At 46.5% G+C, this 71,446-nt stretch overlaps 2 protein-coding genes and 1 pseudogene across 7 annotated transcripts; 1 reads left to right on the forward strand and 2 right to left on the reverse strand.

The window, feature by feature from the left end:
- Window positions 1–527: 527 nt before the first annotated feature.
- Window positions 528–21,390, forward strand: LOC139229647 (uncharacterized). Of its 6 annotated transcripts, none has more exons than XR_011587769.1 (4): window positions 528–550; window positions 642–737; window positions 18,355–18,588; window positions 21,033–21,390. XR_011587769.1 is itself a non-coding variant. In XM_070861169.1 (4 exons), exons 1-4 carry the CDS (start codon window positions 7,432–7,434, stop codon window positions 21,045–21,047), a joined length of 459 nt encoding a protein of 152 aa, XP_070717270.1. In that variant the 5' UTR covers window positions 7,405–7,431; the 3' UTR covers window positions 21,048–21,390. The 6 variants fall into 6 exon arrangements, 4 of the variants coding, with proteins under 4 accessions (XP_070717268.1, XP_070717270.1, XP_070717267.1 ...); XR_011587768.1 differs by lacking the exons at window positions 528–550; window positions 642–737 and adding exons at window positions 6,795–6,903; window positions 7,538–8,230; XM_070861169.1 differs by lacking the exons at window positions 528–550; window positions 642–737 and adding exons at window positions 7,405–7,453; window positions 7,538–7,725.
- Window positions 21,391–30,411: 9,021 nt separating this feature from the next.
- On the reverse strand, window positions 30,412–39,167 carry LOC139229635 (zinc-binding protein A33-like). Its single transcript, XM_070861149.1, has 6 exons — window positions 38,527–39,167; window positions 38,341–38,436; window positions 38,014–38,247; window positions 36,703–36,725; window positions 36,502–36,617; window positions 30,412–32,601 (listed from the first exon to the last, which is right to left on the reverse strand). The coding sequence occupies exons 1-6, from the start codon at window positions 38,935–38,937 to the stop codon at window positions 32,018–32,020; spliced, it is 1,464 nt and encodes a 487-aa protein (XP_070717250.1). The 5' UTR covers window positions 38,938–39,167; the 3' UTR covers window positions 30,412–32,017.
- Window positions 39,168–67,060: 27,893 nt separating this feature from the next.
- Window positions 67,061–71,446, reverse strand: part of LOC139230631 (zinc-binding protein A33-like) — a 9,617-nt pseudogene continuing 5,231 nt past the window's right edge.

Below are 71,446 nucleotides of genomic sequence, written 5' to 3' on the forward strand. Positions count from 1 at the left end.
AAAGGTCCTACATAAATGTAAGTCTTTTACCATTTCATCGAGAACAGCACTTGGAGCTGTGACTGTGAACCGAGGTGACTCCCTCCGCCCAAAAAAGATGACATCAGCAGCTGGAATCAGGAAGTGCTGGCTGTGAACAATGGCTTTCAGAGTGCAGCCGGAGAGTTTCACAGAGGATTTAAATTGTTCCATCTGTCTGGATTTCTTCACCGATCCGGTTTCACTGGACTGTGGCCACAACTTCTGCCGCTCCTGTATCACGCGGTGCTGGGCAAAGAAGAGGACAAACTCCTGCCCGGAATGTAGAGAGGAGTTTTCGGGAAGAAACCTCAAAGTTAATTGGGCCTTAGCGAGTCTGGCCCAGAAAGCTCGAAAATTAAACGAGAATCTGAATGAGAAGGAAAGTAAGCTTCATTGTGAGGAACATCAGGAAGAACTGAAGCTGTTTTGTGAAACTGACAAGAAACTGATCTGTCTGATCTGTAGAGATGCGCGAGAACACAGAGAGCATCGCTTCATGCCCATTAAAGAAGCTGTTGGAATCTACAAGGTAAAAGGGAACCGATTGGGTGACCTGATTATTTTAACACATTTTCATGGTCTAATATTTCAATTCTGTGATTTTTCTCCTCCAATCCCAGGACCGGCTGAAATCTTCCTTAGATTCTCTCACAGAAAAGAAATCGGCGGCTCTAGAAACGGAATTAAAACAGAAACAGCAGATTTCCGGAGTTAGGGTAAGGTCTCCCTGAGCTGATTCTCTGGGATCTCGGTTAGTTTTGTTCCCTCTATCGCGGTACATTAATCATGTTTCACATTTCATTTGGTAGGAACAGTCGAGCAGTCTGCAGACCCGCATCACATCCGAGTTCGCTAAAATGCACCAGATTCTCACTGAGAAAGAGCAGCGTTTAATTCAAGATCTCAGGGAACAAGAGGAGAAGATTGTAGAAACAATGGAGAAAAACCTTCGAGAAATTCAAGAGAATTTAAATTCTATTCAGGAGGAGCTCTCAAAGTTGCAGAAACAAATGGAGCAAAAAGACGGACTGATATTTCTGAAGGTGAGGATTATATTGTGGGTCAATTCAATGAAACTTCACACAGTCACAAAATAACTGATGAGAACTGAAATAAATGCAGCATTTGCTGAACATTTTGAAACTGATTTAAACCGATTGTTTTGTCTATTCGGGGGCGGTTCTGCTATCGACACGGAATGATCCCACTCCCACACTGTCTGTAGAATCATGGGAATGAGTTGCTGTGATCATAATACTTTGCTTATAATTATCTCTGTGCTGCCCCATAGTTTAATATCTCCCAGAACTCACATTGCAATCCAGTTACAGTTCCATGTTGTGAGTGTGTGGGTGTGTATGGTACGGTGGGTGTGACAGTCACCGTGTGTGTGAGTGGCACTGATGTTGAGTTCCAGTATCTGACACACGAATCAGAATGTTCAACTACTTGCAATCACAGAATCCGACAGCACAAATGACCTATCATGTCTGTGTGGCTCTTTGAAAGAGCGATCCAATTAGTCCCACTCCTCGTTTCCCATAGCCCTGCATTTATTTCCTTTTCAAATGTATTTCCAATTCCCTTTTTAAAATTACTATGGACTCTGCTTCCTCCACGCTGTCATTCAGTGCATTCCTGATCATCACAAGTCATTGTGGAACAGAGGGACCTTGGCGTGCAAGTCCACAGATCCCCGAAGGTAGCAGCACAGGTCGATAAGGTGGTTAAGAAGGCATATGGAATACTTGCCTTCATTCACCGAGGCATTGAATACAAGAGCAGGGAGATTACGCTTGAACTGTATAAAACACTAATTAGGCCACAGCTAGACTATGGCATGCAGTTCTAGTCACCACATTAAAGGAAAGATGTGATTGCACTAGAGAGGGTACAGAGAAGATTTGTGAGGATGTTGCCTGTGCTGGAGAATTTTAGCTATGAGGAAAGATTGGATAGGCTGGGGTTGTTTACTTTGGAACAGAGGAGGCTGAGGGGAGACCTGATTGAGGTGTATCGAACTATGAGGGGCCTAGATAGAGCAGTTAGGCCTATTTCCCTTAGCAGAGGGGTCAACAACCAGGGGGAGTAGATTTAAAGTTATTCATAGGAGGTTTCGTGGGGACGTGAGGGGGAAATGTTTCACCCAGAGGGCGGTGGGGATCTGGAACTCACTGCCTGAAAGGGTGGTAGAGGCAGAAACCCTCACCATATTTAAAAATACTTGAAGATGTACTTGAAGAGCCGTAACCTATAAACCTATGTACCAAGAGCTGGAACATGGGATTAGGCTGGATACGCTTTGTCGGCCGGCACGGACACGATGGGCTGAATGGCCTCCTGCCGTGCTGTACATTTCTATGATTCTATGATTCTCTGTTAAAAACAATCCCCACGCTCCTTCAAGATTTGTGAATGTGATCCCCAGGTCTCTCTGTTCCTGCACCCCATTTAAAATTGTACCATTTAGTTTACAATGCCTCTCCTCATTCTTCCTTCCAAAATGCCTCACTTCACACTTCTCTGTGTTAAATTGTACCCGCCCTGTGTCTGCTCATTTCACCAGCCTGTCTGTGTCCTCCTGAAGTCTTTTACTGTCCTCCTCACTGTTTGTGTTTTATTTATTTCAGGAGGAAGCTTGTCAGAAGAGGAGGTAGGACATGCTCTTTACAGAAACTCTGCACCGTTTGGTAAAGTGTTTATGGTCGATTTATAACAGGATTAGTGAGGCCTACCCCGTGCTGTCAGTAGCAGATGGCGCCCTGTCTGTCTGAAAGTTCAACAGCCCTTTACAGTACACAGTGTGGAGAGACATGATAGACGCCATTAACCCCGGTAAATCTCCTATATTCCTTTTCATGATTTATAACTCCAGATGAGAAGGGACTAAACCGGCTCCCAGACCCTGGATTAAATGATCAATGATGTCTGTGTCTAGTCTGGAAGTCAGGAGTCTTTGCACTGGATAAGGGAGGGCTTGGGGTGATCTTACTGAAGTATTCAAGATCCTAAACCGCAGAGAGAAGATAAACATCCAGAGGTTTAACACAGTCACAGAGTCTACAACAAAGTAGCGATAGTCTCAAACTCAGAGAAAGGCAGGAAAATATATCCGGGGGGAGGAGGTAGGATGGTGGGGGTTGTGGGGTGGAGGGGCAAAGCCGAGGAGCAGCCAGCAGCGGGCAGGACAATTCATGCACCTCCCGGCCACAGAGAAACTGTTACACAGAGAATAAATAGAAGGAACGTGTTTTTATATCCGACCTTTCACGACCTCAGGATGTCCCAAAGCTCTTTACTGATAATTAAGAGTTTTTAAAGTGTAGTCACTGTTGTAATGTAGGAAACCCCACACCCAGTTTATGCACAGCAAGCTCCCACAAGCAGTAACATGATAATGACCAGATAACCTGTTTTCATGAACTTGGTTGATGGATAAATATTATCCAGGACACCGGACGGAGCTAACTCCTTGCATCATTAAGGACCACAGGTTGGGCCATTCTACAGACTGTTCCACTGGGTGGGACTTGCACAGCTCACGCACCGTCCAATGGAAGACCAAGATTGCATTGGGGTCCCATGTACACTCTGGATCCAGTTTGCATAAACTAGTGAGGCTTCCTCCATGTTTAGTGATACATTTGCTTATCACTGTAATAAATCACACCTGGCCCATTTTCTGGAGCTGATCACCTTGTGACCTTTAGGTTTAATGTAAACTCCAAAAGTGAGCTCTGCAGAGCCTGCTTTATATAGTGAGGCAGCATGAGGTGCAGTAATATATGCCTCCCAGGCTTTCCCCATCTGTTGGCTATTACATGAAATTACATGGTGCAATGCATGGTACAGAGCATGGCTGCAAATACATCACAACACTAACCACCGCCCTCCCCCACCCCCAGATGCGGTTTACAGGTCGAGCCTGACCGGCGGTCTGCGCTATCTGGTTGAGCGTCTGAGTTGGACGCTGGGTGTGGGCGGCCTGACCGGAGTGTCGCTGCCTTGTGGTGCTGTGGCTCTGGTCCGAATGTCTGGTGTGACGGGTTCTGTCTCTTGGTGAACCACCAGTTCTGTTGCTTGTGGTTGGAAGTCGATGTCGCTGTAATCATCCAGTGATTCTGGATCATCGGTGAACCTCAGTTTGGTTTGATCGATGTGCTTCTTGCAGGTTTGGCCATTAGTGAGTCTTACCATGAATACCCTACTCCCCTCTTTAGCTACGACAGTGCATGCGAGCCACTTGGGGCCCGTACCAAAGTACAGCACAAAAACAGGGTCATCGACTTTGATACAACGCATTACAGAGGTGCGGTCATGATACGTAGATTGCTTCAGATGCCGGTTTTCGACAATCTCACTTAAAACCGGGTACACGATAAGTTTCTGGCCTTCTCGAAGGCAGTTTCTTGATTTTTACCCCAGACTCAGTCATCACCCTTATGGAGCAGTACATGTAATGGTTCAAGCAAAGTGCTTAGCCCAGGCAGAACGTTACCAAAGTAGTTCAGTAGTCCTAGGAATGAGCGCAGCTCCATCGTGTTGTGTGGTCTCAGGGCCTTTTGGATCGCCTCCGTCTTGGAGCCTGAGGCCATCTGCTGCGATTCTCCTTCCCAGGAATTCCACCTCTGGTGCCAAGAAGACACATTTGGTTCGTTTCAATCTTAGACCTACTTGATTTAGTCAGCGTAGCACCTCTTCCAGATTATGGAGGTGTTCATTGGTGTCGTGTCTGGTGATCAATATGTCGTCTTGGAAGACGACCATTCCCGGGACAGATTTCAGCAGGCTCTCCATGTTTTGTTGGAAGATCACAGCCACTGAATGGATCCCGAAGGGGCTGTATATGAACAGCCCCTTGTGTGCGTTTGTGCATGTCAGCTTCTTGGATGATTCTGCCAGCTCCTGGGTCATGTACGCCCAGGTAAGGTCCAATTTTGAAAAAAGCTTTTCGCCCAACAGGGTCGCGAACAAATCCTCCTCCTTGGGTAGCGGATACTGGTCCTGTAACGATACTCGGTTTATGATTACTTTATAATCCCCAAAGATTCAAATTGTCCCATCACTTTTAAGAACGGGGATAATGGGACTGGCTCAGTCATTAAATTCCACTGGCGATATAATGCCTTCACGCTGAAGCCAATCTAGCTCGACTTCTACTTTCTCCCGCATCATGTAAGGGACCCCTCTGGCCTTATGGTGAATGGGTCTCACATCTGGGCTGAGGTGAATTGTTACCTTGGCCCCTGTGAAGCTGCTGATGCCAGGCTGGAATAGTGATGGAAACTTGTCTAAGACCTGCGCAAACGTGGCTTTCTCCACCGACGATAATACTTTTACATCACCCCATTTCCAGTTAAAATACCGTAGACAGCTTCTGCCAAGCAGCGTGGGCCCATTACCAGGAACGGGCAATTTATGCACAGAACCATCATACAACACCTGAACTATTGCACTCCCGAGGACTGGGATAATCTCTTTGGTGTAGGTGTGCAGCATCGCATCGATCGGGCTCAGCTTGGGCCTGTGTGCCTTGCTTGTCCATAACTTCTTGAAAGCCTTCTGGCTCATGATCGATTGGCTTGCACCCATGTCCAGTTCCATTGGTACCGGTATGCCGTTCAGTTTAACGTTCATCATAATCAGTGGACTCCTGTTGGTAAAGGTGTGTACCCCATGTACCTCTTCCTCCTCGGTCATCTCTGTGTGATCCTCAGGATCTACGCTTGACCTCCCATCCTCCACTACATATCAAGTAGTAGCATGTTTACACATTCGTTGGAGGTGCCCCATCATTGAGCAACTCTTGCAGACATATTGTTTGAACCAGCACTGGTTTGCGCGATGAGCCCCTCCACAGCATCAACAGCTTGCTGATGGACTTGCATTCACAGGTACTGATCTTGTCGCATTAGTCCATTGTTGTGGTGAGTGAGTCACCTCAGGTCGAGCAGAGGTCGCATTAGCCCAGCTCGGGGCAATCTCCTGTCTGCCAATGAATTTAGCTTATCTATTGTGTTTGGCCCCGGGTGCTTCCGAAGTTGTGAGTAGAGTAGCTTTGTTTCTTCCTCTCTGGCCATGTATGCCTGAGCAATCAGGGTGGCTTTGGCTAAGTCCAAGTCTTCCTCCGCTAGCAATTTGCAGAAAATCCCTTCGTGCCCAATTCCCAAAAAAAACAACTTTTCTCAGCAGGTTTCGTCGGGGCCAGTAGGTCCTTGATCAATGCGTATGTCCGTGATCTGCAGATCATGAGGAGGACGGCCCTGCATTTGCTGGTATCCGTGTCTCCCTCTAAGTCTTTCGCGACAAAGAATTGATCCAGCCGGTCAATGAAGTCATCCCCGTCTTCCTGGACGCAATATCGCTCGATGTAGTCAATGGTAGCCATAGCTGCATGTTAGTTTCCCATCTTTGTCGCCAGTTGATATATTTGCTTATCACTATAACAAATCACACCTGGCCCATTTGCTGGAGTTGATCACCTTGTGACCTTTAGGTTTAATGTAAACTTCAAAAGTGAGCCCTGCAGGTGGAGCCTGCTTTATATAGGGAGGCAGCATGAGGTGCAGTAATGTGTGCCTCCCGGGCTTTCCCCATCTGTTGGCTATTACATGTAATTACATGGTACAATGCATGGGACAGAGCCTGGCTGCAAATACATCACATTTAGTGCGGGAGCGCTGGATTTCTATTTCCCGGCGGGCCTTGGGGGAACCAGGTGGGAAGCACTGCGGGTGGTTTTTGTCACATTACTGCTCCGTTTACGGTGTAAATCCGGGTGATTGTGAGTCGTAAATCACTCCCAAATACTTTATGCGGAGGGTATCGGAAGTAATACATTGTGGGAACTGCTTTGAGACATTTGTCAGGAACATTAGAAATGTAAGTTTCTCCTTCAGATGTAATTGCAGTGTGTTTATTTCCAACGCATCTCTTATAATAGACTCTGTCTCACCTGTGAAATATTTTGTTCACAACGCTACTTTCCTTGTGGCCTTTGGAAACAGCTGCTTGAACTCCAGCCACCACCCGCCCCCCGCTCTCTCCCCCCTCCCTCTCTTTCCCCACCGCTCTCTCCCCCCCAACTCACACCCCATCCCGCGCTTCCCTCCCCCCCAGCATTCTCCCCCCACGCTCTCTCCCCTCCCCACTCTCTCTTCTTTCCCCTCCCCCCTCTCTCTGCCCCCCCCACTCTCTCAACCATTATCCCAGTCTCTCAAACCCTCCCTCCCCCTCTCTCAACCCCCAACCACCCCCCCACACCGCTCTCTCTCCCTCCCCTCCCTCGCTGTCTCCAATGATTTTCCGGTCTTTATCTCCAGGCGCTGCTTCCGCTGCAGCATCGAGTCGGGCCCGAAATCGACGTAAATCGACTCCCGGGGCGTAAATCCTGGAGCGGCTGCAGATTCCATGAACACATCCCAGAGGCCGAGTGGGTGCTTTTAAAAGGAAAGTGTTTGAATAAATCACAGCAAGAAACTAAATCCCTGACTGTGTTACTTTAACTTTCCCCCAGCTCCAGCCTCTCTGACTCTGGATCCGAACACAGCGAATCCCTGGCTCATCCTGTCTGAGGGCCGGACCCGTGTGAGACTCGGAGACAAACGGCAGCCGCTCCCTGAAACTCCGGAGAGGTTTGATGTCTGGGCCTGTGTCCTGGGATCGGAGGGATTCACATCAGGGAGACACTACTGGGAGGTGCAGGTGGGGGACAAGATTCGGTGGGGTCTGGGAGTGGCCCGAGAGGAAAGGGAAATGTACCGTTTTTTTTTTTAATTCGTAGCCAATCGTTCCAATTCTTTGTCAAATCACAAACGCCAGAGGTCACCTTGCACACGCCAAGGATCACTCTGCGCCAATGCTCTTAGACAAAAGGCCTAGAGCCACTGCACCGTTCCTGGAAGTACTGCAATACCAGGTTCGTGCCATGGAGGTGGATGGGTCAGGATTGTGAGACTGAGACCCGGAAGTAACTATTGTGCCCTCACCTCCCCCTCACGGACCCACCTCACCCTGAGTGTGGAGCCCCGGAAGATCGGGGTGTACCTGGACTATGAGGGCAGACAGGTGTCATTTTACAATGCAGACAACATGTCCCATCTCCACACTTTCACCCACACTTTCACTGAGAGAATATTTCCCATCTTCAGTCCGGGATCGAATGAAGGTGGGATAAACTCCGCACCGCTGACAATCTGCGAGGTTAAAGGTCAGTAACAGGCCCATCCCATAATTTCACCCTGCCTGCTGCAAACTGATAGGCGTCGGTCTCAGTCACAGCAGGGGGAGGGTGAGAGCTGGGGGGAGGGGGAGGGGGAGAGCATGGGGGGGGGAGGGGGAGAGCATGGGGGGGAGGGGGAGAGCGCGGGGGGGGAGGGGAGATCACGGGGGAGGGGGAGAGCGCTGGAGGGGAGAACGCGGGGGGGGAGGGGAGATCACGGGGGGAGGGGGCGAGTGCGGGGGGGGAGGCGGAGAGCGCGGCGGGGGGAGGAGGAGAGGAGTGAGAGGTGGGGGAGAGAGCGCGGGTTGGGGAGGGGAGAGAGCAGGTGCGGGGAGCGGGGGGAGGGTGAGGGAAGAAACAAATAGATGCTGAATTGTGGAGAGGAACTTGCTGGGTGCAATGAGCTGTGAACTGCAGGAAGTTTGATCTTTCAAAATTGCCTGTATACTAGAACAGTCCCAGCGGTTTGGATGGTACCAAATGTAACACTGCTATTCAAGAAAGAGTGAGTGATATGAAGTTCTGGACCTGGAACGTCAGGACCATCATGGACAACTCCAACAGTCTTCAATGACTGTCTGTCCCACCTGTGACAGAGACTGTAATTCCCGTATTGAACTGTATGCTTGGATTTCCAAAGGGCATTCGATAAGGTGCCACATAAAAGGTTATTGCACAAGATAAGTGATCATGGGATTAGAGGGTGCTGAGCACCTCGAGTGTTGTCGCCAAGAGCATGTAGAAAATAAACGCAGGCAGCGGAAGGAGCGTGCAGCAAACCAGACTCCCCACCCTTTCCTTCAACGGTGTCTGTCCCACCTGTGACGGAGACTGTAATTTCCATATTGGACTGTTCAGTCACCTGAGAACTCACTTTTAGAGTGGATGCAAGATTTCCTCGATTTCGAGGGACTGCCTATGATGATGACATAAAATAAGTGATTACACAAGATAAGTGATCATGGGATTGGAAGTAATGTATTAGCATGAATCAAGGATTGGTTAACAGACAGAAAACAGAGAGTAGGAATAAACGGGTCTTTTTCAGATTGGCAGGCTGTAACAATGGGTGCCGCAAGGATCAGTGCTGGGACCCCAGCTATTTACAATCGATATTAGTGACCTAGATGAAGGGACCGAGTGTAATGTATCCAAGTTTGCTGATGATAAAAAGCTAGGTGGGTCAGTAAGCTGTGAGCAGAACACAAGGAGTTTGCAAAGGGATATAGATAGACTTAGTGAGTGGGCAGGAAGGTGGCAGATGGAGTATAATGTCGGGAAAGGTGAGGTTATTCACTTTGGTGGGAAAAATAGAAACAGAATATTTTTTAAATGGCGAGCAACTTTTAAATGTTGCTGTTGAGAGATTTGGGTGTCCTGGTGCAAGAAACACAGAACGCTAGTATGCAGGTACAGCAAGCAACAAGGCAAATGGCCTGTTGTCCTTTATTACAAGGGGGTTGGAGTATAAGAGTAAGGAAGTCGTGCTACAATTGTACAGGCCTTGGTGAGACCACACCTGGAGTATTGTGCACAGTTTGGATCTCCTTATCTAAGGAAGGATATACTTGCCTTGGAGGTGGTACCACAGAGGTTCACTAGATTGCTTCCTGGGATGAGCGGGCTGTCTTATGATGAGAGATTATGTAGAATTGGCCTATACTCTCTGGAGTTTAGAAGAATGAGAGGTGATGTCATTGAAACATACAAGAATTTGAGGGGGATTGACAGGGTAGATGCTGAGAGGTTGTTTCCCCTGGCTGGAGCATCTAGAACTAGGGGGCACATTCTCAGGAGAAGGGGTAGGTCATTTAAGACAGAGATGAGGAGGAATCTCTTCACTGAGGGTTGTGAATCTTTGGAATTCTCTGTCCCAGAGGGCTGTGGATGCTGAATCTGAATATATTCAAAGCTGAGATCGATAGATTTTTGGAGTCTAGGGGAATCAATGGATATGGAGATCGGGCAGGAAAGTGGAGTTCAGGTCGATGATCAGCCATGATCTTATTGAATGCCGAAGCAGGATCGAGGGGCCATAGGGCCGGTTCCTGCTCCTATTTCTTATGTTCTTATGATCCCAGCGACCTTCCTGCCTGTAATGTTGCTCCAGAGGCAGAAGGTGACGCTACATGGCGGTGTTTGAGATGAATCAGTGCAACATCTCTGCTGCCAAGTAGCATTTATGAAAAACAAAGCAATTCGGGGCGTAATTACATCCCAGAAGCATGAACTAAACATCTTGTTTGTTTTATTTGCTCCATGTTCCGGCCTCAGGATCCTTACTTTACCCATCCCTGGAATTTAGAAGCGTAAGAGGTGATTTGATCAAAGTTTTCAAAATATTAATGCAAACCGATAGGGAGAAACGAGAGAGAAAGTATTTCAGCTGCTTGGGGAGTCTAGGGATCAGGGAAGAGTTTAAAAATTATAGCCAGGCCTTTCAGGAGTGAAGTTAGGAAACACTTGTACACACAAAGGGTGGTAGAGGTTTGGAATTCTGTTCCGCAAAACACAATTGATACTGGATCAATTGTTAATTTTAAACCTGAGATTGATAGATTTTTGTTAACCAAAGGTATTAAGGGATATGGGCCAAAAGCGGGTATATGGAGTTAGGACACAGCTCAGCCATGATTTCATTGAATGGCAGGACAGGCTCCAGGGGCTGAATGGCCTCCTCCTGCTAACGGTGCTGATTTTAAGAGCCCCGGCCTGGTGTAACCGGAGTGATAGTCACCTGGAAATGGCACTAAAGTTTACGCTGGCACTTCAGTCATCGCCACCTTGGGTGGGGTCCTGAGATGAGCAGCGGGAACACCCGCCTGTTTTGGGGGAAACCTCATCAAACCGGGGTCCCGTGACTTACAGAGGACCCTGATTGTAATTCTGAGGTACAAATGGGCGGAGTGAGGGCGCGTTGAGTGACCAAACCAGCTGCTCTTCAAACACCCGCTGGAGGCCGCTTAGAAATCCCGCAAAGTTTATTTTATCTTTTTCTGTCTCTGCTTCTTTCTAAAATCTACAGATTTAAAAACATCCCTGACATCACTTAACCATTATATTTCTGATTTATTTCATTTTGTTCACCAATATTTTCAACCTTCCCCGTGTTCCACTCCTTTCAAGGCCGTGTTAATTTTTTTTCATAGAAGTGTGAAAATTCCATGTTGAAAGTTTCTTCTGTATTTTGTTCATTCATTCCTGGGTGTGATGGTGCAAGGCCAGCATTTATTGCCCATCCCTCAGTGCCCTTGAGAAGGGGGTGGTGAGCCACCTTTTTGAGCTGCTGCAGTCTGTGAGGTGAAGATGCTCCCACAGTGCTGTTAGGGAGGGAGTTCCAGGATTTTGACACAGCGATAATGAAGGAACGGCTGATATATTTCCAAGTGAGGATGGTGTGTAACTTGGGGAGGAACTTGTAGGTGAGGGTCTTCCCATGCACCTGCTGCCCTTGTCCCTCTAGGTGGTAGGTGTCACGTGTTTGGGAGTTGCTGCAGTGCAACGTGTAGATGGTACACACTGCAGTCGCAGTGCGACGGTGGTGGAGGGAGTGAATGTTGAAGGTGGTGGGTGGGTGCCAATCAAGCGGGCTGCTTTGTCCTGGCTGGTGTCTAGCTTCTTGAGTGTTGTTGGAGCTGCACTCATCCAGGAAAGTGGAGTATTTCAACACCCTCCTGACTTGCCTTTTATATGGGGAAAAGGCTTTGGGGAGTCAGGAGGTGATTGAATGAAAGTGATTTGACCAAATCAGTTGTGAATATACTCATGCATTAATTCTTCAGTTTTAAACCATGAAAGAACCCACTGCAACAGGTTAATGATTTAGATCACTGTTTTTTGTACTAATGAATGAATTATAATGGCCGATTGCTTCTAAAATAGTTGTGATTATTATTTGATTGTTGCATTATAAATCATGAATCAGACATCACTTGCAGACATTTCATTTATTTTCTTATTTGAGTTCGGTATGGATATTTACATTCTTGTACTCGTGTTTGGTATTCTTAAGATGTGCCCCCTTATTGAGGATTTTACGGGTTAAGTAAGAAAACAGGAAAGGCCCTCCGTACCAGTGTTGAGAATGTCCATTACATGTCTCCACACTTTATACTGGGTGGGTCCTTTAAATGCTCCCAGAGACAAGCTGCCTTCCGTTATGTTTGGCTGATGGTCATCTTCACTAATAATGTAAATATGAAATATTACAGAAAATAAAACCAGCTCTTCAATATGCTACTTTATAATGTTGTTCAGTTATTTTTGGAGAGCGTGTCGTACCTCTGCTCCTCGGGCGTACTCTCCTGAAATAGACAGAATCACAAATGTTAACGCACAGCACACCGCTGGCAGTGCTCAAACAGACTAAACAAGGCTCAACTTTGCAGCATGAAAGAGCTCGAGAATCAATAGTAAAGTGTGGAGCAACTCGCTGATCTCAGCTGCCCAAAACCTGAAGGAAAAGGTTTGGGTCTTTGAGAGGAGCGGACGGGAACTAATGGAAGGAAACGATTGGAAAGCTAATTAGGAAAGGCGAGTGGATAGTATTGGACTAATTGAGTCAGAGTTTAGTGAAGTGGATGGGCTGGGACTTAATATTCAGGGCGAGTCACTGGGGAACTGTGACAGGGATTTTTGCAACAGGTACAGGGGCAGCAAGAAACAGAAATAAGTACTGGGGGAAACTGAGCATAAAAGATAATAGAGGTTACACTGACAGCAGGTAGAACGCTTGTCAAGACACTGAGAAAGCCACAACAATGTGAGATATAGGAACAATGGGCCCAAGTTTCCACATGATTTGCGCCTGATTTTTAGGAGCAACTGGTGGAGAACGGACTATCTTAGAAATTGCAATTCTCCACATTTTTTTTTCTGCAGTTCTAGTCAATTAGAACAGTTCTACTTTGGAACAGAATTTTTTCTTCAAAAGGGGGCGTTTCCGGCCACTGACGCCTGATTTCAAAGTTTCCACAGTGAAAACGTACTCCAAACTAACTTAGAATGGAGCAAGTGAAGATTTTTGTAGAACTGAAAAAACCTGTTCTACACATTAAAAAATCAGGCGCAGGTTACAAATTAGGTGTAAGGAACGAGGGGGGGGGGGGGGTGGGGGAAGGAAGTCATTAAATTCTACAATAAATCCTTAGTTATATTTATACAAATATTATACAAATAAATCCAACCCGAATAAAAATTTATAAGCAAAGAAAAGATTAAATAAACCATGTTCCTACCTGTGTGAAAGTTCTTCAGGCAGGCCTTTAGGAAGCGGTTTGCCGTCGGGACCAAAGGCTGAACGGGCCAGGCCCGAGATTTCGGGCAGGGCCTGTCCCCAGCACCAGAGGTAGGTGGCGTTGGGTCGGGTCCAGTCCGGGGGTGGGGGGAAGGTCAGGTCGGATCCAGTCCGGGGGCGGGGGCGGGAGTAGAGTCGAGTGGGAGCGGGAGACGCAGACGGGTCGAGTCGGGGGGGGGGGGGGAGGCAGGGGAAGCAGGAGCGGCAGCGACAGGCGGGTCAAGTCAGGTCCGGTCTGGGGGTGGGGGGGGGGAAGGTCGGGGAGGGGGAGGCCAGGTCGAATCCAGTCCGGGGGCGGGGGCGGGAGTAGAGTCGGGTGGGAGCGGGAGCGGCAGATGCAGACTGGTCGAGTCAGGTCCGGTCCGGGGGGGGAAGCGACAGCGGCAGACGGGTCGGGTCTGGTCGGGGTGGGGGGGAAAGCAGGAGCGGGAGTCGGCAGGAAGCAGGAGCTGGCCGTGGGAGGAGCCTTATTCACGCAGCCCCAGTGAGGCCATTCGGCCAGGGCTAGGGGCTGCCTGCTTCGGGCCCCTCCCAGTTTCGGGCACCTGGAGCTACTGCACTTGCGTGCCCACTGTAGCGCACATGTGCAGAGCTCCCAGCACTGATTTCGGCGCAAGGTCCTAGCTCCGCCTCCTACAGCTCCTGCTGCGCCGATGGCCAGAGGACCTGCAGGGAGGGTTTTTTAGGCGCACTTTGTGGCGCGAAAAACGGGCGCCCAGCTCAGAGGGGCGCCCGTTTTTTATCGTGTGAAAACTTGAGCACATAGGAACAGGAGTAGGCCATACAGCCCCTCGAGCCTGTTCCACCATTCAATTAGATCAAACACCAACTACTAATGCAGAAGACCAAGTCATGGAGGAAGAAGTAGTTCAGAAGCCAAAGAACAAAGGTAGGACAAAGATGCAGTTCATAGAATTATAGAAATTAATACCAAGGAAGGAAGCCATTTTGGCCTATTGTGTCTGCGCTGGCTGACAAAGCTATCCAGCCTAATCCCAGTTTTCAGCTCTTAGTCCGTAGCTTTGTAGGTTACGGCACACCAAGTGCATATCAGAGAACTTTTTAAAAAGGTGGTTAGGGTTTCTGCCTCTACCACCCCTTCAGTCAGTGAGTTCCAGACTCCCACCACCCTCTGTGAAAACATTTCCCCATAAATCCCCTCTGAACCTCCTGCCAATTACTTTAAATCTATGCCACCTGGTTGTTGACCCCTCTGCTAAGGGAAATAGGTCTTTCCTATCCATTATCTAGGCCCCTCAAATTTATACACCTCAATAAGGTCTTCCCTCAACCTCCTCTGTTCCAAAGAAAACAAACCCAGCCTAACCAATCTTTCTTCATAGCTAAAATTCTCCAGTCCAGGCAACATCCTCGTAAATCTTGTCTTTACCTCTCCAGTGCAATCACGTCTTTCCTGTAATGTGGTGACCAGAACTGCACGCAGCACTCGAGCTGTGGCCTAACCAGTGTTTTATACAGTTCAAGCGTAATCTCCCTGCTCTTGTATCCTATGCCTCGCCTAATAAAGGCAAGTATTCCTTATGCCTTCTTAACCACCTTATCTACCTGGCTTGCTACCTTCAGGGATCTGTGGACATGCACTCCAAGGTTCTTTGTTCCTCTGTACTTCTCCATGTTCTACCATTTAATGTGTAGTCCCTTGCCTTGTTAGCCCTCCCCAAATGCATTACCTCACACTTCCCCGGATTCAATTCTACTTGTCACTGTTCTGCCTACCTGACCAGTTTTGATATCTTCCTGCAGTCTGATATGGTGCAGGGATATCCTGCCTGTAGGGAGGTGGGTGGTGATGAGTGTGGTAATGATGATGAGTTGGTTACCAAGAGATAGGTCTGTGCAGATTGAAGATAAATGACAAAAGATACTGGAGGAGCAGGAAGAGCTAAATGACAATGTATGAAATCCTGCAAGGGCTCTGAACTCTCCCACACAAGGATGGCCTAGAAAATCAAGGCAATTTCCAAAGTTATATCTGTTTCACCTGTATTTGGTGAAAAAATATTTGCAAAGAAAATCATGCAAATGAATAACTGTCTGTCAATCTGCTGCGAAAATAATACTGGGACTTTGAAAAGTAATCTGTTCGTGACAAAAAGAGGAGCAAAATGACCAAATAAAAACAATGGAACTGGTCAGGAATGTTGAAGTAGCTGCAAGAAGCATTTACATTGGATAGGAGGGAGAAGGCCAGGAGGAAAGGTGATCCACCTGACATTGATTACAGAGTGGAATCTAGACAGCAGGTGGGTGATATACAAGAACCAGGTAATATTAACAAGGGTAAGCTAGGGGCCAAAAGATGGGAACATCTACAGTAAGCTGTATAGACGTGAATGCATTAGGAATCAGCAATTCCAAAACACGAGGCTACTGTAGCACTCGGGAACTACAGTGTTGTGGGAATATTATAAACATGGCTGACTGCAGAGGATGGTGCACAGGGACAGGAGGAGCCCGTTCCACCATTCAGTTAGATCCACGGCGCGTCCTGCGACTCCTGCTGCCCTGCCGACCACAAACCCTCTGGTGACACACGATGTGAGATAGAGATCCATAAACTGAATTGTGTTAATGATTGCAGCCGCTCATCCTAAAACACAAAGTGCCCTAAATGTCAGGGAATGATATCAGGTGACAGGTACACAGAAGACCCCAGGTCGTCCCAAAGCGCTTTAAAGTGCTCGAAGTACTTTTGAAGAAGTGTAGGTACTATTGTAATGTGGAGAAACACGTCAGCCTATGTGAGCACAGCAAGATCCCACAAAGAGCAATGAAATAAATGACTAAAACCTCTGTTTTTAGGTGTGGATCAGGGGATAAATGTTAGCAAGGACACCGAGGAGAATTCCCCTGCTCATGTTCGAATAAAGCCTTGGAATCATTGAGGGCCACCTGAGAGTGCAGACTGGGCCTGGGTTTCACGTCTCACAGTGCAGCGCTCCCTCAGCACTGCACTGGAGTATCAGCCCGGATTATGTGAGCAAGTGCCTGGAGTGAGACCGGGTCCCGCGACCTTCTGACCCAGAGGTGAGAGCGCTGCCCCTGAGCCACAGCTGACACCTACCCCTGGGGCAGAGGCGGTTGCCCACCTGCTTCTGGAGTGTTTGTTTGCAGAGGAAGTCTGAAGAGAAGATGCAGTGCATTTTCTGTCGAGGCCGGGTCCTCCCAGGTAACCCCATCACACAGGCCTCTGTGCTCAGTGGATCCTTCCCAGGGACGCTGGGTCAGTAAAAAAAACATCAACTGATGCTGGAAGGCCTTGGAATTGTATCTTTTCTCCAATATTAGGAGGAATTTCTTTACACAGAGAGTGGTGAGAATGTGAAACTCGCTGCCACATGGAGTGGTTGAGCGAGAGAGCATTGATGCATTGAAAGAGAGGCTTGTATTCCAAGATGACTTTATACTGCACGGAATGTATTTAGAGCTTGTTTTGTATATGTTTGAGCAAATTAAGTTTATTTTTGGGAGATAGGAAAGATTCTCGGGATACTCAAACTGTGTATCGGGGAGTTTGGGTCTGTGGATTCACATCTCAGGCAGTGCTGCCCTCCCAGTCCCTGAGACACTGTCTGTTCGCAAGTCTTTCATTGTTACACGGTGCACCGCTGCCACCTGCTAACAGGATATCAGTGCTGCAGGAAAAATTTCCCCCCAAAATGGCCCAAGAAGTGGCGATTGTCTCTGAAGTTTCGCAGGCACGATGGGCCGAATGGCCCCCTTCTGTGCTGTATCACACTCTGATTCTTATGTATCCTTAAACTTGGATCTGATCAAATCACCTTCTCAAAATTGATTGAATTCAGTCCCGTAGTTTGATTATACGTTCCAGGGCCACTATTGAGAAAGATTTGATAGAAAATGCCTCATTAATATCCACAATCATGTGGGAAATATATACACATTAGGTAGGATTCGCCATTAACGTGTAAGGTTTGATATAAGCTGCAGAATTTGACTTGCTTCGAATTACCCGACATAAACCAATATGATTGACACCAAGGCAGTGTTGTGCTCACAGAGCGATTTAAGACGAGTAATAGTGGAGAACAAGTGATTGGAGAACTCGGGAACTGAACAGGATCGCTGTCAGTCTTGGTATCGAGACTCTGTCTTGGGCAAGTCAACTCCAATCTGCTGCACTCTGGGTGTGTCGGTTCCTCTGGCGAATCTCGTGACGGCATTCACTCTGCCGGGCAAAATGTGTGTCGCTCAACCCTCTCTGCGGACCTGGTCAGACTGGACAGAGGTTCATTGTCACAGAGCTCCTGCCCAGAATGTAGAGAGGAGTTTGCAGACACAAACCGCCGGATCAATCGGACCTTAGCGAGTCTGGCCGAGAAAGCTGGAAAATTAAACCCGAACGGGAAAGAGAAGGAAAGTAAACTTCACTGTGGGGAACATCAGGAAGAACTGAAGCTGTTTTGTGAAACTGATCAGAAACTGATCCGTGGGAGGTACCTTGCTGGGAGAGACGGGCAGTGACGGGTCGCGCCGCTTCCTGCTGATCAATGAAGCTGTTCTGATCCACAGGGTGAAATGAACAAGAGATCCACTTGATCCAGTCCTTCACTCGCATGTTTTCAGAAACAGTTTCATTCGGTGATTTTCTCTCACAATCCCAGGATCAGCTGAAATTTTCCTTAGATTCTCTCACAGAGAAGAAATCGGCGGCTCTAGAAACGGAATTAAAACAGAAAAAGCAGGTTTCCGGAGTAAGGTCTCCCTGAGCTGATTTTCTGGGATCTCGGTTAGTTTTGTTCCCTCTAATTATGTTTTACATTTCATTTGGTAGGAACAGTCGAGCAGTCTGCAGACCCACATCACATCCGAGTTCGCTAAAATGCACCAGATTCTCACTGAGAAAGAGCAGCGTTTAATCCGAGATCTCAGGGAACAAGAGGGGAAGATTGTAGAAAAAATGGAAAAAAACCTTCGAGAAATTCAAGAGAATGTGGATTCCATTGAGCAAGTGTTCTTCGAGTTAGAGATACAAACCGATCAACAGGACTGGCTGATATTTCTCAAGGTGAGGGGATTGTCTGATATGATTCATTCATAAAAGCACAGACATAAAATGTGGAATAAAAGTGTAAAGTGAGAGATCCAACACCTGTGAATATAACGGAGCGGGTCGGTTTGTTTCTTGACTTTCACACATTCAGTGGGATATTGTGTTGTTCCCAGTGATACACAACTATCCAATGGGAGGTTAGTGGAATCTCGGGAGCCTCCATTCTCGGAGTGTTGTCGGAGATTCCGCTTTTAGTTGTTGGCCAAGAACACAGAATGGGCCTTTACATCACAATGGAATCTATGCCGTCATAATGATAGCTGTACCTGTGTGTTTCAGTGTTTCTGACTGTGTGCGTGTACATGTGATGTCAGCATTTTAAATTCACGCATTCTGACCTTATTTTCTGTATGATGTTTTGATTTATATTTTGAACAGTCAGATAACTAACTGAACGGACAGCAATTTGGGAAGTGGAGTTGCTGGGAGCACAGGAGCAGATGACACTAAACTGGGTGGCAGTGTGAGCTGTGAGGAGGACACTAATAGGCTGCAGGGTGATTTGGACAGGTTAGGCGATTGGGCAAATGCATGGCAGATGCAGTATAATGTGGATAAATGTGAGGTTATCCACTTAGGGGGCAAAAACACGAAGACAGAATCAGGTTCAGCAGGCGGCAGATTAGGAAAAGGGCAGATGCAGCGAGACTTGGGTGTCATGATTCATCAGTCATTGAAGGTTGGCATGGAGGTACAGCAGGCGGTGAAGATGGCAAATGGTAAGTTGGCCTTCATAGCAAGTGGATTTGAGTATTGGAGCAGGGAAGTCTTACTGCAGTTGTACAGGGCCTTGGTGAGGCCTAACCTGGAATATTGTGTTCAGTTTTGGTCTCCTAATCTGAGGAAGGATGTTCTTGCTATTGAGGGAGTGCAGCAAAGGTTCACCAGACTGATTCCTGGGATGACAGGACTGTCATATGAGGAGAGACTGGATCGACTGGGCCTGTATTCACTGGAGTTTAGAACGATGAAAGGGGATCTCATAGAAACATATAAAATTCTGATGGGACTGGACAGGTTAGATGCAGGAAGAATGTTCCTGATGTTGGGGAAGTCCAGCACCAGGGCACATAGACTTAGGATAAGGGGTAAGCCATTTAGGACTGAGATGAGGAGGAACTTCTTCACTCAGAAAGTTGTTAACCTGTGGAATTCCCTACCGCAGAGAGTTGTTGATGCCAGTTTGTTAGATATATTCAAGAGGGAGTTAGATATGGCCCTTGTGGCTAAAGGGATCAAGGGGTATGGAGAGAAAGCAGGGACGGGGTCCTGAAGGAGTGATCAGCCATGATCTTATTGAAATGGTGGTGCAGGCTCAAAGAGCCGGATGGCCTACTCCTGCACCTATTTTCTATGTTTCTATGTTTCTGTGCGCTGCAGACTGGAGTCACCTGGAGCTGCAAATCTGGTTATTATTGCGCCCCCGGTGGTGGTAGGATGAAATAAAAGGCTTCCAGAGGCAGTTTCTATTATACGTGTGAATATTGGAATTTATAATAATTTTTATTTATATAGCTCCTTTCACATAGTAAAACGTCACGAGGCGTGTCAGAGCAGTGTTATAAGACAAAACAAATCAATTTGACACTGAGCCAGATAAGAAGAAATTACCGCAGATGATCAAAAGCTTGGTCACAGAGGTAGGTTTTAAGGAGCGGGTTGAAGGAGGAAAACGAGGGAGAGAGATGGAGAGTATTTGAGAGGTACTTCCAGAACTTGGGGCCCAGGCAGCTGAAGGCACGGCCACCGATGGTGGAACGATTATAATCAGGAATGCTTGGGAGGGCAGAATTAGTGGAGTGCAGACATCTCGGGGGGCTGTGGGGCTGGAGGAGATTACAGAGATAGGGAGGGGCGAGGGCCATGGAGGGATTTATAAACAAGGGGGAGAATTTTGAAATCGAGGCGTTTTAATGGGAAAAATGTGAAGCAAAAGTCCGTCTGTGGACGAAGGTATTTGGGGGCGGGGTCAGAGCAGCTCAGCCCAGATATGACAGGGACATCATTGCTTGCATAATTTCAGAGGCAAACAGAATTGTTGATGTGGAGATGGGGCTACACATCTTTAGATGGTGAGATGTATTACAGTGTAATGTAGGTTTGTATATCAAACATATGTACCTGATTTTTACAATTACTTAAGATTGGGTTCACCATGCAACTCTGAGGAACATTTGTTTTAAATTTAAATCTCCATTCAAATCTTTATCCTCAACGAAATACAAACCGATTGATGCAACCTATCCCCATAATGGAACCCTTGCGCAGAGCGGCCTGAAACAGCAGTCACTGAATTGTACAGCAGGGAGGCACATTTTCAAAGGAAATCACACCTTGTTTTAATAAATTACAGCCAGAACACAAATCACTGATGTTGCTCTTTTGAAACTTTCTGCCAGTTCCAGCCGATCTGACTCTGGATCCGAAAACAGCCCATTCCCAGCTCACCCTGTCTGAGGAATAACCGAGTGTGAAAAGTGGGAAGAGATGGATGAAGTCATCTCCCTCACTCTCCGGAAAGGTTTAACAATTGGCTCTGTGTTCTGGGATCTGAGGGATTCACATCAGGAAGGCACCACTGGGAGGTGCGGGTGGGAAAGGAGATTGAGTGGGATGTGGGAGTGGCCCGAGAGCCCATTGACAGGAAAGGGTATTAGGTAGCGGCACCAGGGTCTGGATATTGGATGGTGTGGCTGTGGAATGGAAATGAATACAAGGCTCTCCCTTCACCTCCTACCCCCGCCCCACCCCCGCCACTTCACGCCGAGTGTGGCGCCCCGGAAGATCGGGGTTTATCTGGACGATGAGGGCGGACAGGTGTCTTTTTTTTTTAAATTCGTAGCCAATCGTTCCAATTCTTTGTCAAATCACAAACGCCAGAGGTCACCTTGCACACGCCAAGGATCACTCTGCGCCAATGCTCTTAGCCAAAAGGCCTAGAGCCACTGCACCGTTCCTGGAAGTACTGCAATACCAGGTTCGTGCCATGGAGGTGGATGGGTCAGGTCCCCCACACACCTCCGTGGAGGTGGATGGGTCAAGCCACCCCACCCACCTCCTGTTTCCAAAAAAGCAAGCATATACCTTCCTGATCCAGGGAGAACCACCCGGAGGTCATGGTGGCTACTCCCCTGTCAGGTCAGTTACGCATGATCTTAGCCAAAATTTTCTCGTGCATTAATTCTCCAGTTTTAAACCATGAAAATCCCACTGTAACAGGTTAATGATTTAAATCACTGTTTTTGTTTACTAATGGCTGATTGCTTCAAAAATAGTTTATTATTTGATTGTTGCATTATGAATCATGAATCAGACATCACATACTGCCATTTCATTTATTTTCTTATTTGAAGTGGGTATGGCTAATATTTACATTCTTGGACTTGTGTCTGGTATTCTTAAGATGTGTCCCCTTATTGAGGATTTTACAGGCTAAGTAAGAAAACAGGAAAGGCCCTCCGTACGAGGGTTGAGAATGTCCATTATATGTCTCCACACTCTATACTGGGTGGGCCCTTTAAATGCTCCCAGAGACAGGTTGCATTCCGCTATGTTTGGCTGATGGTCGTCTTCACTAATAATGTAAATATGAAATATTAAACAGAAAATAAAACCAGCTCTTCAATATGCTACTTTATAATGTTGTTCAGTTATTTTTGGAGAGCGTGTCATACCTCTGCTCCTCGGGGGTACTCTCCTGAAATAGACAGAAACACAAATGTTAACCCACAGCAGACCGCTGGCAGTGCTAAAACAGACTAAACAAGGCTCGACTTTGCAGCATGAAAGAGCTTGAGAGTCAATAGTAAAGTGTGGAGCAACTCGCTGATCTCAGCTGAAACCTGAAGGAAAAGGATTGGGCCTTTGAGAGGAGTGGACGGGAACTAATGGAAGGAAATGATTGTAAAGCTAATTAGCAAAGGCGAGTGGATAGTATTGGACTAATTGAGTCAGAGTTTAGAGAAGTGGATGGGCTGGTACTCAATATTGAGGATGAATCACTGGGGAGCTGTGACAGGGATTTTTGCAACAGGTACAGGATCAGCAAGAAACAGAAATAAGTGCTGGAGGAAACCGAGGACATAAGAGAATAGAGAATACATTGATTGCAGGAAGAACGCTTTGTAAAGACACAATGTACAGATATAGGAACATAGGAACAGGAGGCAGCCATTCAGCCCCTCGAGCCTGTTCCAGCATTCAATTAGGTCAAGCACCAACTCTTAATGCAGAAGACTAATTCATGGAGGAAGAAGCAGTTCAGAAGCCAGAGAACATGGTTAGGACAAAGATTCAGTTGGTGAGATGCAGGGAAATTCTGGCTGTAGGGAAGGTGGGTGGTGATGAGTGTGGTAATGATGATGAGTTGGTTACCGAGAGATAGGTGTGTGCACATTGAAGATAAATGACAAAAGGTACTGAAGGAGCAGGAAGGGATAAATGACAATGTAAGAAATCCTGTAAGGCAGGGTGGACAATTATTTTAGCTGGAGGGACATTTAGCAAGTTTTGGTGAGCTATTGAGGGCTACCCATCAATGTTACACCAATCGCACGGATCTGTGCAGGCAGCTCCCCGGCTCCTGTTGCTGGAAGAGATATTGCGCATGTGTGGCTGCATAGTGGCCGGGCGTGCAGCAAATTTAAAGCGACCACATGCAAAAAATAATTTGGGGGAAGATTGCATAAACATAACCATTGCATAAACAGAAATTCAGAGAGTAGTCAGATGCTATCTTACAAACACAACATGTATTCGATACTGCTTAGAAATGAATCAAAGATAAAAGTTGAAAATGTTGTGGCATCTTATGGTCTCTGTAAATCAGTGCTGTGTAACAGAACTGTTCCCTCTTTCGAGCCTGTGTCAGCATCAATTTCCCACCTCAGGCATCCTCGTGTCCCTCTGAAAAGATTACCAATATGGTCCCAATTGGTGTCAGATGAGAACTCTCCTGCCAGCGTACTCTACCAGGAGAGGAAAGATGCAGCCCCGTCACTTTCTTCGACAGAAGAGTTGTGGAGATGAGCAGCCATGACTCCATTCGACAATGTATAGGGCATATTCGAGTATGCACTGCATTCTAGGTACGGACGTCCGCCACAGGGGCCCAAAATTACAGAATGAGTCCTTTCATGATCGAGCCAGGGAGGATCGCTTTAACGAATTATTAATTTGAATGAAGTGTTACTATGGTTTTTTCTTGGCTGTCATTCAGGTCTGTCTCTGACCCATGAGGAATGAAAGTGGATAGACGAATGTGCAGCTCCACCTCCGGCTTGCATTCCACTTCTGTCCCATCCAGCGGGCCGGATAGAATGACTTGCTGGGCTGGATATGGCCACCACTGCTGTAAGGGCTCTGAACCCTCCCATGCAAGGATGGTCTAGAAAATCAAGGCAATTTCCTTTCTTATACTTCCTGTTTTTGGTGCAAAAGGTGTTTGCAAATAAAATCGCAAATATGAATAACTGCCTGTCAATCTGCAGCGAAAATAATACTGGGACTTTGAAAAGTAAATGCCGTTTATCTTGTGACAAAAAAAAGAGTTGACCAAATAAAAACAATGGAACTGGTCAGGAACATTGAAGTAGCTGCAAGAAGCATTTACATTGGATAGGAGAGAGAAGGCCAGGAGGAAAGGTGATCCCACATGACATTGATTACTGAGTGGGATCTAGACAACAGGTGGGTGATATACAAGAACCAGGTAACATTAACAAGGGTAAACTAGGGGCCAAAAGATGGGAACATCTACAGTAAGCTGTATAGATGTGAATGCTGGGAACTAGTGTTGTGGGAATATTATAAACATGGCTGACTGCAGAGGCTGGTGCACAGGGACAGGAGGAGCCTGTTCCACCATTCAGTTAGATCATGGCTCATCTGTACCTCAACTGCATTTACCCATTTTTGCTCCATATCCCTTGATGCCCTTAACCACAAAGATCTACCCATCTCAGTCTTGAAAATTTTGAATTGTTTGATCCTCACATTCAGTCTTTTGAGGGAGAGTGTTCCAGATTTCCACAACCCTGTGAATTAATTAAAAACAAAAAGTAGTATTAAGACAGTAGACAGAAAGAATGTGATGTGGGCCTGGATGTAAAGACACCGAGGAGATTAAAGCTGTTCATCCTGTGAAAGAGCTGTCCAATTTATTCCCACACCCAAGCCTTTTCCCCATAACCCTGCAAATTAGTCCTCTTCAAGTACATGTCCAATTGCCTTTTGAAAGTCCCTATGGAATCTGCTTCCACCGCCTTTTCAGGTTCCAAATCTTAACAGCACTTTGTGAAAAAAATATCTCCACATTTCCCCTCTAGTTCTCTTGCCAATTATTTTAAATCTATGATCTCTGGCTACCGATCCTCTTGCCAGAAGAAACCGTTTCTCCCCGTTTGCTTAATCAAAACCCCTTAGAATGGTCAATACCTCTATTAGGTGTCCCCCTTGACCTTGTCTGCTCCAAGGAGAACAATCCCAGCTTCTCCAATCTCTCCACATATCTGAAGTTCCTCATTCCTACTACTTTCTAAGTTTCTATGATCCTAGTAAACCCCCTTCTTACCCTCTCCAAGACAACATCCTTCCTTAAGTGTGGTTTCCAGAAGTCTACACAATACTGAGGCCTAACCAGTGATTTGTAAAGGTTCAGCGTGACTTCCTTGTTTTTGAATTCAATGCCCCCATTTGCAAAGCCAAGTATCCCACAAGCTTTCTTAATTGTCTTATCAACTTGCCCTGCCACCTTCAAAGATTTGTGAACCTGCACCCCAGCTCCTTCTGTTCTTGCACAACCCTCAAAATAGAACCATTTAGATTATACTGCCTATCCATGTTGTTCCCCCAAAAGTGCATCACTTCACACTCATCTGCATTAAATTGTATCTGCCATGTGTCTGCCCATTTCACCAGTCTATGTCATCCTGAAGTCTGCTACTATCCTGCTCACTATTCACTACATTGCCAAGTTTTGTATCACCTACAATCTTCAAAATTGTACTTTCTATCCCCAAGTTCAGGTCATTTATCTACAAGAAAAGCTGATCGTGAATTCTCTTGGATTTCTCGCAGATGTGTCTCCTTTCTGAATAAAATATCATCCTTTTCCTCATTCAGTTCTTTGACCAAGTTCCGTTCCTTTCCATCCAAAATATTGCACAATTTAGAAAATTGAGAGTCGATGAGGTTCTGCGATTGATTCGACTGTTCCTGAGAAGACAAAAAATGTGTTAAATAAGGAAACAAAACTATCGTAGGTCACAAGCACATTGATCACGCTGCTGAAAATGCACAGGGATAGAGTTGTGTTAGCCGGACATGGGGTGTATAACACACTCCCCGTACAGGGACAGCCCACATCGGCCCACTGAGAATTCACCTTCATTTTGGAGATGCTCTCTTACTGCTTAAACTCAAAATCATGCTTCAGAGATTGTAGGATCGTGTTCATTTGCTCCTGGGATTCAAACTGTGTGTTGTGAAGATAATTCGTAAATGTCAAAAAAAAAATCATGGGGATAAATGAAGGGAAACATTCTTACACAGCGAGTTATGGTGATCTGGAGTGCCCTGCCTGAAAGGGTGGTGGAAGCAGATTCAACATAACTTTCAAAAGGGATTTGGATAAATAGTTGAGTAGGAGACATTCACAGGGCCCTGGGGAAAGAGCAGGGAGTGAGACTAATGGGGCAGCTCTTTCAAAGAGCCAGCACAGGCACAATGGGCCTATTGGCATCCTCCTGTGCTGTGTGTGTCTATGATTCTAGGCGCTGACAATAGAAACATGGTGACCCCCCCCCCCCCCCCCTCATCCTCCCACCCCACCAGTCACCCTCTTCCGCAACGTCCTCCCCCCCCCTTACCCCAGCCACCGCTCAGCAGGTTCCCGGGGAAGAAGCGACGGTCCAGCTCGCTCACCAAACCCGTTGCCATGACGCCCCGGCTCCCCCCGAGTGAATAATAACAAGAAGAATCCAAAGTGTGAAATAAACCCCCCCGCCGAGTATAAAAGCAGGCGGCTCCAACTCGCCGAGACAAGGGCCCAGCGCGGCGTCACTGGCGCTCGGCCTAAACGCACTACCCGACTCCCACTGAGGCCCGGGCCCACCGCGGAAACCTCACTCTGAGTGAGAGGCGCTCCGGCCAATCCGCTTCCTCCTGGAACTCCTCACCGGGCCGCCACTGACCAATGAGCGCCGCCCGGAGGCGGGGTTTCCGGCCATGATTTGGGTTGAAAGAGGCTCGCGCTCGGAACTTGCCGGTTGGGTTTAAATATTTAATGTTTAACGGCCGACAATCTAACACTTTAATTCTGTGATTTTCTCCCAATCCCAGGACCGGCTGAAATCTTCCTTAGATTCTCTCACAGAGAAGGAATGGGCGGCTCTAGAGACGGAATTAAAACAGAAACAGCGGATTTCCGGAGTTAGGGGAAGGTCTCCCTGAGCTGATTTTCGGGGATCTCGGTTAGTTTTGTTCCCTCTATCGCGGTACATTAATTATGTTTCACATTTCATTTGGTAGGAACAGTCGAGCAGTCTGCAGACCCGCATCACATCCGAGTTCGCTAAAATGCACCAGATTCTCACTGAGAAAGAGCAGCGTTTAATCCGAGATCTCAGGGAACAAGAGGGGAAGATTGTAGAAACAATGGAGAAAAACCTTCGGGAAATTCAAGAGAATTTAAATTCTATTCAGGAGGAGCTCTCAAAGTTACAGAAACAGATGGAGCAAAAAGACGGAGTGATATTTCTGAAGGTGAGGATTATATTGTGGGTCAGTTCAGTGAAACTTCACACAGTCACAAAATAACCGATCAGAACTGAAATAAATGCAGCATTTGCTGAACATTTGGAAGCTGATTTAAACCGATTGTTTTGTCTATTCCGGGGCGGTTCTGTTGTTGTCACTGAACTAACCGGCTCCCACATTGCTCCCTCCCGGGAATGAGTTGCCGTGTGTGGGTGTGACAGTCCCTGTGTCTGTGTAACCCTGATGTTCACTTCCAGTATCTGACACAAATCAGACTTTTCGATTACTTACAATCACAGAATTCTGCAGCATCAAAGACCCAGGGTGTCCGGGATGGCTCTTCGAAAGAGATATGCAATTGGTCCCACTCCCCCTGCTCCTTCCCCTTATTCTTGCATTGTTTTTTTCCTTTGCAAGTCAATTTCTAATTCCTTTTTGAAAATTACTGTTAAAACTGCGTCCTCCACCCTTTCACTCAGTGAATTCCAGTCCATCACAAGTCATTGTTTAAAAAAAAACTTTTTTTGCCAATTATCTTAAAGATTTGTGAATGTGATCCCCCAGGTCTCTCTGTTCCTGCACCCCATTTAAAATTGTACCATTTTGTTTACATTGGTTCCCCTCATTCTTCATTCCAAAATGCATCACTTCACAGTTCTCTGTTTAAAGTTTTGGTCTTCTAATCTGAGGAAGCACGTTCTTGCTATTGAGGGAGTGCAGCGAAGGTTTACCAGACTGATTCCCGAGATGGCAGGACTGACATAAGAGGAGAGACTGGATCGACTGGGCCTGTATTCACTGGAGTTTAGAAGAATGAGAGGGGATATCATAGAAAGATATAAAATTCTGACGGGATTGGACAGGTTAGAGGCAGGAAGAATATTCCTGATACTGGGGAAGTCCAGAACCAGGGGTCACAGTCTAATGATAAGGGGTAAGCCATTTGGGACCGAGATGAGGAGTAACTTCTTCACTCAGAGAGTTGTTAGCCTGAATGCGAATTCCACAGATTAACAAACCCAGCATTGAAGCACTGACCACACTCGATGAGCTCCGCTGGGCAGGCCACATAGTCCGCATGCCAGACACGAGACTCCCAAAGCAGGTGCTCTACTCGGAGCTCCTTCATGGCAAACGAGTCAAAGATGGGCAGCGGAAATGCTACAAGGACACCCTTAAAGCCTCCCTGATAAAGTGCAACATCCCCACTGACAGCTGGGAGTCCCTGGCCCAAGTCTGCCCTAAGTGGAGGAAGTGCATCCGAGAGGGCGCTGAGCACCTCGAGTCTCATCGCTGAGAGATTGCAGAAATCAAGTGCAGACAGCGGAAAAAGCGTGCGGCAAACCAATCCCACCCACCCCTTCCAACCTGTGACAGAGACTGTGACGCTCGTATTGGACTGTTCAGCCACCAAAGAACTCATTTCAGGAGTGGAAGCAAGTATTCCTCGATTCCGAGGGACTGCCTATGATGATCTATACCACAGAAAGTTGTTGTGGCCAGTTTGTTAGATATATTCAAGAGGGAGTTCGATATGGCCTTTACAGCTGAAGGGATCAAGGGATATGGAGAGAAAGCAGGAAAGGGGTACTGAGGTGAATGATCAGCCATGATCTTATTGAATGGTGGTGCAGGCTCGAAGGGCCGAATGGCCTACTCTTGCGCCTATTTTCTATGTTTCTATGTTCCTTTCCACTCAAAATACTCTGTTTAACTCAACATACTCTCATAGTTACCCAATACGTCCCGAGTGATCAATCCAGTCCTGACACTGTTCTTCAAGGGTTGCTCCCTGGTCCCTGCTTCTGTCGAGTGTTGTTCCCGGGTTCTTGCTCTGGACTGTCCGAGCTTGTCTATCTTTATACCTTTTTTTGTCCCTCAATTAACCATGTGTGTTGCTATTAATTGCCTGCTTGTTTCACAAGATACAGAGACATTCTGCTGTTATCGCAACTTGTCTCTCGCTTCCAACTGTTTTTACCAAGTCTGGAGTCTCCCTTCACGTGTGTGAACATTATCTTGATCAATTAAATTCTTTCTTACCAACCCTGGCTGTTTCCACAGCTGGTCCTGTTACGGTAATTCTCTCCTGTCCATTGGCCTTCAGTCTGTTATTCCAACACCTGACCTTTTATTCGGTCATTAGCAATTGCCGGAACTTTGTTAATTGGAATTCAGTATTTACACACTATCTCTTACCCAGGGCAGCTCCTTTGAATTTTGGCTTTATTATCCCGTGGTTTTACTGCTGTTTTTACAACCCTACCTCATCCCTTATCTCATTGACCCTGAGGTTAACGCCTGCTTGCTTTTTGTGCAAGAGAGTTTATTAGTTTTTTTAGACCCCAGTTCTGAACTAACTTCTTAATCCTTTCTGATTATTTTCACACTTGGTCTTCTGCAGTAGGACTTAGTGCTTGATCTAATTGAATGGTGGAATGGGCTTGAAGGGCTGTATGGCCTACTCTTATGTTCCTGTATCTGCACATTGTTGTGGCTTTCTCAGTGTCTTTACAAGCGTTCTTCCTGCCGTCAGTCCATTCTCTATTATCTTATGTGCTCGGTTTCATCCAGCTGTTTCTTGCTGCCCCTGTACCTGTTGCAAAAATCCCTGTCACAGCTCCCCAGTGACTTGCCCTCAATATTGAGTACCAGCCCATCCACTTCACTAAACTCTGACTCAATTAGTCCAATACTATCCACTGGCCTTTGTTAATTAGCTTTACAATCGTTTCCTTCCATTAGTTCCCGTCCGCTCCTCTCAAAGACCCAAACCTTTCCCTTCAGGTTTTGGGCAGCTGAGATCAGCGAGTTGCTCCACACTTTACTATTGACTCTCGAGCTCTTTCATGCTGCAAAGTCGAGCCTTGTTTAGTCTGTTTGAGCACTGTCAGTGGTCTGCTGTGGGTTAACATTTGTGTTTCTGTCTATTTCAAGAGAGTACGCCCGAGGAGCAGAGGTACGACACGCTCTCCAAAAATAACTGAACAACATTATAAAGTAGCATATTGAAGAGCTGGTTTTATTTTCTGTTCAATATTTTATATTTACATTATTAGTGAAGACGACCATCAGCCAAACATAGCGGAAGGCAGCCTGTCTCTGGGAGCATTTAAAGGGCCCACCCAGTATAGAGTGTGGAGACATGTAATGGACATTCTCAACCCTGGTACGGAGGGCCTTTCCTGTTTTCTTACTTAATCCATAAAATCCTCAATAAGAATACATCTTAAGAATACCAGACACGAGTACAAGAATGTAAGTATTATCCATACCGACTTCAAATAAGAAAATAAATGAAATGGCTGCATGTGATGTCTGATTCATGATTTATAATGCAACAATCAAATAATAATCAAAACTATTTTTGAAGCAATCGGTCATTATAATTCATTCATTAGTAAAAACAAAAGCAGCGATCTAAATCATTAACCTGTTACAGTGGGTTCTCTCATGGCTTAAAACTGGAAAATTAATGCACGAGTATATTCACAACTGATTTGGTCAAATCACTTTCAATTACCTCCCAAATACTCCCCAAATATCTTTACCCCATATAAAAGGCACACTTCAGGCACAGTGCTGGGGCCTCAACTATTTACCATCTATCTTAATGACTTGGATGAAGGGACCTAGTGTAATGTCGCCAAGTTTGCTGATGATGCGAAGAAGAGTGGGAAAGTGAATTGTGAGGAGGACACAAAAAATCTGCAAAGGGCTATTGACAAGCTAAATAAGTGGGAAAGAATTTGGCAGGTGGAGTATAATGTGGGAAAATGTGAGGTTATCCACTTTAGCAGAAAAAATAGAAAAGCAAATTTATAATTTAAAAGGAGAAAAATTGCAAAGTGCTGCAGTACCGAGGGACCTGTGGGTCCTTCTGCATGAAACATAAAAAGTTAGTATCCAGGTACAGCAAGTAATCAGGAAGGCCAATGGAATGTTGCCCTTTATTGCAAGGGGGATAGAGTATAAAAGCAGAGAAATCCTGCTACAACTGTACAGGGTATTGGTAAGGCCACACCTGGAGTACTGAGTACAATTTTGGTCTCCGTATTTAAGGAAGGATATATTTGCATTGGAGACTATTCAGAGAAGTTTCACTAGGTTGATTGCAGAGATGAGGGGTTTGACTCGAATGAAGATAGGTTGGGTCTATACTCATTGAAGTTCAGAACATTGACAGGTGATCTTACCGAAACATATAAGATAATGAGGGGGCTCGACAAGGCTGCAGAGAGGATATTTCCACTCATGGGGGAAACTAAAACCAGGGGACATAGTCTCAGAATAAGGAGCCACCCATTTAAAACAGAGATGAGGAGGAATTTCTTCTCTGAGGGTTGTAAATCTGTGGAATTCTCTGCCCCAGAGAGTTGTGGAGGCTGGGTCATTGAATATATTTAAGGTAGAGATAGACACATTTTTGTGTGATAAGCAAATAAAGGGTTATGGACAACAGGCAGGGAAGTGGAGCTGAGTCCATGATCAGATCAGCCATGATCTTATTAAATGGCGGAGCGGGCTCAAGGGGCCAAATGGCCTACTCCTGCTCCTAATTCTTAAGTTCTTATGAGTGTGATGGAATATTCTCCACTTTCCTGGATGAGTGCAGCTGCAACAACACTCAAAAAAGTCGACAACGTCCAGTATCAAGAGTCCACTCACCTTTAACCCCGCAGATTGTCAGCGGTGCAGAGTTTTTCCCACCGTCATTCAGTCCCGGATTGAAGATGGGAAAGATTCTCTCAGTGAAAGTGTGGGTGAAAGTGTGGAGATGGGACATGTTGTCCGCATTGTAAAACGACACCTGTCTGCCCTCATAGTCGAGATACACCCCAATTTTCTGGGGCTGCACACTCTGGGTGAGGGGGGTCTCGGAGGGGGAGGTGAGAGCAAAATAGTCTCTTCCGGGTCTCAGTCTCACAATCCAGTATCCGGTCTCTGGGCTTCTGGTGAATCCCCCTTTCCTCCCGGCAGATTCTTGGGCCACTCCAATCTCCCACTCTGTCTTGTTCCCCACCTCCACCTCCCAGTAGTGTCTCCCTGATGTGAATCCCTTCGATCCCAGGACAAATCCCCAGGAGTCAAACCTCTCTGGGGTGTCAGGGAGCAGCTGCCGTTTGTCTCCGAGTCTCACACGGGTGCGGCCATCAGACAGGATGAGCCAGGGATTCGCTGTGTTCGGATCCAGAGTCAGAGAGGCTGGAGCTGGGGGAAAGTTAAAGTAATACAGTCAGTGATTTAGTTTCTTGCTGTGATTTATTCAAACTCTTTCCTTTTTAAAGTGCCCACTCAGGCTCTGGGTTGTGATCATGGAATCTGCTGCCGCTCCAGGGTTTACACCCCGGGGGTCGATTTATGTTGATTTCGGGCCTGGTTCGGCACTGCAGTGGAAGTAGCGTCTGGAGATAAAGACCCGAAAACTACTGGAGACAGCGGGGGGAGGGGCGAGAGAGAGAGAGAGAGTGGGGGGGAGAGGAGAGAGAGAACGGGGGAAAGGGAGGGAGAGAGAGAGAGAGAGAGAGAGAGCGCGCGCGGGGGGAGGGGAGAGAGAGAGAGAGAGAGAGAGAGCAGGGGGAGGGGAGCGAAGCGAGAGAGAGAGAGAGAGAGAGAGACAGACAGACATGGGGGGGGAGGGGGGAAGAGATGAGACAGATGGAGGGAAGGGGGGGGAGAGAGAGAGCGAGTGATGAGACGGAGGGAAGGGGGGTGGAGAGAGCAGAGAGAGACACATAGGGAAGGAGGAGAGAGAAGAGATGGGGAGCAAAGGGAGCTGGGGGGAAGGGAGTGGGAGAGAGTGAGAGCGGAGGGGGAGAGCGGGGGAGGGGAGAGAGAAAATGAGAAACACGCAGACGGTGGTTGGGGGGGGGCAGAGACAGACGGACAGACATGGACGGGTGGCGGAGAGAGAGACAGGGGAGAGAGGAGAGAGCGCGGCAAGAGAGACGGAGGGAGGTGGGGAGAGAGACGGAGGGAAGGGGGAGAGCGCGGAGAGAGAGAGACACGGAGAGAGGAGGGGGAGGGAGAGAGTGGGGGAGGGGGAGGGAGAGAGTGGGGGAGGGGGAGGGAGAGAGTGGGGGAGGGGGAGGGAGAGAATGGGGGGAGGGGGGAGAGGATTAGAGCAGGTGAGGGTGGGGGGACTGGTGTTTAAGCAGCTGTTTCCAAAGGCCACAAGGAAAGTAGTATTGTGAATAAAATATTTCACAGGTGAGACAGTATAAGGAATGTGATGGAAATAAACACACTGCAATTACATCTGAAGGAGAAACTTACATTTCTAATGTTCCTGACAAATACCTCAAAGCACTTCCCACAATGCATTACTTCCCATACCCTCCGTATAAAGTAGTTGGGAGTGATTTATGTCTCACAATCGCCCGAATTTACGCTGTAAACGGAGCAGTAACAAGACAAAAACCATCCGCAGTGCTTCCCACCTGGTTCCCACCAAGGCCCGCCGGGAAATTATGCCGCAGCCGCGAAATAGGAATCCAGCGCTCCCACACTAAATACAGAAACAGAAAATGGGTGCAGGAGTAGGCCCTTCGAGCCTGCACCACCATTCAATAAGATCATGGCTGATCTTTCACCTCAGTACCCCTTTCCTGTTTTCTCTCCATACCCCTTGATCCCTTTAGCCATAAGGGCCACATCTAACTCCCTCTTGAATATATCCAACGAACTGGCATCAACAACTCTGCGGTCGGGAATTCCACAGGTTAACAACTCTCTGAAGAAGTTTCTCCTCATCTCTGTCCTAAATGGGTTACCCCTTATCCTTAGACTGTGTCCCCGAGTTCTGGACTTCCCCAACATCGGGAACATTCTTCCTGCATCTAACCTGTCCAGTCCCGTCAGAATTTTATTTGTTGCTATGAGATCCCCTCTCATCCTTCTAAACTCCAGTGAATAAAGGCCCAGTTGATTCAGTCTCTCCTCATATGTCAGACCAGCCATCCCGGGAATCAGTCTGGTGAACCTTTGCTGCACTCCTTCAATAGCAAGAATGTCCTTCCTCAGATTAGGAGATCAAAACTGAACACAATATTCCAGGTGAGCTCTCACCAAGGCCCTGTACAACTGCAATAAGTCCCCCCTGCTCCTATACTCAAATCCCCTCGCTATGAAGGCCAACATACCATTTACCTTCTTCACCGCCTGCTGTACCTGCATGCCAGCTTTCAATAACTGATCTACCATGACAACCAGGTCTCGTTGCACCTCCCCTTTTCCTAATCTGCTGCCATTCAGATAATATTCTGCCTTTGTGTTTTTGCTCCCAAAGTGGATAACCTCACATTTATCCACATTATATTGCATCGGCCATGCATTTGCCCACTCACCTAACCTGTCCAAGTCACCCTGCAGCCTCTTAGCATTCTACTCGCAGCTCAACACCACCCAGTTTAGTGTCATCTGCAAACTTGGAGATATTACACTCAATTCCTTCATCTAAATCATTAATGTATATGTAAATAGCTGGGGTCCCAACACTGAGCCCTGCGGCACCCCACTAGTCACTGCTTGCCATTCTGAAAAGGACCCATTTATCCCGACTCTCTGCTTCCTGTCTGCCAACCAATTCTCTATCCACGTCAGTACATTACCCCCAATACCATGTGCTTTAATTTTGCACACCAATCTCTTGTGTGGGATCTTGTCAAAATCCTTTTGAAAGTCCAAATACACCACATCCACTGGTTCTCCCTTGTCCACTCTACTAGTTACATCCTCAAAAAATTTCAGAAAATTTGTCAAGCATGAGTCCCTTTCATAAATCCATGCTGACTTGGACCGATCCTGTCACTGCTTTCCAAATGCGCCGTTATTTCATCTTTATTAATTGATTGCAACATTTTCCCCACTTCAGATGTCAGGCTAACCGGCCTATAATTCCCCATTTTCTCTCTCCCATCTTTTTTAAAAAGTGGTGTTGTATTAGCTTCCCTCCAGTCCATAGGAACTGATCCAGAGTTGATAGACTGTTGGAAAATGATCATCAATGCATCCACTATTTCTAGGGCCACTTCCTTAAGTACTCTGGGATGCAGACTATCAGGCCCCGGGGATTTATTGGCCTTCAATCCCATCAATTTCCCAAACACAATTTCCCGCCTAATAAGGATATCCTTCAGTTCCTCCTTCTCACTAGACCCTCGGTCCCCTAGTACTTCCGGAAGGTTACTTGTATCTTCCTTTGTGAATACAGAACCAAAGTATTTGATCAACTGGTCTGTGATTTCTTTGTTCCCCATTATAAATTCACATGAATCTGACTGCAAGGGACCTATGTTTGTCTTCACTAATCTTTTTCTCTTCACATATCTATAGAAGCTTTTGCAGTCAGTTTTTATGTTCCAGACATGTTTCCTCTCATACTCTATTTTCCCCCTCCTAATTAAACCCTTTGTCCTCCTCTGCTGAATTCTAAATTTCACCTCGTCCTCCGGTTTGCTGCTTTTTCTGGCCAATTTATATGCCTCTTCCTTGGATTGATGCGAGGAGTTAGTTCCGTCTGATATCCTGGACAATATTTGTCCATCAACCAACATCATGAAAACAGGTTATCTGGTCATTATCACGTTGCTGCTTGTCGGAGCTTGCTGTGCAGAAATTAGTTGTGGCGTTTCCTCCATTACAACAGTGACTGCACTTTAAAAACTCTTCATTGGCTGTAAAGAGCTTTGTGATGTCCTGAGGTTATGAAAGGTCCAATATAATAACACATTCTTTCTATTTATTCTCTGCAACAGTTTCTCTGGCCGGGAGGTGCATGAATTGTTCTGCCCGCTGCTGGCTGCTCCTCGGCTTTGCCCCTCTGCCCCACAACCCCCACCATCCTACCTCCTCCCCCCACCCCCGGATATATTTTCCTGCCATTCACTGAGTTTGAGACTATCGCTACTTTGTTGTCGACTCTGTGACTGTGTTAAACCTCTGGATGTTTATCTTCTCTCTGCGGTTTAGGATCTTGAATACTTCAGTAAGATTGCCCCAAGCCCTCCGTTAGACACAGACATCAGGGATCATTTAATCCAGGGTCTGGGAGCCGGTTTAGGCCATTCTGATCTACATCTATAAATTATGAAAAGGAATATGGAGATTTACCAGGGTTAATGGCACCTAACATTTCTCTCCACGTTGTGTACTGTAAAGGGCCGTTGAACTTTTCGATAGGCAGGGCGCCCTCTGCTACTGACAGCTTGCGACCGTCCTCACTAATCCTGTAAAATTACACAGTTGATGTTATAAATTGACCATAAACACTTCACCAAACAGTGCAGAGATTCTGTAAAGAGCATGTCCTACCTTCTCTTCTCAGAAGTTTCCTCCTGAAATAAATAAAACACAAACAGTGAGGAGGACAGTAAAATACTTCAGGAGGACATCGACAGGCTGATGAAATGAGCAGACACAGGGCAGATACAATTTAACACAGAGAAGTGTGAAGTGATGCATTTTGGAAGGAAGAATGAGGAGAGGCATTGTAAACTAAATGGTACAATTTTAAATGGGGTGCAGGAACAGAGAGCCCTGGGGGATCACATAAACAAACCTTGAAGGAGCGTGGGGATTGTTTTTAACAGTGAATCATAGAATCACAGAAATGTACAGCTCGGCAGGAGGCCATTCAGCCCATTGTGTCCATGCCGGCCAACAAAGCGTATCCAGCCTAATCCCACGTTCCAGCTCTTGGTACATAGATTTATAGGTTATGGCTTTTCAGGGACATAATTCAAGTATTTTTAAATGTGGTGAGTGTTTCTGCCTCTACCACCCTTTCAGGCAGGGAGTTCCAGATCCCCACCGCCCTCTGGGTGAAATATTTCCCCCTCAAATCCCCTCTGAACCTCCTATGAATGATTTTAAATCTACACCCACTAGTTGTTGACCCCTTTGCTAAGGGAAATAGACCTTTCCTATCCACTCTATCTAGGCCCCTCATAATTCGATATACCTCAATATGGTCTTCCCTCAGCCTCCTCTGTTCCAAAGTAAACAACCCCCAGCCTATCCAATCTTTTCTCATAGCTAAAATTCTCCAGTCCAGGCAACAGCCTCGTAAATCTCCTCTGTACCCTCTCTAGTGCAATCACATCTTTCCTGTAATTGATTATCAGGATTGCACGCAGTACTCTAGCTGTGGCCTAACTAGTGTTTTGTACAATTCAAGCATAATCTCCTTGCTCTTGCATTCAGTGCCTCGGGGATCTCATAGAAACATGTAAGATTCTGACGGCACTGGACAGGTTAGATGCGGGTAGAATGTTCCCGATGTTGGGGAAGTCCAGAACCAGGGGACACAGTCTTAGGATAAGGAGTTGGCCATTTAGGACTGAGATGAGGAGAAACTTCTTCACTCAGAGAGTTGTTAACCTGTGGAATTCTCTGCCGCAGAGAGTTGTTGATACCAGTTCATTGGATATATTCAAGAGGGAGTTAGATATGGCCCTTACGGCTAAGGGGATCAAGGGGTATGGAGAGAAAGCAGGAACGGGGTACTGAGGTCAATGATCAGCCATGATCTTATTGAATGGTGGTGCAGGCTCGAAGGGCCGAATGGCCTACTGCTGCACCTATTTTCTATGTTTCTTCGTTGCTACGTAATATAATCCTCACCTTCAAAAATATCAGCCCGTCTTTTTGCTCCATCTGTTTCTCCAACTTTGAGACCTCCTCCTCAATAGAATTTAAACTCTCTTGAATTTCTCGAAGGTTTTTCTCCATTGTTTCTAGAATCTTCCCCTCTTGTTCCCTGAGATCTCGGATTAAACGCTGCTCTTTCTCAGTGAGAATCTGGTGCATTTTAGTGAACTGGGATGTGATGCGGGTCTGCAGACTGCTCGACTGTTCCTACCAAATGAAATGTGAAACATAATTAATGTACTGTGATAGAGGAAACAAAACTAACCGAGATCCCAGAAAATCAGCTCAGGGAGACCTTACCCTAACTCCGGAAATCTGCTGTTTCTGTTTTAATTCCGTTTCTAGAGCCGCCGATTTCTTCTCTGTGAGAGAATCTAAGGAAGATTTCAGCCGGTCCTGGGATTGGGAGAGAAAATCACAGAATGAAAGTGTTAGACCATGAAAATGTGATAAAATAATCAGGTGATACAATGTGTTCCCTTTTACCTTGTAGATTCCAATAGCTTCTTTAATGGGCCTGAAGCGATGCTCTCTGTGTTCCCGCGCATCTCTACAGATCACACAGATCAGTTTCTTGTCAGTTTCACAAAACAGCTTCAGTTCTTCCTGATGTTCCTCACAATGAAGTTTACTTTCTTTCTCCTTCGGATTTAGGTTTAATTTTCGAGCTTTCTCGGCCAGACTCGCTAAGGCTCGACTGACTCTGAGGTTTATTTCTGGAAACTCCTCTCTACATTCCGGGCAGGAGTTTGTCTCCTTCTTTTTCCAACACTGTGTGATACAGGAGCGGCAGAAGTTGTGCCCACACTCCAGTGAAACCGGATCGGTGAAGAAATCCAGACAAATGGAACAAATTAATTCCTCAGTCAAACTCTGGGCCCGCTGACTCGTTGCCATGATTGAGTTTCAGCACTTCCTGATTCAATCCGCTTTCAGTTTCGATGTTGTTGCGTTGAATTCAGTTCAGCGATTTCCCGATGAATTCACGACAATAATCAAGGAATTATTATTGGACACTCGTGTATGTCCCGTCGACTTTTCCACCGGGAGACAAAACCTAGAGCAGTATAAAGGACAAACAGGGTTAGAGAGCGGAGGGGAATAATCGAATAATCATGGACGGGAGGGTGACGGTCTATGGGTTGTTGGCAGTGGGAGGAGGGAGAGAGAGGGAGGGAGGAGGCGGGGAAGGGAGGGGATCAGATTCCAGTACACTTAGCTCCAAACTGAACTCACTGCCGACCACAAACCCTGTGGTGACACACGGTGTGAGATAGAGATCAATAAACTGAATTGTGCAAATGATTGCAGCCGCTCAGCCTAAATCATAAAGTGCCCGAATTGTCAGGGAGTGATATCAGGTGACAGGTACACAGAACACCCCAGGACGTCTCATAGCTCTTTAAAGTGCTCGAAGTACTTTTGAGGAAGTGTAGGTACTATTGTAATGTGGAGAAACACGTCAGCCTATGTGAGCACAGCAAGCTCCCACAAAAAGCAATGAACTTTATGACCAAAACCTCTGTTTTTAGGTGTGGATCGGGGGATAAATGTTAGCCAGGACACCGGGGAGAATACAGCCCTGGAATCATTGGGGTCCAACCTGAGAGGGCAGACTGGGCCTGGGTTTCACGTCTCACAGTGCAGCGCTCCCTCTGCACTGGACTGGAGTATCAGCCCGGATTATGTGAGCAAGTGTCTGGAGTGAGACCGGATCCCGCAACCTTCTGACCCAGAGGTGAGAGCGCTGGCCCTGAGCCACAGCTGACACTTACCCCTGGGGCAGAGCCGGTTGCCCACCTGCTTCTGCAGTATTTGTTTGCAGAGGAAGTCTGGAGAGAAGATGCAGTGCAGTTTCTGTCGAGGCCGGGTCCTCCCAGGTAAGCCCATCACACAGGCCTCTGTGCTCAGTGGATCCTTCCCAGGGACGCTGGGTCAGTAAAAAAAACATCAACTGATGCTGGAAGGCCTTGGAATATCTTTCCTCCAATATTAGGAGAAATTTCTTAACAGTGAGTGGTGAGAATGTGGAACTCGCTGCCCCATGGAGTGGTTGAGGGAGAGAACATTGCTGCATTGAAAGAGAGGCTTGAATTCCAAGATGACTTAAGACTGCACGGAATGTATTTAGAGCTTGTTTTTTAATATGTTTGAGCAAATGAAGTTTATTTTTGGGAGATAGGAAAGATTCTCGGAATACTCAAACTGTGTATCGGGGAGTTTGGGTCTGTGGATTCACATCTCAGGCAGTGCTGCCCTCCCAGTCCCTGAGACTGTCTGATGGCAAGTCTTTCATTGTTACACGGTGCACCGCTGCCACCTGCTGGCAGAATATCAGTGCTGCAGGAAATATTTCCCCATTAAAATGGCCCAAGTAGTGGTGACTGTCTCTGAAGGTTCACAGGCACGATGGGCCAAATGACCTCCTTCTGTGCTGTATCACACTCTGATTCTTATGTATTCTTATACTTGGATCTGATCAAATCACCTTCTCAAAATTGATTTAATTCAGTCCCATTGTTTGATTATACGTTCCAGGGCCATCATTGGGAAAGATTAGCGAGAACATCCCACATTAATATCCACAATCATGTGGGAAATATAGACACATTAGGACTCGCCATTAGTGTGTAAGGTGTGATATATGCTGCAGTATTTGGCTAGCTTTGAATTGCCCGACATAAACCAATATGATTGACACCAAGGCATTGTTGCGACCACAGAGCCATTTAAGTCGAGTAATGGTGTCGAACAAGTGATTGGAAAACTCGGGAACTGAACAGGATCGCTGTCAGTCTTGGTATCGAGACTCTGGCTTGGGCAAGTCATCTCCAACCTGCTGCACTCCGGGTGTGGCGGTTCCTCTGACGAATATCGCGACGGCATTCACTCTGCGGGGCACAATGTGTGTCGCTCAATTCTCTCTGCGGACCCGGTCAGACTGGACAGAGGTTCATTGGGTAACAGAGCTCCTGCCCAGAATGTAGAGAGGAGTTTGCAGACACAAACCTCCGGGTCAATCGGGCCTTAGCGAATCTGGCCGAGAAAGTTTGAAAATTAAATCCGAACGGGAAAGAGAAGGAAAGTAAACTTCAGAGTGAGGAACATCAGGAAGAACTGAAGCTGTTTTGTGAAACTGACAAGAAACTGATCTGTGTGACGTGCCTTGCTGGGAGAGACGAGCAGAGTGACAGGTCACGCCGCTTCCTGCTGATCAATGAAGCTGTTCAGACCGACAGGGTGAAATGAACAAGAGATTCACTTGATCCAGTCCTTCACTCGCATGTTTTCAGAAACAGTTTAATTCTGTGATTTTCTCTCCCAATCTAGCCCTGCAGCTTACGGCACTTCAAGTGCACTTCCAAGTACTTTTTAAATGCGGTGAGGGTACAATCCTCTGCGTGAAGAAATTTCCCCTCAAATCCCCTCTAAACCTTTACCAATTACTTTTACTTTATGTCCCTTTGCTATGGGAAATAGGCCCTTGCTATCCACTATATGTGCCCCTCATAATTCTATACACCTCAATGAAACATAGAAACATAGAAAATAGGTGCAGGAGTAGGCCATTCGGCCCTTCGAGTCTGCACCGCCATTCAATGAGTTCATGGCTGAACATGCAACCTCAGTACCCCACTCCTGCTTTCTCGCCATACCCCTTGATCCCCCTAGTAGTAAGGACTACATCTAACTCCTTTTTGAACATATTTAGTGAATTGGCCTCAACAACTTTCTATGGTAGAGAATTCCACAGGTTCACCACTCTCTGGGTGAAGAGGTTTCTCCTCATCTCGGCCCTAAATGGCTTACCCCTTATCCTTCGACTGTGACCCTTGGTTCTGGACTTCCCCAACATTGGGAACATTCTTCCTCCATCGAACCTGTCTAAACCCGTCAGAATTTTAAACGTTTCTATGAGATCCCCTCTCATTCTTCTGAACTCCAGTGAATACAAGCCCAATTGATCCAGTCTTTCTTGATATGTCAGTCCCGCCATCCCAGGAATCAGTCTGGTGAACCTTCGCTGCACTCCCTCAATAGCAAGAATGTCCTTCCTCAAGTTAGGAGACCAAAAATGTACACAATACTCCAGGTGTGGCCTCACCAAGGCCCTGTACAACTGTAGCAACACCTCCCTGCCCCTGTACTCAAATGTCGGAGTGACTGGTCATCGATAAAGTTGCAGAGACTAAAGGGGGTGAGATTCACCTTGGGCAGTTCTGCGAAACCGATGATAGCCAATCAGCAGCCCGCTTTACAACCTCAGTGAGAAGGAATATTGGGCGGAGTGTGAAATGGGCGGCTGATGCGCCTGTTTTACGCTACCTATCAAGACCAATTTCATCCTCTGTCTTGCTACAGGTTAGCGCGGGCACTAATGGCTTCACTGCCCTGAAGTTAAAAACATTTCATGCAACAATTGAAGTGACAAGAGTGGGCACTTCACCATTTTAAGATGATCAGAGAGACCATTCTCTTCAATCTGAATGTTGGGACTGAGAATGGACATTGTGCACTGGGGCAGTCTGCAAGGCCGGCTCTCTGATCTGCCAGAGAAACTGTCCGACTGTGTGCTTTAAGGAGAGTGCCGCTATTCCTCGGTGTCAGTATGTGGACAGGCCTGCGGGAAAGTGATAGGGTCAGGGCCTGATCACCGGCCCAGTGTTGAACCACCAGCCTTTTTATCTGCGTTAAATTGTCCACATCACTGGATAATGTCAAAGGGTCAATTTCTGATAGCCACTTGTCAACAAGAAATACTCTCGAAATATTGAATGTTAATTATCAATAAATAAATTGGATGAAAATACAGAAGAGGCATTGAATGTCACTCACAGTGTCAGCTTGGTGTAGTCTGCAGCACTTTGGGATTGTGGGTCCAAGTATTGTGGGTTCCAGTCCCACTCCAGGATTCCAGCGAATGGTCGAGTCTGACATTCTGACCCCCGATGATTCACTATTTCCATTGGAACATTGCAGGTTGGAACAAACAATGGGCCATCACACTGAGCTGTACTTGTTGTTATTCTGACACTCAGGACATACCTGCCCCTGAACTTCAGCAATTGTACATCCCTGTCTGGAGTAAAAATAAAATGGGGAAGGTAGCCCAACCGTGGCTAACAAGGGAAATTAAGGATAGTGTTAAATCCAAGGAAGAGGCATATAAATTGGCCAGAAAAAGCAACAAACCTGAGGACTGGGAGAAATTGTTACCATGGCAACAAGGCGTTCAGTTCCTTTACTTGGCAGCTGCTGTTAGAGTTGTTTTACCGGCACAGGCACGCTGGGCCGAATGGCCTCCTTCTGTGCTGTATCGTTCTATGAATGTATGCAGTTAGTGTTTGTTGGGAGCAGGGGTGCCATCAAACGTAGTTCTCCGATCTCAGTGAGAGCGGGATTGACATGAGTTACAGTGGGAGCTGATATCCTCGGCCGATTTGACACAATAAGCACAGGGAGGGGCTCAAGTTGTACAGACAGACCCAGTACAGGGGAGTGAGGTAGAGAGCATCGGGCTTGAATACAATTGGTGGAATTTTCCCGCCCCGCCCGGCACTGTTCCGCTGTGACTCAGTTTTCAGAGGCGGAGACTCCAGTTGCGTTGTTAATGTTTGAAAATAGAAAAAAAAAGAGTTGGATTGATATAGCGCCTTTCACGATCTCAGGACCACGTAATTTAGGAAGCGCGGCAGCCAATTTGCGCAGAGCAAGATCCCACAAACATCAACGTGACAATAACCAGATAATCCGTTGTAATAATGTTGGTTATATTGGACAGGGCATTGGGGAGAAGTCACCTCCTCTCTTTCGAAATAATGCCATCGGATCTTTTATGTTCAACTGAGAGAGCAGACGGGGCTTCGGTTTAACGCCTCATCCGAAAGACGGAACCCCGACAGTGCAGCACTCCCTCAGTGCCACACTGGTGTGTAAGCATAGATTATTGTGTTCAAGTCTCTGTAGTGGGACTTGAATCCACAATGTTCTGACTCAGAGGCGAGAGTGAGACACAGCTGACACCAAGATAAATTTGCTGACGGGTTAGATGACATGGGTGAGATTATCTGGAGATGCAATATATAAACCAGTGCAGGTTAGCTGGGCTGGGACCTCCCACTCTCCCTCTGACAATTAATGGCAGAGCTGGGGGGAGTGGGTCACAATTTGTCTCTGGACGCCGTCCTCCTATGTTTCCGCCCATTGGATTTCCTGCCACACACGGACACACCTATTGAAATGATATTTAGTGGCTTGCGGACTGAGACTGACAAAGTGGTGCAAATGACTCTGAAGCTGGAACAGCAGCCGGGATCAGAGGCGCCTCTGTGTGGGAGGCAGCAGTCCCACGATGCTGGTGATGGGGGAGAGGTTCCAAAACACAATGGAATAGAATCCCGTCCGGCGGGGAGGATTGCAGCCGATGACAGAACCTGTCCAGGTTCTCCTCCTATTGAACTGACTGTAAGAAAGTTCCGTTGGGCTGTGTGAAGGGTGTATGGGCCTCTTTACACCGGATTTTCCTTCCTGTGCTTCACTCAGGCGCTGTTTAACGCCCAAGCAGTATAGTGAACATATGTTTCATATTGTGAAAAGATATTGAATATTTTGCAGGATACAATATCTCAGCAATAAAAGTCATTTACTTCCAATCAACATTGGTCTCTCTTCTCCCCCGTCCCCTCTATTTTCCCAGCATCACCAAAACGTCGGTTTATTTCTCAGTCCAATGAAGGACACATCACAAAATGCTTTATGCTATGATTTTTCTCTGCTGGATTGGTACAGGTAACCTTCCTGTAAGGGGAGGCGCTTAAAGGTCAATCCCAACAGGATGTGGTTTTACCCATCCCCCATTTCCCACTGGTCTGTCCCACAGTACCACCCCCACACCCTGTGATGTACTTCCTCTTTCTCAGGGACTGGGAGGGCAGCACTGCCTGAGATGTGAATCCACAGACCCCCAAATCCCCGATACACAATTTGAGTATCTCTAGATTTTTTCTATTTTCAAAAACAAATATAATTTGGTCAAACAAATATCAAAACAAGCTCCAAATACATTCTGTACCGTATAACGTCATCTTGTAATTCGCAGGCACTGTGTGCTGTCCCGGGCCTCAGGAAATGTCGGTGTTTGTCCAAACATTTATATTGAAAAGATGCTACATTTGCCCTTGAGATGGATAACATCAGGTCATGTTTACACTATAACACTTGGGAAACACTGAACTAGAAAGACTGCGATATTTAGCCTCACACTACTCAGGTAGAATGACAGGATGGCCTCAGATTGTGGCCATTCCCCATGTTGTATTCTGCAGCAGCTGCACCAAGCTTCAGTGCATCCCTGAGCATCTAGTTCCGGTCCATGCAATGTGCAAGTCTGCAGCACTCAGTCACACACAGGCATTGATATGGAAGACCAGCAAGTTTCAGGCAAAACAAAGGATGTCTTTAACCATTGAATCTACAGAACAGGAACAGTCCATTGGGCCCAACTGGTCCATGCCGGTGTTTATCCGGCTAACGAGACGCCTCCCACTCCTCCCTCCCTGGCCGCGTATCTCTCTACTACCTTCTCTCGTGTATGCATCAAGCCAACCTTTAAATGCAACAATGCTCTCTACCTCAATCACTCCGTGTGGCAGCGAGTTCCACATTCTCACCACTCTCTATGCAAAGAATTCCTCGCAATATTTTTTTCTCAATTCGTTCCTGGGATATGGCGTTGCTGGCAAGACCAGAATTTATTGCCCATCCATAATTGTGTTGGAGAAGACGCTGCTGAGCTGCGGTCTTGATCCGGTGCAGTCTGCGAGGTGAATGTACTGATCGTGCTGTTAGGGAGGGTGTTCCAGGATTTTGACCCAACGACTATGAAGGAATTGTGATATATTTCCAAGTGTGACTTGGAGGGAACTTGGAGGTGATGTTCCCAATGTGCCTGCTGCCCTTTTCCTTCTAAGTGGTAGAGATCGTGTGTTTGTGACATAATTAGCAAGTTGCTTCAGTGCATCATGGTACACAGCCATGGTGCGCCGGTGGTGGAGGGCGTGAATTTTGAAAGTGGTGGATGGGGTACCGATCAAGTGGGCTGCTTTGTCCTGGATGGTATCGAGCTTCTTGGGTACTGTTGGAGCTCCAATCATTCAGGCAATTGGAGAGTATTCCAATACACTCCTGACTTGTGTCTTGTAGATGGTGGAAAGGCTTAAGGGAGTCTGAAGGTGAGACACTTGGCGTGGAATACCCAGCCTCTGACCTGCTGATGTTGCCACAGTATTTATGTGGCTGGTCCAGTTAGGTTTCTGGTCAACGGTGACCTCCTGGATGTTGATTTTGTGGGATTCGTTGAGAATGCCATTGAATGTCGAGGGGCAGTGGTTAGATGCACTCTTGTTGGAGATAGTCGTTGCCTGGTACTTGTGTGGTGTGAACATTACTTGCCACTTATCAACCCAAGCCTGAAAGTCGTCCAGGTCTTGCTGCATGCGGACATAGACTGCTTCATGATCTGAGGAGTTGCGAATACAACTGAATACTGTCATCAGTGAACATCCTCACTTCTAACCTTATGATGGCGGGAAATACATTGATAAAGCACCTGAAGATTGTTGGGCCTAGGACACTATCCTGACCACCACCTGCAGTGATGTGCTGGGGCTGAGATGATTGGCCTCCAACAATATCAACCATCTTCCTGTGTGCTCGGTATGACTCCAGCCAATGGAGAGTTTCCCCCCTGATTCACATCATTTAAATTTTATTAGGGCTCCTTAATACCACACTTGGTCAAATGCTGGCGATGTCAAGGGCAATCACTCTCACCTCACTTCTGGAATTCAACTCTTTTGTCCATGTTTGAATCAAGTTTATAATGAGGTCTGAAACCGAGTGGACCTGGCATAACCCAAACTGAGCATCTGTGAGCAGTTTATTGGTATGTGCCATTTGATAGCACTGTCAATGGCACCTCCCGTTTGTTGCTGGTGATTGAGAGTAGACTGATGGGACAATAATTGTCAGATTGTGTTTGTCCTGTTTTTATGGACAGGACGTAGCTTGGCAGGTTTCCACATTGTCAGTTAGATGCCGGTGTTGTAGCTATACAAAAACAGCATGCCTTGAGGCGCAGCTAGTTCTGGAGCACAATTCTTCAGCATGGCAGCTGGGATATGGTCAGTGCCCAAACACTTCATTTCATACAGTATGCTCTGCCATTTCTTGAAATGATGGGAGTGAATCGGATTGGTTGAAGACTGGCTTCTGTGATGGTGGGGATCGCAGGAGGCCGAGATGGATCCATCAACTCGGCACTCCTGACTGAGGATGGTTGCAAATAAGAACATAAGAACATAAGCAATTGGAACAGGAGTAGGCAATACGGCCCCTCGAGCCTGCTCTGCCATTCAATAAGCTCATGGCTGATCTGATCATGGACTCAGCGCCGCTTCCCGCCCCCTCCCCATAGCCCCTAATCCTCTTATCATTTAAGAAATCGTCTATTTCTGTCTTAAATTCATTCAATGTCCCAGCTTCCACAGCTCTCTGAGGCAGTGAATTCCACAGATTTACAACCCTCAGAGAGAATAAATTTCTCCTCACCTCTATTTTAAATGGGCGACCCTTTATTCTAAGATCGTGCCCTCTCGTTCTAGCCTCCCCCATCAGTGGAAACATCATCTCTGCATCCACCTAGTCAAGCCCCCTCATAATCTTATACATTTCGATAAGATCACCTCTCATTCTTCTGAATTCCAGTGAGTAGAGGCCCAACCTACTCAACCTTTTCTCATAAGTCAACCCCCTCATCCCCGGAATCAACCTAGTGAACCTTCTCTGAACTGCCTCCAAAGCAAGTATATCCTTCCATAAATATGGAAATCAAAACTGCACGCAGTATTCCAGGTGTGGTCTCACAATATCTTAAATACCTGTAGGAAGACTTCCCTGCATTTATACTCCAACCCCTTTGCAATAAAGGCCAAGATACCATTGGCCTTCCTGATCACATGCTGTAGCTGCAAAATATCCTTTTGTGTTTCATGCACAAGTACCCCCAGGTGCCGTACTGCGGCACATTGCAATCTTTCTCCATTTAAGTAATAACTTGCTCTTTGATTTTTTTCTTCCAAAATGCACGACCTCACACTTTCCAACATTATACTCTATCTGCCAATTTTTTGCCCACTCACTTAGCCTTGTGCAGATTTTGTTTCTCCTTCTCAGACATTGCTTTTCCCCCGATCTTTGTATCATCAGCAAACTTGGCTACGTTACACTCAGTCCCTTCTTCCAAGTCGTTAATATAGATTGTAAATAGTTGGAGTCCCAGCACTGATCCCTGCTGCACCTCACTAGTCACTGCTTCAGCCTTGCCTTTTGCACGCGCATGCTGGGCACAGCCATCATTGAGAATGGGGATATTCATGGAGCCTCCTCCTCCTGTCAGTTATTTAATGATCCACCACCATTCATGTCTGGATGTGGAAGGACTACAGAGCTTTGATCTGATCCGTTGGTTGTGGGATCATTTAGCTCGGTCTATAGCATGCTGCTTCCATTGTTAAGCGTGCATGTAGTCCTGTGTTGCAGCTTCCCCTGGTTGGTATTTCATTTTTAGGTATGCCTGGTGGTGTTCCTGGCATGTTCTTATGCACTCCTCATTGAACCAGGGTTGGTCACCTGACTTGATATTAACGGTAGAGTGATGAATTTCTCGGGCCATGAAGTTAGAGATTGTGGCGGAATACAATTCTATTGCTCTAATGGCACACAGCACCTCATCAATTCCAAGTTTTGAGCTGCTAGATCAGTTCTGAATCTATCCCATTTAGAACAGTGGTAGTATCACACAACATGATGGAGGGGTGTTCTCAGTGTGAAGATGGGAGTTCGTCTCCAAATGAATGTGCGATAATCACTACTGCCAATAATGTCATGCACAAATGCATCTGCAACAGGCAGATTGGTGAGGACGAGGTCAAGTAGGTTTTTCCTTTACGTTGATTCTCTCACCACCTGCTGCAGGCCCAATCGGGCAGCTATTTCGTTCAGGACTCGGCCAGCAGTGGTCCACTCTTGGTGATGCTTATTGAAGTCCCCCACCCAGAGAACATTCTGTGCCCTTGCTACACTCAGTGGCTCTTCAAAGAGCTTTGCAAAATGGAGGAATACTGATTCATCAGCTAAAGGAGAGCAGTCGGTGGTGATCAGCAGGAGGTTTCCTTGCCCATGTATGATCTGATGCTCTGAGACTTCATAAGGTCCAGAATCAATGTTGATGACTCCCAGGGCCATTCCCTGCCAGTAGGACAGGACATACCCAGGAATGGTGTTGGAGGAGTCAGGTACGTCGGCAGAAACGTGTGATTGTTTGATTATGACTATGTCAAGCTGTTGCTTGACTAGTCTGTAGGACAGCTCTCCCAATCTCGGCACAATCCCCAGATGTTAGCAAGGAACATTTTGAAGGGTTGACTGGGCTGTGTGTGTCTTTGTCATGTCTGGAGCCTAGGTTGATGCGGATTGGTTCATCCAGTTTTACACTTAGAATATTTCTTTGTAGCAGTTTGGTACAACTGAGTGGCTGGCTAGGCCATTAAAGGGGGCAGTTAAGAGTCAACCACATTGCTGTGGGTTTGGAGTCACTTATAGGCCACACTAGGTAAGGACAGAAGATTTCCTTCCCTAAAGGGCATCAGTGAACCAGATGGGTTTTTTCCGACAATCCGGTGGTTTCATGGTCACAATTACTGACACTAACTTTTTATTCCAGATTTATTTAATTAACTGAATTTAAATTCTCTGTACTCCTCCAATTCTGGCCTCTTGTACATCCCTGGTTTTACTCACTCACCTGAAGCTGCCGAGGGCCTAAGCTCTGGAAGTCCCTCCCTAAACCTCCCGCCTCTCTACCTTCCTCTCCTCATTTAAGACACCCCTTAAAACCTACCTCTGTGAACAAGCATTTTTCAGCTGCCCTAATATCTCCTTACATGACTCGGTGCCAAATTCTGATGACAGATTCAGGGTGATCAGCAAAGGAACCAGAGGCGACATAAGGAAACATGTTGTTCTTGCAGAGTGAGTTAAATGATCTGAAATGTTCCTCTGAAACGCCTTGCAATATAAGTGCATATTGTTGTTGGAGAGTGATCTCAGATTGGGAACCCGGGTGACTCCGCCCACAGAAACACTGCACCAGCAGTTGTTGGGGAGTGATCTCAGGCTGGGAACCAGGGCCCACAGAAACACCACACCAGCAGTTGTTGGGGAGTGATCCCAGACTGGGAACCCAGGGCCCACAGAAACACCACACCAGCAGTTTGAACAGCCAGCGCTAAAACTGAACAATAGCTTCCAAACCCAAGGTGGAGAGATTCACAGAGGATTTAAATTGTTCCATTTGTCTGGATTTCTTCACTCGATCCGGTAACACTGAAGTGTGGGCACCACTTCTGCCGCTCCTGTATCACACAGTTTGAGGAAAAGAAAAAGACAAATTCCTGCCTGGAATGTCGAGAGCAGTTTCCAGGCAAAAAACTCAAGTTTAATTGTGCCTTAGCCAACCTGGCTGAGAGAGCGTGAAAATTAAACCTGAATACGAAAGAGAAGGAAAGTAAACTTCACTGTGAGGAACATCAGGAAGAATTGAAGCTGTTTTGTGAAACTGACAAGAAACTGATCTGTGTGACCTGTCGTGATGCGTGGGAACACAGAGAGCACCGCTTCATGCCCATTAAAGAAGATGTTGGAATCTAGAAGGTAAAAGGGATTATTTTATCACATTTTCATAGTCTAACACTTTTATTTCGTGCTTTTCTCCCCTAATTACAGGATAAGCTGAAATCGTCCTTAGATTCTCTCACAGAGAAGAAATCGGCGGCTCTAGAAACGAAATTAAAACAGAAACAGCAGATTTCCAGAGTTAGGGTAAGGTCTCCCTGAGCTGATTTTCTGGGATCTCGGTTAGTTTTGTTCCCTCTATCGCGGTACATTAATTATGTTTCACATTTCATTTGGTAGGAACACTCAAGCAGTCTACAGACCTGCATCACATCGGAGTTCGCTAAAATGCACCAGATTCTCACTGAGAAAGAGAGCGAGATCTCAGGGAACAAGAGGTGAAGATTCTCGAACCGATGGAGAAAAACGTTCGAAAAATTCAAGAGAATTTAAATTCTATTGAGGAGGAACTCTCAAAGTTGCAGAAACAGATGGAGCAAAAAGACGGACTGATATTTCTGAAGGTGATGATTATAGTGTGGGTCAGTTCAGTGAAATTTCACACAGTCACAAAATAACCGACAATAAATGGATTTTGCCAAAAAATTCAAAACTGATTTAAACCGATTGTTTTTTCTATTCTGCTATTGGTTCTGCTATCGACACGGAAACATCCCACACCCACACTGTCTGTAGAATCATGAGAATGAGTTGCTGTGATCATAATGCTTTGCTTATAATTATTTCAGTGCTGCCCCATAGTTTAATATCTCCTGGAACTCACATTGCAATTCAGTTACATATCCATGTTGTGAGTGTATGGGTGCATCTGGTATGGTGGGTGTAGCAGTCACCGTGTGTGTGAGTGACACTGATGTTCAGTTCCAGTATCTGACACACAAATCATAATGTTCAGCTACTTACAATCATAGAATCCTCCACTGCAGAAGACCAATTAATCCCACTCCCCCAGCTCTTTTCCCATAGCCCTGCATTGTTTCATTTTCAAATATATATCCTATTCCCTTTTGAAAGTTATCGTTAAATATGCTTCCACCACTCTTTCAGTGAGGGCATTCCGGATGATCACAAATTATTGCAAAAAACTCCTTTTTTTACCAATTATCTTCAATCTGTGTCCTCTGGGTGGGACCCTCCTGCTACTGGAAACGGGTTCTCGTTATTTACGCTATTCAAAACGCTCATAATTCTGAACAGTTCTATTAAATCTTCCCTTAAGCATCTCGGCTCTAAGGAGAACAATCCCAATTTCTCCAATCTCTCCGCATAACTGAAGTATCTCATCCCTGGTCCCATTCTGGTAACCTCATCTGCAGCCTCTCCAAAGCCTGAACATCCTTCCTAAAGTGTGTTGCCTAGAATGAGATGCAATAGTCCAGCTGAGGCCGAACTGATTTTTTTTGAAGTTCTGGTATCACTTCCTTGCATTTTACTCTAGAATATTTAGAAAGCTTATGTTCAATTCTGGCATTTAAACATCTTTATCAAGTTGTCCTGCCATGGTCAAAGATGTGTGTATGTGATCTCCCAGGTCCTTTTGTTCCTGCACCCCATTTAAACCTGTACCAATTGATTTACTTTGATTCTCCTTATTCTTCCTTCCAAAATGCATCACTTCACACTTCTCCATGTTAATTTTCATCTGCTATGTGTCGTTTCATTTCACCAGTCTGTCACTGCCCTCCCGGAGTCTGCTACTATCCTCCTCATTGTTTACTGCACTTTCAAATGTTGTGTCATCTGGAAATGTTTCATTGGAGCTCCCTGAACCCAAGTCCAGGTCACTGATATAAAACAAAAAGAGGTTCTATCCGTTTTAAACCTACGTGGCTGTAGCAGTGAGAATTCGGATGACCAGCCGCTTGTAAAAATTTGGGCGTAATTTCTGCTGTCTGGATATAGACGGTCAGTCTATGTCAACTCAAATTTGTGTTTTATTTATTTCAGGAGGAAGCTCGATGGAAGAGGAGGTAGGACATGCTCTTTACTGAAACTCTACGCAGTTTGGGACAATAATTCCGAAAAGTGTTTGTGGTCCATTGATAACATCGACTCTTTAATATTTACAGGATTAGAGATGAATATAACATGCTGTCAGTAGCAGATGTCGCCCAGTCTATTGGAAAGTTCAACGGCCCTTTACAGTGTGGAGAGAAATGGTAGACACCATTAACCCCAGTAAAACTCTTATATTCCTTTTCCTGATTTATAAATGCAGATGCGAAGAGCCTAACTGCGCTCCCAGACCCGAGATTAAATGATTACCTTGTCTGATATTAATCTCCAGGAGCCTCTCTATTCCAATATTTGGCTTTTTTGTGGCCATCTGGGTAAGTGGCTGAAGCCAATCGGCACTGTGAGCCAGAGCAGTAAAGGGATCTGTGTAACCAGAGGGCTAGAGCACGGGTCTCAGGATCTGTGTAACTAGAGGGATAGACCACGGATCTCGGGATCTGTGTAACCAGAGGGCTAGAGCACGGGTCTCAGGATCTGTGTAACTAGAGGGATAGAGCACGGGTCTCAGGATCTGTGTAACCAGAGGGATAGAGCACGGGTCTCAGGATCTGTGTAACTAGAGGGATAGAGCACGGGTCTCAGGATCTGTGTAACTAGAGGGATAGAGCCCGGGTCTCAGGATCTGTGTAACCAGAGGGATAGAGCCCAGGTCTCAGGATCTGTGTAACCAGAGGGATAGAGCCCGGGTCTCAGGATCTGTGTAACCAGAGGGATAGACCACGGATCTCAGGATCTGTATAACCAGAGGGATAGACCACGGATCTCGGGATCTGTGTAACTAGAGGGATAGAGCACGGGTCTCAGGATCTGTGTAACCAGAGGGATAGACCACGGATCTCAGGATCTGTGTAACTAGAGGGATAGAGCACGGGTCTCAGGATCTGTGTAACCAGAGGGATAGAGCACGGGTCTCAGGATCTGTGTAACCAGAGGGATAGAGTTCGGGTCTCAGGATCTGTGTAACCAGAGGGATCGAGCACGGATCTCAGGATCTATGTAACCAGAGGGATAGAGCACGGGTCTCAGGATCTGTGTAACCAGAGGGATAGAGCACGGATCTCAGGATCTGTGTAACCAGAGGGATAGAGCATGGGTCTCAGGATCTATGTAACCAGAGGGATAGAGCACGGGTCTCAGGATCTGTGTAAACAGAGGGATAGAGCACGGGTCTCAGGATTTGAGCCTGGATTTGTCGTGGAGACTGGTCTAGCCCCGTCTGGAGTTCTGGGTAACATTTTGATCAACATGTTATCAGGAGGACATGCAGGCAATGGAGAGCATGCGTTAAAGCACAACTAATCCGATAGATGGGATTATGCACCTTAGTCAAGAGGAGAGGCTGCAGGGTCTGGGAGTCTTTGCCTTGGATAAGGGAGGGGTTGGGTTGAACTTACTGAAGTATTAAAGATCCGAAACATTATAGAGAAGATAAACAACAGGTTTAACACAGTCACCGAGTCTACAACAAATTAGCGATAGACGCAAGAATGTTAGGGGAGGTGTAATGGTGGTATTAGAATTATATGGGGCTTTGATGGAGTAGATGAGGAGAAGCAGTTTCCACTGGAACATGGGTCGGTAACTAGAGGTCATAGATTTAAAATAATTGGCAAAAAACCATAGGGGAAATTAGGAGAATTTGTACCCCACAGAAGGTTGCTATGATCTGGAATGCACTCCCCGAAAGGGCAGTGGAAGCAGATTCACAGGACCGTTCCTCAGGCAATTGGACATGTTCTTGAAAAGAACTAAAAGCTGGAGTGTGGGACTGAATGTGAGAGCTCTTTCCCAGACCCGGCACAGGCACAGCGGGCCGAATGGTCTCCTCCTGTGAAGGGAGATTCTATAATTTTAGTCCATCGGGACAGTCTATACCCACCCCCATCACTGTCTCTCCCCTCCACTCTCCATCTCCCCCCGCTCCTTCTCTCTCCCCCCGTTCTCTACCACCCACCCTCCACTGTCTCTCACCTCCTCCCGTTCCACCTCCTGTCCCCCGGTCTCTCCCCTCGTCCCGCTCTCACTCTCCCCTCAAAACGCTCTCTCGCCCCTCCCTCAACTCTCTCTCCCTTCCCCCTGTCTCCAGACGTTTTCGGGTCTTTATCTCCGGGCGCTGCTTCCGCTGCAGCGCTGAGTCGGGGGAAGAACGTAAATCGACCCCCGGGGCGTAAACCCTGGAACGGCTGCAGATTCCATGATCACAACCCAGAGCCCGAGTGGGCACTTTAAAAAGGAAAGAGTTTGAATAAATCACAACAAGAAATTAAATCACTGACTGTGTTACTTTAACTTTCCCCCAGCTCCAGCCTCTCTGACTCTGGATCCGAACACAGCCCATCCACGGCTCATCCTGTCTGAGGACCAGACCCGTGTGAGACTTGGAGACGGAGATAAACGGCAATCTCTCCCTAACACACTGGAGAGATTTGATTTCTGGCCTGTGTACTGGGATTGGAAGGATTCACATCAGGGAGACACTACTGGGAGGTGGAGGTGGGGAACAAGACTGAGTGGGGTCTGGGAGTGGCCCAAGAATCTGCCGAGAGGAAAGGGTTATTCCCCTTGAGACCTGAAACCGGATATCTGATTGTGTGGCAGAATCACGGAAACATAAAATCATAGAAACATAGAAAATAGGTGCAGGAGTAGGCCATTCGACCCTTCGAGCCTGCACCACCATTCAATATGATCAAAGCTGATCATGCAACTTCAGTACCCCACTCCTGCTTTCTCTCCATACCCCTGATCCCTTTAGCCGTAAGGGCCACATCTCACTCACTTATATATCCAACGATCTGGACTCACCAACTTTCTGTGGTAGAGAATTCAATAGATTCACAATTCTCTGGGTGGAAAAGTTTCTCCTCTTCTCAGTCCTATATGGCTTACCCCTTATCCTTAGACTGTGACCCCCGGTTCTGGACTTCTCCAACATCAGTAACATTCTTCCTGCATCTCACCTATCCAATCCCGTCAGAATGTTATATGCTTCTATGAGATCCCCTCTCATTCTTCTAAATTCCAGTGAATATAAGCCTAGTCGGTCCAGTCTTTCTTCATATGTCAGTCCTGCCATCCCGGGAATCAGTCTGGTGAACCTTCACTGCACTCCCTCAATAGCAAGAATGTCCTTCCTCATCTTAGGAGACCAAAACTGCACATAATACTCAAGGTGTGGTCTCACCAAAGCCACAACTGCAGTAAGACCTCCCTGCTTCTATATTCATAACCTCTCGCTATGAAGGCCAGCATGCCATTTGTTTTCTTAACTGCCTGCTGTACATGCATGCAAACTTTCAATGACTGATGTACCATGACACCCAGGTCTCGTTGCACCTCCCCGTTTACTAATCTGTCGACATTCAGATAATAATCTGCCTTTCTGTTTTTGCCACCAAAGTGGATAATCTCACACTTATCCACATTATGCTGCATCTGCCATGCATTTGCCCACTCACCTAACCGGTCCAAGTCAACCTGCAGCCTCTGAGCATCCTCCTCACAATGCCACCCAGCCTAGTGTCATCTGCAAACTTGGAGATATTACTTTCAATTCCTTCATCTAAATCATTAATATATATTGTAAATAGCTGGGGTCCCAGCACCGAACCTTGCCGCACCCCACTAGAGAGAAACGAGGGTGAGATAGAACACCAGTGGGAAGGACATGACAAAATGGACCATCCGAGACACGGCACATTTAATAATACCCACCCGGGGGAAGGAAACAATAAAAGGGGGCACCAGATAGAAGTGAAATCAAAAGGGAATAGATGAGAATGTCAGAAACATGGGAACATCCAGGCGATGAAAATGGTGAGAACATTCAAGCGTGTGGAGTGTTTAGAATAGAGAGTGGATAAGGTCATCCTGTGGAGAGAGAAGGCAGATTAACATTCGGGGAATACACCCTGCATCGGAACTGGGAACTGAAAGATCAGCGAGGGCCTGTGTAGGGCGAGGAGTGTTTAGAATAGAGAGTGGACAATAAAGGGGGCGGGACGGCCCTATATGTCAGGGGCACCTGGGATGTAAAAGAAGTTGCTCGCGTGGCAGGTAGAAAGCTTCAAAACGAATTACTCTGGTTAGACCTCTCTAATAGTTAGAACAGCGAGCAAACACTGAGTGTGCAAAAGACCCCCGGTCAGAATAAGGTTCTATGACGAGTTAGGAATTGCTATGTGAGAAGTGGGAAGATATTTTAAGGCGAGGCTTCAATCAGCTTAATATAAACTGGGAAAACTCCAAGTGGTTTAGAGTTAGATTTAGTAGATGTAACGCATGAGCGCTAGGTGAGCAACGCGGTTGATTTTAGATTCAGGCAAACATTGGTGGGCCATCCAAGTTTGATGCTTGGGCTTCATTATAATAAAATCAGTGAGATATCAGCTGTACCAAGCACTGACAGGTAGATCCCTGATCTGTGGAAGTTGGGATGGACAGTGAATCCGGGGCTTCTCCGCAGAACCGAGCTCACATGGACATCCCAAAGGGAGGCACAAGTGTGTGTGGTGTTGGTGGTGGGGTGAGGGTCATGCGCAGAAGATCTGCAGAGTGTGGGATGACCTAATTAACGTATAGGAAACAAGGGGCATTCATTGAAGGAGTTATGTCGATTGGGGTCTTTACTGAGCTGCTCGTTGCTGGGGCCACCACTGCTCGCATTTACAGGTTAGCTGGGTTCAAGATATCAATGGTCAAAGTTGTGGGTGCTTCTAAATTAGGAGGGGCAGTGGGATTGGAAAAGGCAGCTCAGAAATTACACAATAAATTGGACAATATATGCAAGTGGATACGACAATGGCAGGTACAGTTTAATACAAACAAGTGCAAAGTGCTAGACATAGGAAGACAAAATTGACGACATTCATCATGAAAGAAAGCGAGATCTTACATTTCTATAGTGCATTTCATGCCGTCAGGAAGTCGCAATTCACTTTACAGCCAATGAAATGCTTTTGAAATGCGGCCATTATTGTAATGTAGGAAACACGGCAGCCACTTTGCTGATAGCAAAATCCCACAAACAGCAATGTGATGATGAATTAATAATCTGTTTAAGGTGATGTTGTTTGAGGGTTGAATATTGTCCAAGACACCGGGTAGAACTCTTCTGCTCTTCTTCCAAATAGTGCCATGGCATTGTTTACACCCACCTGAGATGGCAAATACGGCTTTGGTTTAATGTCTCATCCAAAAGGTGGCAGCTCCGATAGTACAGCGCCCTCTCGGTACTGCACTGCACTGTCAGATTTCAATTCGAGTGCAGCGTCTTAGAACAGGATGTAGTGCATACTCTTTGCATAGACTTCATGTAAATTAATAATTTACCGCACTGTTTATATTCCCATGTTATTATGCCATCTATGTCATATTAATAAAGTTAGTGGCCATAACTATATGTTATCATAAGTCTGCCTTTGTAATTTCTTGGAAAATAACATTTTAACACCCAAATATTCAAACACATGTCTAAATTTCTCCGCAAAGTCAACCAGTTTGGCTCATTGAAGCTACCTGAACATCAACAGTGAAGTAACGTCTGGTGCTTTGCAAAGTCCTGTATGTTGTGATGGTTCAATGTCCTACATATTGTAATGTTCAGTGCACTGCAGAGGGTTTGGCAGCGAGAGGCCGTGTCCAGCCTGTGCAAACACCTCTGAAATGTGGATGTTTATTTTAGTATACTGGACCACTCCTTCTTTGGAAAGAACATGCCTCAGATCGCTTGATAGATGTAAAAACAACCGCCCAGTTCTAATCAGTTCCGCAATTTGACCAGAGGAAATCCATTAGTTGGGCCTGTGCTTCTAAATGTTCACTGTGATATTGCAGTAAATAGCAGTGAAGTTATTGATAGACTGGTAACCAACGCTTGGACTTCCGGCCTTGGAGCGTTTCTCTGACAAGACTTTTTTATTTTCATTCGCTTTAGATTCCACACTGGCTTTTCACACTTCCAGTGACAAACATAAACATAGATGGGACATCTACACGGAGTAAAATAAATATAAATCAGAGTAACACGTGATGTGAGATCAATTCTGAGGGCAATTCCAAGTGTGGAATGCAGCCTCTTGCGAAGTCAATTTCCTCACTTCACTTATTCACGAAAAATGCTTTCATGCTCTTTTTGGATAAAATTGTTATTGTTGGCGAACTCGAGGCCAGTAATCATGAAATTAATAACCACTCCCACAACTGGAGCGATGGAAAAGAACAGTTGGAAATCGGACTGAACATTCAGATACCGGGTGCAATGAGCTGCATGAACAGGCGGCAGGTGGCGCTACATGAGATAAATCCATGCAACACCTCTGCTGCCAAGCCTGTTATTAAACTGCACAATAGAAGCGGCAGCTATTAAATACAAAGCAATTCGATTCTTAATTAAATCTCAGAAGCATAAATTAACCAATTAAATTTGTATTTGCACCAAGTCCAGACTTCAGATCCTTACAAGGCCCATCCCTAATTGATCGCGCCGATTTTAAGAGCCCCTGCCTAGTTTAAACGGAATGATATTCGCCTGGAAATGGCACTAACGTTTATACTGACTAATGTGGTTAAAATTGAGCCTGTTATCTCCTGCTTCAATGGAGGCAAAATTGTTCTTAATTAAGTTAAAATGGTGGTGCGTTACTTCCTGCCCTGTTTGCGCCTGACTGGTGGTCGCCAATATCTTGACTCAGGTTAGAACCCTAGCAGCTCTTGCGCCCATTGAGTTTCCTGCGGCAGCTTTATGTAACTATTTAAATAGGGCACCTAGTATGCCGATAGGATCCTGTTACGATTTGTGGTGGGGCCATGTTGAGGGCAGGGCACGGGCGCCGGAGGGACTGGAGTGCATCATCACCCCCGGCAACCAAATTTTAATTTGATTTTATTGTCTAACGTTTAATTTGATAATTTGCCGGTTTTAGTGACCCCCCCTTTTAGCCAGGGGGCACTTGTATAATTTGTGTATTGGTGCCCTCACCCCGCACCCCCCCCCCCCCCCGACCCCCCGCCCAAGCAGGGGGCATTTGTTTAAAGCGCACAACTAAAATAGTTGAGGGCAGGGCACGGACAGGAAACTGGATAATGCAGGAAGTTGAGGGTGTGCTTGGAGGATCATTTAAAGGTAGCTGGATCACCGCATCCGTATGAAAGGAATTATGGATTTCTCGTGGGTGCTGTGTTTTTGTGAGAGATATTATTGACGGGACGGGAACATTGCTTAAACATAAACATTGCAGAAACATAAATTCAGATAGTAGTCACATGCTATCTTACATACAGACATTTATTGGATACTATTCAGAAATGAATCAAAGATAAAAGTTGAAAATGTTGTGGTATTTTCTGGTCTCTGTAAATCAGTGCTGTGAAATAGAACTGTTCCCTCTTTAGAGCCTGTGTCAGCATCAATTCCCCACCTCAGTCATCCTCATGTCCCGCTGCAAAGATCACATGGCCGTCCCAATTGGTGCTACGTGAAAACTCCTCTGCCATCGTACTCTGGATACAGGGAGAGAAAATATACAGCCCCGTCACTTTCTTCGGTAAAAGATTTGTGGAGATGAGCAACCATGACGCCACTCTAAAATAATAGGGCATAACGTACGCAGCGCATTCTGGGTACGGACGTCCGCCATTGGGGGCCAGATTCACGGAACGGATCTTTTTAAAATCAGGCCAGGTAAAATCGCTTTTGCGAATTATTAATTTGAATTAAATATTGCTATGGTTTTTCCTTGGCTGCAGTTCCGGTCTGTCTCTGACCCATCAGAAGTGAAAGTGGATAGACGAATGTGCAGCTCGAGCTCCGGCTCGCGTTCTACTTCTGTACCATCCAGCGGGCCGGATAGAATGACTTGGCGGGCCGGATATGGCCCGCGGGCCCTAATTTGCTCACCACTGCCCTGGATGGTTGATGGAGAAGGAAGAGGTTCAGCAACAGCAACAGCAGCAACAACATGGCGAGCGGAAATCTAGTCAGGAGGCTTCAGGAATCTGGCACAGGGAGGTGGAGCAGAACATCTACTACACTCAGTTCAATGGGTGTACTGGGCCCTGGTGGTATAACTCAGCTTCCCTGAAGTGCAGTGCTTAGAGAGGATGCAGGTCCGCTATGAAGCTGGAACTGTAACTGTAACGGTGCTGTTTCATCTGGTGATGTTTGGCGTGGTGCTCAACAGATGAGGAGGCCCTGCTTTGCCAGGGGCCATCGGAATTACGACACGCATGAACTTCTTTTCCACCGGGCTGCAGCAGGTCTCATGACACATATTAACCAATATGTTGACCATTGCTGTATTCACCAGGTGAATGGCGCCTTATTCTGCAAGGTCAGCAGTTACATATCTTTCCCAATGGATACCTAGCGCCAACAGGAGCGGTCTGATGGCTTCTCAGGGACCGCTGGATTCCCCCACCCACAATTGTAAGATAGTACATTACACACTCCTGGCTATCAGCGCATTTCCCCATGAGCGGAGTGCATTCACTAATTGGAAAGGCTTTCACTCGCTGCATGTCCGGCTTGTCAGTGACAGTAACAATCATACAATCATAAAAATTTACAGCACGGAAGGAGGCCATTTCGGCCCATCATGTCTGTGCCAGCTGATCAAGCGTTATCCAGCCCAATCCCACTTTCCAGCTCTTGGTCCGTAGCCCTGAAGGTTACGGCACTTTATGTGCACATCCAAGTATCCAAGTACTTTTTAAATCTGGAGAGGGTTTCTGCCTCTACCACCCTTTTAGGCAATTAGTTCTCAGATCACACCCCCCCCCCCCCATCCCCCACCACCCAATATCTGAATGAAGAAATGTACCCTCATATCTGCACTAAACCTCCCCACAATTACTTTAAATCTATGCCCGCTGGATGTTGACCCCTCTGCCAAGGGAAACAGGTACTTCCTATTGACTCTATCCAGGCCCCTCATAATTTTATTCATCTCAATCAGCTGCCCCCCTCAGCCTCCGCTGATCCAGAGAAAACAGACCCAGCATATCCAACCTTTCATCATAGGCAACATTCTCCAGACCAGCCAACATTCTTGTAAATCTCCTCTGCACCTTTCCAGTGCTATCACATCTTTCCTGTAATGTGGTGATCAGAACTGCACACAGTACTCCAGCTGCGGCCAAGCAAGTGTTTCATACAATTCAAGAATAATCTCCTTGCTCTTGTATTCCATGGCTCGACTAATAAAGGCAAATAAAGGCAAATATTCGTAACAGAATAGATGAGTAGACAGAACAAACAGATACAAATGCGCATGATCAGATAACCATTACAGAGACGTGGTTGTAAGGTTACTAGGACTGGGAACTAAATATTTAGGAAAATTTGACAATCTGGAAAGACAGACAGAAAGGAAAAGGAGGTGGGGTAGCTCTGTTGATAAAGAATATAATCAGTGCAGTAGTGAGAAATAATATTGGCTCAAATGATCAGGATGTTGAAACAGTTTCGATGGAGATAAAGTATATTAAGGGTAAAAAGGTACTGGTGGGCGTAGTCTATAGGTGCCCTAACAGTAGCAACTCTGTTGGTCGGAGTGTAAACCAGGAAATAGCGGAGGCTTGTAACAAAAGGAACAGCAGTAGTTATGGGTGATTGTAACCTCCATATTGATTGGACAAATCAAATTGGTCTGGGTAACCTTGAGGGAGAGTTCATAGATTGCACAAGGGATGGGTTGTTTGAGCAGTACATAAAGGAACCAACTGGGGGCAGGCTATCTTAGATAGGGTCATGTGTAATGAGACCGGTTAATAAACAATCTCCTAGTAAAGGATTTCCTTGGAATGAGTGATCATAGCATGATTGAACTTAAAATTCAGATGGAGGGTGAGAAAGTTGGATCTCAAACCAGCATACTAAGCTTAAATAAAAGATTACAAAGGTATGAGTGCAGAGTTGGCTAAAGTGGACTGGGAAAATAGGTTAAAGTGCAGGACGGTTGATGAACAGTGGCGTACATTTAAGGAGATATTTCATAACTCTGAAGAAAAATATATTCCAGTGAGGAGGAACGGGTGTAAAAGAAAAGATAGCCATCCGTGGCTAACTAAAGTAATAAAGGATGGTATCCAATTAAAAACAAGGGCATACAAAGTGGCCAAAACTATTAGGAGGACAGAAGATTGGGAAGATTTTAAAAGCCAGGAAAGTATGAATAATAAAATGTTTAATATAGGGAAGATAGACTATGACAGTAAACTAGCACGAGTTTATATAAGTATATAAAAAGGAAAAGAGTAGCTAAAGTAAATGTGGGTCCCTTAGAGGACGAGGCCAGGGCATTAGTAATGGGGACCATGGAGATGGCAGAAACTCTGAACAAATATTTTGTATCAGTCTTTACGGTAGATGACACAAACAATATCCCAACAGTGGATAGTCTAGGTGCTATGGGGGGGAGGAACTTAACACAATCACAATCACTAAGGAGATGGTACTCAGTAAGATAATGGGATTGAAGGTGGATAAATCCCCTGGACCTGATGGCGTGCATCCTAGGGTCATAAGAGAAGTAGCGGCAGGGATAGTGGATGCATTGGTTGTAATTTACCCAAATTCCCTGAATTCTGGGGAGATCCCAGCAGATTGGAAAACTGCAAATGTAACGCCCCTATTTAAAAAAGAAGGCAGACAAATAGACCAGTTAGCATAACATCTGAGTTTGGGAAAATGTTGGTGTCCAATATTAAAGGAGCAGTAGCAGGACATTTGGAAAAGCATAATTCGGTCGGGCAGAGTCAGCATGGATTTATGGGGAAGTCATGTTTGACAAATTTTCTGGAATTCTTTGAGGATGTAACGAACAAGGTGGATAAAGGGGAACCAGTGGATGTGATGTATTTGGACTTCCAGAAGGCACTTGAAAAGGTGCCACATAAAAGGTTACTGCACAACATAAAATGTCACGGGGTTAGAGGATTGGCTAACTAACAGAAAAAAGAGAGTTGGGATAAATGGTTAATTCCCAATCAGTAACTAGTGGGGTGGGGCAGGGATTAGTGCTGGGAGCCCAACTATTTACAATCTATATTAATGACTTGGAAGAATGGACTGAGTGTAATGTAGCCAAGTTTGCTGATGATACTAAGATGGGAGGAAAAGCAATGTGTGAGAAGAACACCAAAAATCTGCAAAAGGACAGACAGGCTAAGTGAGTGGACAAAAATTTGGCAGATGGAGTATAATGTTTGAAAGTGTGAGGTCATGCACTTTGGCAGAAAAAAGTCAAAGTGCAAGTTATTTTAAATGGAGAAAAATTGCAAGTGCTGCAGTACAACGGGACCTGGGGGTACTTGTGCACAAAACACAAAAGGTTAGTATGCAGGTGCAGCAAGTGATCAGGAAGACCAATGGAATCTTAGCCTTTATTGCAAAGGGGATGGAGTATAAAAGCAGGGAAGTCTTGCGACAGTTATACAGGGTATTGGTGACACCACACCTGGAATACTGCGTGCAGTTTTGGTATCCATATTTACGAAAGGATATACTTGCTTTGGGGGCCGTTCAGGGAAGGTTCACAAGGTTGATTCCGGAGATGAGTGATTTGATTTATGAGGAAAGGTTGAGTAGGTTGTCCCTCATTGGAATTCAGAAGAATGAGAGGTGATCTTATCGAAACGAATAAGATTATAAGGAGGTTTGAAAAGGTGGATGCAGAGAGGATGTTTCCACTGATGGGGGAAATTAGAACTAGGGGGCATAATCTTAGCATCAGGGGCCATCCATTTAAAACTGAGATGAGGAGGAATTTCTTCTCTCAGAGGGTTGTAAATCTGTGGAATTTGCTGCCTCAGAGAGCTGTGGAAGCCGGGACATTGAATAAATTTAAGACAGAGATAGACAGTTTCTTAACTGATAAGGGAACAAGGAGTTATGGGGAGCGGGCAGGGAAGTGGACCTGATCGGATCAGCCATGATCGTATTAAATGGTGGAGCAGGCTCGAGGGGCTGTATGGCCTACTCCTGCTCCTATTTCTTATGTACTTATAACCTCGAGCATCTGCTATGATGGAGGGGACCCCCAATAGAGAGTGGAAATGGATGGATAATCCAGGATCCCATACTTACACTGACAGAGTTTTTTAGCCTTTGGTTTATTTTGATTCCAGAATCAAGTCTCAGTTTCTGCACACAAGATGTTTCCATTTTAAATGCAAAATGTATTTTCTTGAAATAGACTGTTGACAACCTGACACTGCTGGTCTCAGACGTGAAACTCATTTCCCTGGTGTCCTGAATTGACCTCAATACAGGAACAGTAAATTCCATCCGGTAGGCCATCCACATAACAACTACTTATCCTATTTATTCGTTTTATTCAAACCCAGCCTGACTCCCAATAACTTTCTTGTAGATTACCGAGATCCCGCTGTAAATTTTTAGACAATTCACCGAAAAACCCACCAACGTACCATGTCAGCTTTGTAAATAAGGGCATGTTCCATTGTCCAACTCCTCCAGATCCATCAACTGATTGCAGAAGGAATGTTGGTCGGGACATGGGTAAACTGCCTGCCCTTATTTGAATAGTGTCTCCTGATCTTTAATATCCAGTTGAACAGGCAGACAGAGTCTCCAACAACTCAACCTAAAGATGGTGCCTCTAAATAACAGTGACTGCACGTCACTGCGCTGTGACGTGTTTTGGGATGTCTTGAGATCCTGAAGGACCGATATGAATGCAAGCTCCTTCCTTCTGATTGTTTCAGTATTGCACTGGAGTGTCAGCTCAGGGTATGTACTTAGAAAGGTGAGGGGCTTTAATCACAGCTTTCCAGGCCCGTTTATTTTCCGTCCTTTTTTCTGATCCAATTATCTTTCAGTTCTGAAGAAAGTTCTTGCCTGAATTGTCAGATCAACCGAGTGTTTGTGCAGGTTTTTGTATTTCCGCAGTACCGTTTTCAATGAGTGATACTGCACTGTAAAACTTTACAGATCTTTGTACAGTTGCAATCGCCATCTCCTGGATGAAAGCGGCACTACAATTACCTACAAGTGAACGTTAAACACTGGGGTGAATTTCACTTTTACCGGAATCAAAACGGGTGTTCGCGGATCAGGCACTAGTTTTACAGCCGCACAGCAGGAAAAGTGAACATTCAGCCCTTTAAACCGAAGATTTACAAACTCCCTGTCTTCTGAAATCGAGATGTATTTCTCATCACCAATGCTGCGTGCTGCTGAATACTGGAGGAATGTGCTCATTTTCAGGGCACAACTTATACCTGCTTTTTAATAGGGTGTTATTTGTACTGCTAATATGGCCACCATGCTCTACCCTTTGTCTATGATTGGTTTTCTTGGAGGATAAGCCAGACCCTGAAGTTTCACAGGAATATGTAACTGGAACCGCCCATCCCAAGGTCACACTGACTTTGCAAATTGGAAGTCGATCCAATTTTGACTTCATGAAGCGACAGAGAACAGAGCTCCCTAGAACACAGCAAGGACCAACCAAAGTCCTGTACCCAAGTCCAAGTGCCTTACCCCAATCTAAGTGTATGTCTCCCCCAGCCGAAGTGCCTTACCTCAGCACAAGTGAATCCTTCCCCCCTCCCACTCCACCATCGATGGGCCAGGCATTGTGTACGGATTGTTAAAAGGTTTATTGGTTATGAAGTGAGTAGTGACAGTGTCGTGATTTCTGGATATCATTCACTTCAACGATGTCCCTTGCAGTGGGTTGGAAGAACATGATATATCTTCCCTGAGTTCCCTCTCCCCTCTCATCCCACCCCACCAGCCCCCGTGTCTCTCTCTCTCTCCCCAACATCTCTTTCCCACCAACCTCTCACTGTCACCCCAGCCTCTCTCCCTTCCCCAGTCTCTCTCTCTCTCCCCCAAACTCCCTCTCCCTCTCCCCCAGACTCCCTCTCCCTCTCAGTTCCCATCTCCCTCTCAGCCCCAGGCCCACCCGGGGGCGGAGCTTGTCGCCTGTCTATCGAAAGAAGTGCAGTACAAATAGTTACACCGTTTTTAATACTGAGGAGCAGGGCAGTGATGAGAAAGAGCGGGGATGGAGTTGCTCTCGGCTTTTACTTTTTATTTAAGTCTCCTCACATTTTACATTTGTATCGGTTGTCTTTACAGTCTCATTGGGATTTTACAATGTATCATTTGGAAATTAAATTTTCTAACTCCCGTCCCCTGACCTCCGCTCCTGACCCTATCCGCACGGGGTCAAGTCATTGTGAGGTCATGGATGACACCGACCGGCCCGAGACCTCGCCCCTTTTACAGACCCGGATCGGAACCAGGGCAGATTCTCAGCCACTTGTTCTCATCCCCAATCCCGATGAAAGGATAAAGTTTCTCCGTGAATTTATTCCCGGTGAAGGTGTGAAGATGAGACTTGGTGTGCGTGCTGTAAAATGAAAATTCCTGACTCGTAACTGAGATAAACTCCTACCTTCCCGGGGATCTGACCGGCAGGGAGAGGGGATGGAGGGGATGAGTTTACAATAATCTGATCATTAGACCGCCCGATGGTCCACAATCCATTCTCCGGGCTCAGTGTGACCTCTCCCTTCCTCCCCACAGACTCTGCGGCTACTCCCAGACTCCAGTCCCGATTCCCCGCCACCTTCACCTCCCAGTAATGTCTCCCCGATGTGAATCCCTCCGATCCCAGCACACAGGGCCAGGCTGTAAACCTCTTCTCGGTGTCAGGGAGATTGCTTCAGGTCCAGGTCCGTCTCACACTCTTCAGATCCTCAGACACCTCGAGCTCTGGATTCACTGTTTCCACATCCAGGGTCACAGAGACTGGGAGAAAAAGCAGAGACTGAGAGAGATTCACCCGGGATTGGAGTGAGATTCGCCGGGGATCGGGGGAGGGACTCGCCGGGGATCGGGGGGAGAGACTCGCCGGGGATCGGGGGGAGGGACCCGCCGGGGATCGGGGGAGGGACTCGCCGGGGATCGGGGGGAGAGACTCGCCGGGGATCGGGGGGAGAGACTCGCCAGGGATCGGGGGGAAAGGCTCGCCGGGGATCGGGGGAGGGACCCGCCGGGGATCGGGGGGAGAGACTCGCCGGGGATCGGGGAGAGACTCGGCGGGGATCGAGGGAGGGACTCGCCGGGGATCGGGGGAGGGACCCGCCGGGGATCGGGGGAGGGACTCGCCGGGGATCGGGGAAGGGACCCGCCGGGGATCGGGGGAGGGACCCACCGGGGATTGGGGGGAGAGACTCGCCGGGGATCGGGGGGAGAGACTCGCCGGGGATCGAGGGGTGAGACTCGCCGGAGATCGGGGGAGAGACGCGCCGGGGATCGGGGGGAGAGATTCGCCGGGGATCGGGGGGAGAGACTCGCCGGGGATCGGGGGGAGAGATGCTTTCACTGAGATCCCCCTTTCTGACCGATTTCCTGTTTTTCAACAGGAGAAAAGAGCGGTCCCGAGGGGAGGAAACGAGGATCTTAGAACAGCAGAAAACACCGGGACTTCCACGGAGGAAAGTCAGAGCTTCTGAAAATATCAAACATTACACCCACCCAGCTCAGCACGTTGGTGTTTTGTGGTAATGTAAAAAATAAAATGAACGAAATCTGGAATCGGAGCCTCAATGTACAACTAAATACTGTTCCCAGTTTAATGCCCCACAAATTGGGGTTAAAATACCTGGGGGTTAAACACCTTCCATAATCTGCAACAACATCAACATGCATTCATATAGCACCTTTAAAGTAGTAACAGGAGGATATACTTGCTTTGGAGGTAGTTCAGAGAAGGGTCATTCCGGGGATGAGGGGGTTGACTTATGAGGAACGGTTGAGTAGGTTGGGCCTCTACTCATTGGGATTCAGAAGAATGAGAGGTGATCTTATCGAAACATATAAGATTATGAGGGGGCTTGACAAGATGGATGCAGTGAGGCTGTTTCCACTGATGGGGACTAGAAGTGGGGGTCACGATCTTAGAATAGGGGACCGCCCATTTAAATCAGAGACGAAGAGAAATTTCTTCTCTCAGAGGGTTGTAAATCTGTGGAATTCGCTGCCTCAGAGAGCTGTGGAAGCTGGGACACCGAATAAATTTAAGACAGAAATAGAGAGTTTCTGAAACGATAAGGGGATAAGTGGTTATGGGGTTATGGGGAGCTGGCGGAGCCATGATCAGATCAGCCATCATCTTGAATGGTGGAGCAGGCTGGAGGGACCTTATGGCCTACTCCTGTTCCTATTTCCTATGTTCTTATGTTATAAGACAAAAGTTTAACACCAAGCCACATAAGAAGAAATTATAGAAGATGACCAAAAGCTTGGTCAAAGAGGTAGGTTTTCAGGAGCGTCTTGAAGGAGGAAAGAGAGGCGGAGAGGTTTAGGGAGGGAGATCCAGAGCTTGGGGCCGAGACAATAGAAGGCACGGCCACCAATAGTTCAGTTATTGTAATCAGAGGTGCTCATGACGGCAGAATTTGAGGAGCGCAGACATCTCAGGATGTTGTGAGGCTGAAGGAGATTAAAGAGATAGGGAGGAGTGAGGCCATGGAGAGATTTGGAAAGAGGATGAGAATTTGGAAACCGAGGCGTTGCTTAACCGGGAGCCAATGTAGGTCAGCGAGCAAAGGGGTGATGGGTGATCGGGAATTGGTGCGAGTTAGGACATGGGGTGCCGAGTTTTGGGTGACCTCTAGTTTACGTAGGGTAGAATGTGGGAGGTCAGCCAGGAGTGCGTTGGCGTAGTCAAATCTAGAAGTAACAAAAACATGGATGAGAGTTTCAGCAACAGATGAGCTGAGGCAAGGGCGGAGATGGGAAATGTTATGGAGGTAGAAATAGGTGGTCTTATTTATGCTGCTGATATGTGGTCGAAAGTTCATTTCAGGGACAAATATAACACCAAGGTTGCAAACAGTCTGGTTCAGCCTCAGACAGAATTAGAGGGAGGGATGGAGTCAGTGGCTAGGGAAGGGAGTTTGTGGCGGGGCCAGAAAATCAATAGAAACCTTCCCATTACTCAGGACATGCATCATCATACGCAGTCCCTCAGAATCGAGGAAGACTTGCTTCCACTCTTAAAATGAGTCCTTAGGTCTCTGAACAGTCCAATAAGAGAACCACAGTCCATGTCACAAGTGAGACAGATAGTTGTTGAGGGAAAGGGTGGATGGGACAGGTTTGCCGCATGCTCTTTCCGCTGCCTGCGCTTGATTTCTGCATGCTCTCGGCGATGACACTCGAGGTGCTCAGCATTCTCCCGGATGCACTTCCTCCACTTAGGCGGACTTTGGCCAGGGACTCCCAGGTGTCAGTGGGGATGTTGCACTTTTTCATGGAGGCTTTAAGGGTGTCCCTGTAATGTTTCCTCTGCCCACCTTTGGCTCATTTGCCATGAAGGAGTTCTGAGTAGAGCGCTTGCTTTGGGAGTCTCGTGTATGTAATACAAACGTTGTGGCCTGCCCAGCGGAGCTGATCAAGTGTGGTTAGTGCTTCAATGCTGTGGATGTTGACATGGTCGAGGAGGCTAATGTTGGTGCATCTGTTCTCTCAGGGGATTTGTAGGATCTTGCGCAAGCATCGTTTTTCCAGCGACCTGAGGTGTCTGCTGTACATGGTCCATGTCTCTGAGCCATGCAGGAGGGCGGGTATTACTACAGCCCTGTAGACCATGAACTTGGTGGCAGTGACGGGGTCGGTCCAAGTCAGCATGGATTTAAGAAAGGGAAATCCTGCTTGCAAATCTTCTAGAATGTTTTGAGGATGTAACTGGTAGAATGGACAAGGGAGAACCAGTGGACGTGGTGTATTTGGACTTTCAAAAGTCTTTTTACAAGGTCCCACACAAGAGATTGATGTGCAAAATTAAAGCACATGGTATTGGGGGTAATGTACTGACGTGGATAGAGAACTGGTTGGCAGACAGGAAGCAGAGAGTCGGGATAAACGGGTCCGTTTCAGAATGGCAGGCATTGACTAGTGGAGTGCCGCAGGGCTCAGTGCTGTAACCCAGCTATTTACGATATACATTAATGATTTAGCTGAGGAAATTGAGTGTAATATCTCCAAGTTTCCAGATGACACTCTGGGTGGCAGTGTGAGCTGTGAGGAGGAAGCTTAGGACAGGTTAGGTGAGTGGGCAAACGCATGGCAGATGCAGTATAATGTGGATAAATGTGAGGTTATCCACTTTGGTGTCAAAAAACACGAAGGCAGAATATTATCTGAATGGCGGCGGATTAAGAAAAGGGGAGGTGCAACGAGACCTGGGTGTCATGGTACATCAGTCATTGCAAGTTGGTATGCAGGTACAGCAGGCGGTGAAGAAGGCAAATGGTATGTTGGCCTTCATTACTATGGGATTTGAATATAGAAGCAGGGAGGTCTTACTGCAGTTGTACAGGGCCTTAGTGAGGCCTCACCTGGAATATTGTGTTCAGTTTTGGTCTCCTAATCTGAGGAAGGATGTTCTTGCTATTGAGTGAGTGCAGCGAAGGTTCACCAGACTGATTCCCGGGATGGCAGGACTGACATATGAGGAGAGACTGGATCAACTAGGCCTGTATTCACTGGAGTTTAGAAGGATGAGAGGGGATCTCATAGAAACATATCAAATTCTGACGGGACGGGACTGGACAGGTTAGATGCAGGAAGCATGTTCCCGATGTTAGGGAAGTCCAG

Source organism: Pristiophorus japonicus, chromosome 19 (genome assembly GCF_044704955.1).
Source record: "Pristiophorus japonicus isolate sPriJap1 chromosome 19, sPriJap1.hap1, whole genome shotgun sequence".
NCBI lineage: Eukaryota > Metazoa > Chordata > Chondrichthyes > Pristiophoridae > Pristiophorus > Pristiophorus japonicus.

What these genes read in the sequence shown, in the direction of transcription:
- LOC139229647 (XM_070861167.1), top strand. Translation starts at nt 2,835, where the DNA reads ATGATAGACGCCATTAACCCCG. An exon ending in GATAGACGCCATTAACCCCG is followed by an intron (nt 2,857 to 7,537) that starts GTAAATCTCCTA and finishes ACTTTCCCCCAG; the next exon opens with CTCCAGCCTCTCTGACTCTG. An exon ending in GACACTACTGGGAGGTGCAG is followed by an intron (nt 7,726 to 18,354) that starts GTGGGGGACAAG and finishes TTCATTTGGTAG; the next exon opens with GAACAGTCGAGCAGTCTGCA.
- LOC139229635 (XM_070861149.1), bottom strand. Translation starts at nt 38,937, where the DNA reads ATGGCAACGAGTCAGCGGGCCCAGAGTTTGACTGAGGAATTAATTTGT. An exon ending in ACGGGCTGATATTTTTGAAG is followed by an intron (nt 36,726 to 38,013) that starts GTGAGGATTATA and finishes TATTTATTTCAG; the next exon opens with GAGGAAACTTCTGAGAAGAG. An exon ending in GAAACTTCTGAGAAGAGAAG is followed by an intron (nt 36,618 to 36,702) that starts GTAGGACATGCT and finishes GTAATTTTACAG; the next exon opens with GATTAGTGAGGACGGTCGCA.